Below are 72,089 nucleotides of genomic sequence, written 5' to 3' on the forward strand. Positions count from 1 at the left end.
AAAATGGTTTCAACAGCTTGGCGACTCCACTGGGGAATTTAGAGAGTCGAGCCATGAATTGGTTATGTTTTGTCTTCTTGTCGAACATCAAAAGTTTAAAAAAAAAACATGATTTCTCTTCGCATTCATTGATTTTTATCATGGGGTTTGCATGATTGGATCAAGTGGGTAACTTTGCATTTGCATTTTGCATTTTACCTTTAAGTGGAAGCGAGAAACTAGTCCTTCGTGAGGTTTTCACCTCCGTGCAGGGTAGTGGACAGCTTTCGAGATACATCCGTACCTATGTCTTCGTGAGATTTTCATCTCCGTGCAGCCATAGGGAAATGTGTCCCCCTGAACTGAACTCGGTCCATATGAGCCTATAATGAGTGATGATCGAGGAATCTGCTGGTTCGGGTACCCTTACTCTAGAAACTAAACCTCATATAGTGAGCTTTAAGAACTTGCCCTAGGTAGAGCTATACCAATCCTTAGAGGATTCCTGAATAAATGTTCTGGCTATTTCATGTTTGTATTGGATTATATCTTTTTGGTGGGATACTGACTTGGGTTTATTTTGTTTTGATTGCATGACATCATTATTGCATTGCATTTGCATCTTAGAAAAGAGATGTTGATTCGAGTTCGATTACTAAATAGAGAGCTTGTCATAAGAAAATGGGTTTCTTGATAAAGTGGATGACAATATGGTTGTCCGAATATGGTCCAAGAAAACGTGATAAGAGAATGGTGATGGAGGAATACATAACTTTACTTCGTGCCTCAAGGTCAAGCTGATTATTCAAGAGTTTCTGTCATTCCAACTACCTTAAAGAAGTTGAGGAGCATTACGGGGATGGGCAGACGTTGGATTATAACCAGGATCAAGTAAAAAAGAGGTAGAGGAGATACCCCTTTTGAAGAATTCGCAAGATTTATCTTAGCATCCAAATGAAGAAGGAGAAAATGTCCTCCCTTGGAGTATGAGGGCAAAGCTGAATATATATATCCGCTTTATGTAAAGAAATTTGTCTTCTAGAAAAGTTTTCTAAATGGAATTGAATCAGAATCAACGTCTCTTTTTGCATTCATCTCATGCATTTGCATTACATAGCATCATATGCATTAAAATCCATTGAAAGAGCCTAATTGAGTAAAATTATTTCAGTTAAATTGGAAAACCAACACCCTCACGGCACCCAAGCAAAGGCTAGAGAAATGGACCAAAGGTTGGAGAAATTAGAGCAAATGCAAGTGCGGATACAAGAACAATTGACCAAAATTCAGCAAGATATGAGAGATCAGCTATTAGAATTTCAAAGAGATATGATGAGCCAATTAACCCAGTTATTGGGTAAATGGTTAGAAAAAGGGAAAAGTCTAGCGGTTCACTTTGGGGATAATAATGAAGACCCTGCCTATCCCCCAAAATTTATCCCAATAAGTGTTCAGATCCAGCCAGATGCACACCCACGAGGGGCACTCTTTACTATCAGGCCTCAACAATATCAGACTGGTACATTGACACTGATGAATCACTCGACAGGCTTAGAAAGAGGCAATCTAACCAGTCCTGTTGCCCTTAATGACCCAGCAGAAACAAAGCAGGCAAGAGTAGAGCACCCAGATACTGTAAAAGCCCCAAGGAATAAGGGGAATAAGGTGGTGGATAATGCAAGTAGGTACAATAGGGGCTACTCAAAACCAACTACTGTGGGGCAGCCAAAGACAAAGACCACCAACCATCAGGCCCCTTTAAAGCAAGAACCTTGCATGAGAACAAATACAGGAAGGCTTCAGTTCACACCCATACCGATGTCGTATAGAGAGTTATATCAAGGCTTATTTGATGAACACGTTGTTTCCCCTTTTCATGTGAAGCCTCTACAACCTCCGTATCCCGAATGGTATGATGCGAACGCACAATGTGACTACCATGCGGGAATTACAGGACATTCAATAGAGAATTGCACTGCCTTCAAGAAGCTGGTTGAGAGACTCATCAACATGGGTGTTGTCAAGTTTGGTGACTCATCGAGTGCAGAAAATTCACTACCCAATCACATTGATATTGGGATGAATACGACATATGAAGAAGAGTTGGAAAGCGTTCATATCAATGCCGTATACGAAGAAACAACTGAAGAAGGGACCTTGTCAGATATTCGCCCTTGTAAACCTGAGAGGGTTCTAAATAATGGGACTGCAGAGGAAACCCCTGAAATATTTAGAGTCTATTAGAGTAATGTTCAGAACACACTTGTTGCTTTTAGCCTAGAAGCAATAAGAATGTCTTTGTGAAATAGGTTGACGTCTGAATATTATTATTTTAATGAATACATTATTGCAATCATCTTTGAGCAAGTGTTCTTTCAGTCTTTACGTTTTCTTCATTCTATTGGATTTCTCCTGCCAAATCATTCATTCGTTCATTCATATTATTCATACATTCTTTTTTATATTTTTTGGTACCCACTATGGGTCCCCAAATATCAATGACATGAATGACACTGCTACAGATTTAGAATCTCCTTTTGAGTGAGACATGTGTTTAGAAGGATCTCACAACTTTGAAGATGACATGGATCGTAGCTTATTTCTGGACTTATTAAGGATGGTAGAGCAGGAAGAAAATTTTACCTCATGAGGAGACAATAGAAACTGTGACCTTGAGGGAACATGCATGACCGAAAAAGCAATACGTTGTTGGGTTACTTCAAGCATTCAAAGATGCCTTCGCATGGTGATACCAGGATGTACCCGGTTTAAGCGCCGTCATTGCAATCTGAACAACAGCACGATATCAGAAATTTACAGTATGTTCAAGGTGAATATCATGAATGGTGCAATGAAAACTCTACCGGGGCAATGCCACTCTTTCCAGTTTATCACGTTTTTTCATTGAAGTTGAAATTTTTTCTCTTCAAGTTTTGGCTGAGTTGAAGTAGGATGAAGATCCAATCCCGATACGACTAGTTAAACCTAGTTGAAGAAAAAGGCTAGAAACTATTCATTAAGGTCAGATATACCAAGAAATGAATGATGAGAGCCTATAGCAAAAGGTTTGTCCCAGAGAATTCCACGATGGCGACCTAATGCTGAAGAAGCTCCTCACTCTACAAAAAAATATAACGGATGCCAAATTGGGAAGAACCTTATGTTATAGAGAAGGTCTTTTCCAAAGGAGCTTTAATTTTGAGTAAGATGGATGATAAACCTGCAAAGTCCTGTAAACTCAGATTCAGTCAGGAAATACTTTGCTTAAAGAAGGAGAGGACCAATGTAAAAACCTGCAAAGGGCAGTTTGAGTCCCAAAAAAGAAAAAAAAGAAAAAAGAAGTGATGAAAATGAAAATGAAAAAGTAAAAATGGAGAGGCTAAGGTGAAAACTCGCAAAGGGCGCCTTAGACCAAAGGGGATTTGAGTTGAAATATACATATACTGTTATATTTTAATTTCAAACTTTTTTACTTTTGTAAATATATACACATATACATATTTTTGGTATTTTATCCTTTTCCACGATTTTCAAATACATATGCATGCATTTTTTTAGCTTTTTTTATTGGTACATTCCATTCTATCTTTTTATATGTATCCTTGTACATGTGTGTCAAATATATGCATGTACGTATTTGTGAATTTCTTGTATATCATACTTGTATATATATTTTGTAAGTACATACACATTTATAATTTAAATTAAAGTATTGATTTCATAATTGTACATCTACATTTTATCATACTTTTAAAGAAAATATATTTTGATTTGTAAAAGCATTAAAATCATCATATTTTATAAATTTTCAAAATATTTGGCATTCATGATTCTCGAGAAAGATCGTGTCCTAACTTCTTTGGATCGCGATTATTTTTCGATGAATTTAGAAAACCAAGTATTTATTTTGCAATAAATTCTCAAATTTCAAATAAAAGTTTATTCTCGGGGATTTAAAATGTTGGGTCCTAACTTACTAGTCCCGATATTTTGACTTCTAAATAAGAATTTTCGAAACAAAAGGCGATATTCGGTATTTTGAAGATTTAAAACATTGTGCCCTAACTCACTGGGTGTGGTGTTTTATTTCTTTGAAATAAGAATGTCTTATCGTTTTAATTCATTCACGAGTTAAATGTTCTCTTTTAAAATCTTTTCAAAATTTCGACACCAAGACATTACAGAATCAATTTGGTACCGATTTTGGGCGTTACGAGGGTGCTAACCCTTCCTCGTGCGTAACTGACTCCCGGACTCGTTTTCTCAAAATTCGTAGACCAAAATAATTTTTTAAGGTGGGCCGGTCACACCTTAATAAAGGATCGGTGGCGGCTCCCATTTTTATTTTTAAAGTCGATAACTTATTTTTGTTTTCAAAAAAATGTTTCAACACTCTTTGTGATAGAATTCTACTTTAGTGAAAGATTTAATAGACCACTAAGTCAATTGATTTTGGAGTCACTGACCATGTATGTGTTTCTTCACAATGGTTTAAGGAAATAAAATATGTTAGATATAAGAACCCCTAGTTGCGGACTAGAGATGGGACAAGTGTAACGGTCGAAGTAGTAAGAGATGTACATATTTATTTTGATAATTTTAAGAATATTATTTTAAAAGACGTTTTCTATGTGCCAGTCTCCAATAGAAATTTAATTTTAATTGCATGTTTATTTAAATACGACTTGCTCGTGACTTTTAATAATAGTAATGGAATTTTTTGAATTATACTCTTATTAGTAATGGATGGTGGCAAATAATCTCTATTTTATCAAACCAAATATATACACATTGCTTAAAATTGAAATAACAAATAAGAAACTCAAGACTTCTCACTCTAATGATGCGTACTTTTGACATTTGAGACTTGGTCATATTAATTAAGAAAACCTTAAGTTTGTTTAAGGAAGTTGATTTTCCACGATGTTCATATTGCTTGGAAAGTAAGATGGTCAAACAATCTTTTAATGCAAAAGGGACAAGGGTTGTTTAACCCTTAAAACTTTTGCAAATTTATTTATGTAGTCCCATGAATGTTAGTACTTGAGGTTATTACGATTACTACATAACTTTTATAAATGATTATTCCAGATATAGATATGTATATCTAATGGACTGCAAGAGTGAAAGTATTGATAAATTTCAAGAGTTTCGTGCGGTAAGGGAGAAACAATTAGTCTTACCCATAAAGATACTTCAATCGGTTCGAGGTGGAGAATACTTACCAGATGAGTTCTTAGGTTACCTCGTAGAGAAAAGAATATTATCCTAATTAACCGCATCGAAAACTCCACAACAGAATAGTGTGGTAGAGAGAAAGAACGAAACCTTGTTAGACATGGTTCAATTAATGTTAAGTTATTCGCAGTTGTCGATATACTTTTGGGAATATGCTTTACAAACGATTTGCTAAATTTTGAATGATGTACCAACTAAGAACACACCTAAGAATACATAAAAATTGTGGCATGACAGAATACCAAGCCTAAATTATTTTTGGATTTGAGGATGCCCAATCCACGTATTATCATTTAGTGAGAATTGAAATTTTAAAATTTAAAATATACAAAATTTAAAATGGCCAAAGTATATGGATTAAATATACAGCTTTTATAAAGTACATGGATTAACAACAAAATTTGACCTAAAGAAAATAAAATTTTTGTATGAAAAGAAAATAGGTTTTAAATATTCTCTATCTCATTAAAAATTTTATAATATTAGAGTGTATTTGAGTGAAGGATTTATTTGTTAAAGGATTTTGAAATCTCAAAATAATTGTACTTGTTTGATAACCCAAAAGGGAATTTTAAAATTTTAAAAATTCCAACAGAGATTTTGAGAAGTTCAAATTCTTTATATTTAATATATGGGGTCACACAGTAAAATAAAAGATAATAACTTTAAAATTAATTTTTATTTACTTCTAATATATTTTTTATATTATTAATATTTTTACAAATCTAAACATATTACATGTTTTAATAAAATTACTTTCCTTTATAATTATTTTTTCTTAAAAATTATTTATCCGAAGGAAATAAAGCATTTTAAAGTTGCTTATCCTCGGGAAGTTTAGCCGCATAAAATATCCACAGAAATTGGGAAAACAGAGCAATTTGCAAAAGGGGTTGGACATTTTGACGGCCCAAAGTTCCTAAAAGGTCCAAAAGTATCATATTCACAGGCACAAGCACGCAAGCAATCACGGCTCACGCGAATTCATAATTTGGTATTTCAGTTTACGAGTTGAGGATAAGCAAGCATATTCCAGTTGTTGTGTGTGCGCACAGTAGAACCAAAGCCATGGCTGGGATTACCACCAGCTTCCCTTTCAAGACCATCCCAACTCGACCCACCAAGACCATACCTTTACTTCTCTCTTCCCTCCAATCCAAGCTCTTTGGTATCCATGTCCGCAACCCTAACAGTTTCTCCTCTCCTCTTCACTGCTCTGCTACTATAAATGCCCGTTACGGTGCTGATTCTCGGTTCTCGCCTCCCGGTCGTTCTAAGAAGAATGATGAAGACCAGGCACTTGATTTATCTGCCATCAGGTTTGTCCTTGTGTTATTTGATTTAACTGCAACTTTGGGATAGCTTCGTTTCTTCATTTATGTTTGTTTGTGTTTTTCTATGGTTTTAGGTCGGATTCTGTCAGACTTATTGATGAGGAGCAAAGTATGGTTAGTTGAATTTTCCTTCATCTCTTTTTTCACTTTTAAATGCTAAGAAGGCATTTTGTGCATTACATTGAAATTCTTTTATCAGTTGAAAATTTGATTAAATTTCTTAATCTGTAGATTGGGATAGTCTCTAAAAGCCAGGCTATTCAAATGGCTGAAGATGCAGGCCTCGATTTGGTATGTTTTTCTCGGTTTCTGTTAATATTCTCTTCTTTCTTGACTCTTGACTCTGAGTTTTTGACTTAGTGATTTGCCTTACCATGTCAATGACAAGAACTTATCCATTTCTACAAACTGGAGAATTTGTAATTTTTTTGCTTGTGAGGGACACTTAGCTTTTCCATTTGTTTTTATAAATATTTAGTTGTGTTGGTAGCAGGATATTTTCAGTAGAGTTGCGAATTTTTCTTGATAAAAGTTGAATGTGTGTTAATTTGTAACAATTTCAAAAACATTATTTTCTTCATGCATAAACACATCATGTTTCTATTACTTTTGGATGGAAAAAGCATGGACTAAAGGTAATAACCAAATGGAGCCTTTGGCATTTCCATGTTCTACAATTGGTTTTATTACATGTTTATATTATATGACATTACAGAGAGAATGTATGTAAACCACTAACTTGCTTACTGGGGTTGGGAAGCTTTACAATTGTAATTTAACTTCCATGCTTTAGGTATCAGCGTTATTCTAGTTCTTCTTTTGTGGTTACATGAACGTTGAGTGAAGTGCTTGTTTAAAACCTTGTGTCTGCTTGCTAGAAGTGGAAGAGCGAAAGTTTAATAAATGGTTAGAAGACAGAACAACGATATCATAGTTGCTTACATTTGTTGCATGCTAGAATAGGCATATACAAGCAACTTGCTTGAGAAGGTATCAGTGTCATTGTAGTTTGGGTTTTTTCAGTTCAGGATATTGGATTCGTTTATTCATATTTGCCAATTTTTCTTCTGCTGCATAAGTCTCTAGATGCTAGCTTATATCCTTAAACTTCATGGTAGGACATTTTAGTCGGGTTGTTTTATTTCTCTTGAGAAAACTGGATGTCAAAATGGTGAGTAGAAAGAGAATAATATGAAAAGATCAACCACATGTTCAAGCTAGTGATTGATGCTATGCTGGTCTTTGGCAAAGGTGCTATGAACCTACAATCTGCTCTGTTATAAGTAGATACGTTAGGATAAAAAAAAAAGATTGTGTAGGGAAATTCAAGTTGGTATTTCGTTATACTCGTATCTGTTCGTTGTCTCAGTTTTTTGCTTTGGGTTCTTTTTATTCTTTATTTTATTTTTTTAAGTGATTAGAATTAAGTAGCCTATGCCAAGTACATTGAAACTTATAATTTTTCTCTTAGAAATCGAAGTTTCTTTGAACTTCTTGTGTGTGTAATGGTGATACTGAAAATTGTTTTAATACCACTTTTGCAGGTGATATTATCCCCTGATGCAGATCCTCCCGTTGTCAGAATAATGGATTATAAGTACGATATGTTTTATGCTAACTTGAGAGAAAAAGTATTTGTATATTGTTATTCATACATTTATGGAAAATTTCTTCTGCCAGTTTAGAAGAAATAGTTCTGAAATAAAAACGGCTGCCAAATGGTGATCTTTTTTGATAGTTAAGCTGGGGAAAAAGATATAAGTTTGGAGTATCCCTTTTAAATGAGACAGAAGTAACTCTATGTACCCTCTCAATGTAATGTAAATAAAAGGTGTGGGAAAAAAGTTGAGTCTACCTTGTCTCTTCATCTACCCTACTGAAGAAACTGAAATCCCATCTAACATTTTCAAAAATTGATATCTTAATGATGTTGTTTATCAATTAGTCATGTCCCCCAGGAGCAAAGCTAGAAATTGTGTTAGGAGACCAAGATAAAATCATAAATTGTCATTGGTTACGGGGTGGGGGGAGGCATAGCCAAAAAATGATCGTGTTAAAGACCCAAATTCAATTATTAATTTTTGAGAGGGGCCAAAATGCAATTTCTCCAGTTTAACCAAGGGGCAGTCAAGGCCCTTGCCTGCCCCCCTTTGGATCCACCTTGATGTCCATGTTATTGAAGACAGCACTATTAGACTCATATTAAAAAAAGAAGCTTAATTAATAGTCTTAGTCTTACATATCTTTTCCTTCTGAAATTTCATTTTGAAGTGTATTAATATACTTGCTTTTACCTTTTCCTCAGTAAGTATAGATATGAACAGCAAAAGAAGAAGAAAGTACAGCAGAAGAAAAGTGCGTGTTAATGTCCTCTTTGCTAGAGTTTATTTTTATTTTTATTTTTATTGGGGAATGCTAAACTCATATACCATCTGGCTGGTGGCAAAGTAGCTCTGTTCTAATTTAATATCTTTATGATATGATTCTGTGGACCCAACCAGATTGACTGTGGATTTAGCACTCCCTTGTGCATTTCTCTTTGATTCATGATTGAAACTTTCTTTTCTTTTGTTGCTTGATGCTGAATAAACTGCTATTTTAACTGTCAGCTAATCGCATGGATTTGAAGGAACTGAAAATGGGGTAAGTATTTTGCATTATAGCTTTATGTAGTTATTTGTCTTTAATCTCCCCACTTTTTGGCTTTTATAAAATTACAGTGTCTTTTTGGTTTTGTTAATGTTCAATTATCATCTATAATTACAAAATAAGTTTCTCTTCGTGAATTTATTTCATAAGCATACTTCATAGATATTTGCTTGCTGTTAAAATTTTCTGTCAGTTTTCTGGTGACTGTAGTCTGTCCCCATATATTCTTTGTGCGGGTATCTAATTTTTGTTTTAAACACCCATGACTTCATAAATGAACTATAATCCTACCGTTTAATATCTTGATTTTTGTTAGTTTATAAGTTTGAGATGTTTTATCATTTTAACATTAATATGCATTTTATTTATTTGTGAAAAAACAGTTGTCTCTCTTGGGAAAGAAAGATGACAGACCCTGATACCTTCTGTTTTTTTACATGATGTTTCAAGAAGCATATGCACAATCCACTCTTGCGCATAAACCCCATACGAGGCTTGCAATTTAACCTATTTTGAGCTGTTTTCTGGAGCCTGCCTTTCCTATGTTGAATTTGCATATAAAGGAAAAGCCTGATATTAATAGGGTTTAGGCTTGTGGCTTGATAAAAAAGTGTCATTTCTATTATCATTTATTAACACTGGAGGTAGAAAACTCTGGTAATTTACCATGGTAGTGTCATATGAATGGTACTATCTCAGTGAAGTACTCGTGCTTGATATTGAATCCAACTTTGCCCAGTCTCTTTCTTGATATATGAGTTCTGTAGAAAGGAGCCGAATTAGTTTCTATATGTTATGAACTTACTCATAGGCTGTAATCTGGTAGATTAGGATTTATTATTTAGTTTCTTAAGAAATAGGATCAGTCATTAACTGATTCCTAATTAGTTGCTTTCCTAGTTTGTTAAGATTCCTGAGTTTGTAGGATTGTCCTATTATTTTTCCTAGAATAATGGATTGGAATGCCGGTCATCCTAATATAAGTATTAGGCTGTATTTCCTTGATAATCAAGAAGAATTTTCCTTCACCAAAATTCTCATGGCGTCAGAGCTAGGCTCTAAACCCTAATACGACATGGATGCACAAACCACCTCCTCCTCAGAAGTCAATTCCAGACCCGAGCAAAATCCCTCAGCTAAAAACTATGAAAACTCCTCAGCCAATATCATTGAAAACTCTCCTCTTCCTATCACTAGTCACAAACTCAATGGCCACAATTTTCTTCAGTGGTCACAATCCGTCCTTATGTTTATTTTTGGCAGAGGCAAGGATGATTATCTCACTGATGCTCCTATTCCGGCGACAATGGATCGCAAGTATCGCATGTGGAAGATTGAAAATCACATGGTCATGTCATGGCTAATAATCTCCATAACCATGGAAATTGGAGAAAATTTCTTTCTCTACAAAGCAACCAAGGAAATCTGGGATAGGGCAAGAGAAACTTACTCTAGTTCCGAAAAATACCTCTAAACTTTTTGAAATTGAAACTTGACTTCATGATCTACAACGAGGGGAGATAACTATCACTCAATATTTCAACACAATAACCTGGTACTAGCAGCACCTTGATATGTTTGAAATATACCCTTGGAAGTGTCCAGATGATGCAACTTTACACAAAAAGATTATTGATCAAAAGAGAACATTCAAATTTCTCCTTGGTCTTAATAAGGATTTGGATGAAGGGGTAGAATCTTGGGTAGCAGGCCTCTGCCTTCCATCCGAGAGACATTTGTTGAAGTTAGAAGAGAAGAAAGTAGGAAGAAACCGATGATGACAGAAAATATGAGTTCCCCAGTTGCTGAAGGCTCAGTCTTGTACACACATATCTGAGGATAACAAGCAAAGAAAAGGAAGGCCATGGTGTGACCATTGTAAGAAACCTGGTCTCTTCAGAGAAACTTGCTGGAAATTACATGGGAAGCCTGTTGACTGGAGGCCTAACCGAACACGCTAGGATCGGGACAATCGTGCAAATGTTGCCAACACTTCTGACAACACCAACACTAGCACTGAAATCAATCCATTCACCAGGGAGCAAATTGAGGTGCTGTAGAAATTACTCGGACATATATCACCCACTACCGAACAACATACTAACATGCTAGTACATCAAGGTACATTTTCCTTTGCCCATATTGCAGCAACCAGAAAATTAAGACCATGGATAGTTGATGCTGGAGCTTCAGGCCTCATGACCGGAGACATTAATGTCTTTCACAAGTTCAGTCCATAATCAAGCCCCTCTACAGTACGAATTGTAGATGGATCACTCTCAAAAGTGGCAGTAATTGGATCAATCAAATTGACAAAGGACCTCTCATCTGTCCTTTATGTTCCATAATTAGACGCAATCTGATTTCTATTAGTAAACTCACCCGTGACTTGAACTGTGTGACTAAATTTTATCCAAATCTTCGTGAATTTCAGGCAGCAGATTCGGGGAAGGTGATTGGCAGTGCTGAAATTTGTGGTCTCTACTTGCTCAAAAGGAACTCTCTTCTACATGGACAATTTCATTCAAGTTGTGGTTCTGAGTCTGTTTCTAACTCTTTCTCTAATTCTGTTTCTGTTTCAAATGAGAATCAAGTCATGTTATGGCAATTCCGCCTTGGTCATCCAAATTTTTTGTACCTTGAAAAATTGCTTCCCCATTTGTTCTTCAATAAAAATTCCAAGTTTTTTCATAGTGAAATATGTCGACTTGCAAAACACATGACATGTTTATCCTAGCATTCAATATAAGCCATCACATCCATTCTCTATAATTCATAGGGACATTTGGGGACCCTCACGAGTGAAAAATATTAATGGGGATCGTTGGTTCGTATCTTTCATGGACGATCATACTAGAACCACCAGGACATTCCTTATGAAGGAAAAATCCAAAACTGGGGAAATCTTCAAGTCTTTTTATTCTATGATTCACACCCAGTTCAAAAGTAAAATTCAGATTCTTAAGACCGATAATAGCAGGGAGTATTTTACATCAGCCTTGGGTTTCTATTTCATGACACAAGGAATTATTCATGTGAGTTCTTGTGTTGACACCCCTCAGCAAAATGGGATAGCCGAGAGAAAAAAATAGACACTTACTTGAGGTAGCTAGATCACTAATGTTTACTAATCATGTACCTAAACACTTTTGGGGTGAAATCATCCTTACTGCCACCAATCTCATCAATAGAATGATTAGTCGAGTGCTACAATTCCAGAGACCTCATGAAGTCCTCCTACAAGCCTTCCTTCATGCTAAATCTTTTTCTTCTAATCTTCCACTTAGAGTCTGTGGCTGTTCAACATTTGTTCACATATACCAACAACATCGAACCAAATTCGATCCCAAATCAGTAAAATGCATTTTCCTAGGATATTCTTCTAATAAAAAAGGGTACAAGTGTTCCTCACATGTTACTCGAAAGATGTACAATTCCAGGGATGTCACTTTTTTTGAACACCAATCCTATTTTTCCAAATCTGCAATTCAGAGGGGAGAACTCAAGGGAATTTTAGCTTCAGGACATTCTTCAAGAGACTCAATCCGTGTATATTTCACCCCAAAGTGTCAATCCGACATCCTTACCCTGTTCCAAGTTCTCAAATATCTCCTAAAAATCCGAATCTCAGTTTCACATCAGGTCCAAATGACACACCATTCGAGTCTCAGTTGCATGAGTCCACTCAACCTCAACTTGGTACCAATCATCGGAACTTTTGTGTCTATTCTAGGAGGGGATGACCTATTGAAAATCTAGAGAATGCCACTCAAATCAGAGATTGTCAAGAACTTGAACCGGAGCCTCCTGCTTCAGAATTTTACACTGGTATGGATTCTTCAACTCGTGAGCCACTTGTTCCTTTTTTTGATGATTCTGATTTGCCTATTGCTCAAAGAAAGAATGTCCAAACATGTACAGACCACCCTATTGAGAAATATGTGGCATATGGGAAATTGTTGCCATCATATAAAGCATATATTTCAGCTGTTGATAGTATACAAATCCAAAATTCCATTCAAAAAGCTTTGAAAAATCCAACATGGAAGAAGGCTATTGAGGAAGAAATCAGGGCTCTAGATAGCAATGAAACTTGGACTCTTTCAGAGTTACCTCAAGGGGAGAAGCCAGTGGGTTGCAAGTGAATATTTACAGTTAAGTATAAAGCAGATGGAAGTATTGAGAGGTTTAAAGTCAGGCTGGTGGCAAAGGGCTTTACTTAGTCATATGGAATCGATTATCAGGAAAATTTGCACCTTTTGCCAAGTTAAACATGGTTCGAGTACTATTGTCACTAGCAGTAAATAAAGACTGGCCTTTGCATCAGCTAGACATCAAAAATGTCTTTTTGAATGGAGATCTTGAAGAAGACATTTACATGGAAATACCTCCAGGTCTAGAAAACTCCTCAAACAGCCATCAAGTGTGCAAGCTGAAGAAGTCATTTTGTATGGGCTAAAACAATCACCTTGTGCCTAGTTTGACAGGTTTGCCAAAACACTAGTCACAAGTGGATGCAATCAATGCCAGACAGATCATTCCTTATTTGTGAAATCCTCATCAAAAGGTAGAATTGCTATTCTCATTGTCTATGTTGACAAAATCATTCTAACTAGAGATGACTCAGAGGAAATTATCAAACTCAAAAGATTACTTGCTACTGAGTTTGAAATTAAAGATCTTGGTGCTCTCAGATATTTCCTAGGCATGGAGATTGCTTGATCTAAGGCAGGGATTGTTATATCCCAAAGAAAGTACATATTAGATTTGCTAATTGAGACGGACATGCTTGGGTGTAAACTTACAAAGATGCCTATGAACCCCAACCTAAAGTTTAAGGAAAAATGAGGAGAGTGTACCAGTGGATAAAGGACAGTATCAAAGATTAGTGGGCAAGTTGATCTATCTCTCACACACGAGGCCAAACATTGCATTCTTAGTAAGTTTTGTTAGCTAGCACATGAATGATTCGCCTGCGGAACATTTAGAGGCTGTGAATTGGATTCCAAGATACCTAAAGATGACACCAGGCCACAGTTTACTCTTCAAAAAGAGTGAAATCCGTGAGACAGAGGTATACACTGACGCTAGTTGGGCTAGAGAATCGATTGAAAGAAGATCCACAAGTGGTTACTGCTCCTTTGTTTGGGGCAATCTTGTTACATGGAGAAGCAAAAAGTAGTCAGTGGTGTCAAGAAGTAGTGCAGAGTCAGAATATCGTGCTCTTGCTTTGGGCATTTGCGAAGGAATGTGGATTCAGAGATTTCTAAGATTTTAAGGACCAGATAAAAATACATAGTGACAGTTAATTTGCAATAAGCATTGCTAAAAATCCAGTACACCATGACAGGACCAAGCATGTAGAAATTGATAGGCATTTCATTTTAGAGAAGGTCAACGATGGAATAGTCCAACTGAGCTACATCCCTACTCAACTGCAGCTTGCTGACATTCTCGCCAAAGCTCTTCCAAGAATCAGCTTCGATGAATTCAACTCTAAGCTGAGATTGTATAATATATACACCCCAGCTTGAGGGGGAGTGTAGAAAGGAGCCGAATTAGTTTGTATATATTAGGAAATTGCTCATAGGCTGTAATCTGGTAGATTAGGATTTATTATTTAGTTTCCTAAGAAATAGGATTAGTCATTAACTGATTCCTAGTGCTTTCCTAGTTTGTTAAGATTCCTAACTTTGTGGGATTGTCCTATTATTTTTCCTATAATAATGGACTGAAATGCCATCATCCTAATATAAGTATTAGGCTGTATTTCCTTGATTAAAAGAAAAATTTTCCTTCACCAAAATTCTCAAGTTCCTTTGTTCAATCAAATGTATCTTCTTGATCAACAGTTGGGGTAAAAATTTGCAAGAGTAACTCGTATCACCTTAGCTTCTATCAAGAACTTTATTTTAAAGCTATAATGAATAACCATTTTTGAGCACTTTCTAGTTTTTTGGCTGAATTGCTTTTGTTTCTTTTGAACAGTTATAACATTGATCAACATGATTATTCTGTTCGTTTGAAAGCTGCAAGGAAGTTTCTGAATGATGGTGATAAGGTGGGGGGTTTTTTTTTCTTGGGGGGGGGGGGGGGTTATAATAGTTATGCTTGAAGTGAAATAATAGCCCTTATTTTGTTTTGGAGTTCAATAGCAGTGAAATGTTTGGATCTATGCTTTCAGGTTAAGGTCATAGTGAACTTGAAAGGTCGAGAAAACGAATTTAGAAATATGGCTATGGAACTCATCAGGCGTTTTCAGAATGATGTTGGGGAGGTAATTCATTAAGTATTTCTTTTTCCTCCTTTCATCAATATCAAATATGCTATGTTCAAGGTGGAAAGAGTTACTAAAATCATATAAAGTTCTCAAATTTCCAACGGTGCCATATTGTAAATTGCTTTTAGATGAAATCATGAATTAAGCAGTATGCGTAGATGACAAATTTAACTTCTTTTCAAGTTGAAATGAGAGTTGTTTTAAGCATTTCCAGGAACGAGGTGACATTAACTAGTATTGTGATTTAACCAAGGTAATTTCTTTCAAGTAGTATTATGATTTCAAGTCTTTTTCTTTTCTAATCACAAGCATTTTATTTTCTTTTTAAAAAATGTAATCAAGTAGTTCCACAATAGAAAATCATAATTAAATGTTCTTTGCCAGATTGGATAGTATGTGTTGGCGAATGAAACGGAAAAATGATCTCTGAACAGAATAATTAGCAACTCACCTGCTTATGGTGTTTGAGTCTTAACTTCCAATGGTGTTCGTTCCCTTCATCCATTTTATGCTGTTCAATGCATTTGTTTGGGTTTCACTTCCATTACCTGAAAGCTGCTCTTAACTTTACATCCTAAACTCTGTCCTGATCTGCAGCTTGCAACTGAGGAAAGCAAGAACTTCAAAGACAGGAATATATTCATAGTTTTGGTTCCAAATAAGGCTGTTGTACAAAAAGCTCAACAAGATCCCGGAAAGAAAAAAGATAAACCGACCAAAAATGAAGTCTCAGCTGGTGTCTGAATATGGAATTTGGTGGCATAACAATCGGGCAGGGAGATTAAGTTCTTCTACCATGGGGTGGCCACGTCCTTGAAAGTCTTTGTATAATGTATAGTATATTAGTCTGTCACAATTTGTATTGAATATTGGTTCTATTTAATAACAGAAGTAACCTTTTCTTTATCAAATACTCGCAACATTTATAGGACCAGATTTGAATTTTCCTTTTGCCTTCCTCTTTGTTCCATGCATGTGATTTGGTTGATATATGGAGCAATCCCGAAGGTTAGTTCTATTAGGCGGTCCTTGGGACCCGATGTATTGCTCATCTCTGGTGTATGGTAGAGGACTACATGTCGAAGCAGACACATCTTGTTTAATAGTAATCAGATGTGAGAGGTAAAATTGAGATCTCTCAAGAAGAAAAAAAAGGAATCTGGTGCAATGTTGCATTGGTGTTAAAATCTGATGTGCACCGTATGAGGGGGTTTAGTGTTGCTTTTAAAGTTTTCAGAAAGTAGGCTGTCTAGAAGATGGAGAGATTTCAACAAATCCACCTAATGATTTGAACTTTAGCTTTGGTTTTAAGTTCTTCCATACCAAGCATACTTTCTCTCTTCATTTTTTTTTTGTCACCATTTTCAACCACCAAATAAAGCAATGGGGTTATGCTTTTGGTTGTATTGTTTCGCTATCCCATTTTTTTTCTTGTATTTTAATCCTCTTTCCACCTGCAGGAAATGCAACTGCCTGCTGGACGTGGCAGCACGTCTGCTAACGGCTTCTCTTCATGACGGATAAGACTAAGCATACTAATACTCTATGATACCTAAATTCGATATAATGCTGGTATAATGTATTGAATACGGGATATTTAGTTTATTTTCTTTTAAATTTACGACCTCTTTAAGTTGGCATTGGATAAAAGTTTTAGTAATTCAAACCCAAATTCCAATTATTTTTGTAGAATCAAATAAAATTTTACATTATCTACCTTAATGCTAATTAAATACGTTTCGTGTCAAAGACAATATTGGACAACAAATATTTTCCTTCATGATCCAAGCAGGCACATTCTTGTGTTTGACTTCGTTATCTTGAAATACATCTTATTGGACAATTTATAAATTTATTCAAACAAAGCAATTAAATAGTACTATATATCATGAATCTCTATCCCTGGCTACTTTAACATAAAACCAAAATTTTGTGCTATTGGGAAATTTGTTTCAAAGGTCACTAGAATTTTGATAAGGTCTAACTATCAATTTCATCCCTCTATGAAAATTAAGAATATAGTTCCTCTGTTTAATTTGTACTATATTAAAATTAAAATGTTAGTCTAATTCTTGATAAATATATGAACTTGAAGGGTTAATTTTGTCAGTTTATTGCATATACACTGTTTAGCTATTGATTTTTACTAATTTGTATATATAAAATAATACAAAACTATCGAATTTTAGGTTAGCGATTTAATTTAAGGTTCAATAGTGTTACATAATTGGACTATCTTATGAGTTATAAAATTCAAAATTAGACCATTTTAACCATTATAATTTATTATGTTAGGGTGAAAAAATTCCATCATAATAAATTTAATGAAAAGAAAAATTATACAAGTTTTAGTATTAAATATATTTTCTGTGATTAAAAAATATTTTCTTTTATAAATATGTTTATATAACATACATATTAATAAATACAGTTTTATTATTTTAATTTTAAATATGACATATTTCATTTAAAATTCATGCTTGGTTGGTCTAGAGAGAATATGAGATTTATTTATTTGAAAAATATTTTAGTGACGTGACATTATTTGTTCACCGTATATATACCTTGGTACATCTATTGTCTTCGATTGATTAATTTTGAGGTTGAAAATTTTAAGGTTATAAGTTGAAATGTATAATTATTGTGTGTAAGTTTGATGGAGATGTGTTGTATTTTAATTTGTTAGTTAGAATATGGTTAATTATTTGTGAGATTGTAAGTGAAGGAAGGAAAAAGAAAAACATCCATAAGGTTGAAGAAAGCCATGGGGAAATTGAATACACAAAAGAAGCATGGTTGGTTATGGAAGTAAAGTTAAGAAAAAAGGAAAAAGAGGGGAAAACAAGAAGATGAAAAGAAAAGAGATAGAGAGAGGAAGGTCGTTGAAGGTTGAAAACTTGTATAAGCCGGCAGTGAGGGGGCAATGGTAGGTGGAAAAAGAAAAACAGACGAAAGCTTAACTTCAAGGTAATGGCGACACTGCAACCATCGACACCATCCCTAATGTGGACACTTACGTAAGCGAGTCACAGTGTTGAGCTCCCAAATCTCATATTTCTTGTCATTCATAAAGCAGTACTCCATTGTTTGAGTCCTCCTAGCTAATTCACTTCCCCAATGGAAGCCAGTGCTGGACTTGTCGCCGGCTCTCACAACCGCAATGAACTTGTTGTCATCCATGGCCATGAAGAGGTAAATAATACATAGAAAGATGAAGAGAAGAAGAAATAGTTTCTTGTTTTTACTTGAGTGACAAATGTGTTTTGTGTGTGCCTACAGCCTAAGCCTTTGAAGAATCTGGATGGTCAAGTTTGTGAGATTTGTGGTGATGAGATCGGGGTGACAGTAGATGGAGATCTATTTGTGGCCTGCAATGAGTGTGGTTTTCCCGTTTGTAGGCCTTGCTACGAGTACGAAAGGAGGGAAGGCACTCAACAGTGTCCTCAGTGTAAAACTAGATACAAGCGTCTCAAAGGAAGTCCTAGAGTGGAAGGGGATGAAGATGAAGAGGATGTGGATGATATCGAACACGAATTTAACATCGATGATGAACAGAACAAGCATAGGAATGTGGTGGAATCCATTCTTCATGGGAAGATGAGCTACGGAAGAGGCCCTGAAGATGATGAAACTCCTCAAATTCCTCCTGTTATAACTGGTGTCCGATCTAGACCGGTCGGAAACACTTCTTTCCTTGCCTTTTAACATTCACTGCTTTATGTGAAAATCCTTCCATGATAATATCTTTCCTTCCTTTCTCTTGTTGCAGGTGAGTGGGGAATTCCCAATAGCAGGTGCTCTTGCTTATGGCGAGCATATGCCAAATGCTTCTCTTCATAAACGAGTGCACCCATATCCCATGTCTGAAACTGGTATGCATGTTGTATTCATGTAGCACATTGGACTAAAACGTACTTGTGGATTAATTCTAATAATAAAGATTATTGAAAAGTATTATTATTAAATATTTTATTAAAATATTTGTTAATAATAAAGATTATTAACAATTTTAAAATATATATAAATATTATTTTTATTTAATAAAATAATTTTATAAAATATTCAACAGAATGTGAGTGTCTCAAAAATGTAACTTTTGTAAAATTTTATACTTTACTAAATATATATGACGATGTAAAGTAACTTTCCCAACAATAAAATTCCCATGATTCAGGTTGAATCGCATTTCATTTCAATTATAATGATTTGGGTGGGCTTGAAATCTAACTTTTCCACAAGCCTATATAAGTTTTTTGCATCCAAATAGTGCGACTTCTGTAATGGCTCACTATTTGTTTGGCACTGGACAAAACTTGCAAACAGAAGGAGCTGAAAGATGGGATGATAAGAAAGAGGGAGGATGGAAAGAGAGGATGGATGATTGGAAAATGCAGCAAGGGAATCTCGGTCCCGAAGCTGATGATGCGTATGACGACATGTCCATGTAAGTAGTGCTCGGCATGGGAGAATTTTGTTATTGCCTGAACCAGTTTGTTTAACCAGTACGAGTGATTTCTACGTAAACTTTCTTTCTAGGCTTGATGAAGCTAGGCAACCACTGTCAAGGAAGGTGCCAATAGCATCTAGCAAGATCAACCCTTACCGTATGGTGATCGTGGCTCGTTTACTTATCCTGGCTTTCTTCCTCCGCTATCGAATTTTGAACCCGGTGCACGATGCTATTGGACTGTGGCTAACTTCTGTGATATGTGAAATCTGGTTTGCCTTTTCGTGGATCCTTGATCAGTTCCCTAAGTGGTTCCCTATAGACCGTGAGACATATCTCGATCGTCTTTCCCTGAGGTATACAAATTTTGCAGATATTCTTGTGAAAAATCTCATGAGTGGAATCAGTTTATTGTGACTGCAATCATCAGTTGATCTACAGTTTAAGTTTCTTTTGTCCCATAACCAAAACTCACAATGGTTGGTGCAGGTATGAGAGGGAAGGTGAGCCCAACATGCTTGCTCCAGTGGATATCTTTGTCAGTACAGTGGATCCCATGAAGGAACCCCCTCTAGTTACAGCTAATACAGTTTTATCGATCTTAGCCATGGACTATCCAGTGGATAAGATCTCTTGCTACATTTCGGATGATGGTGCTTCGATGCTCACCTTCGAGTCATTGTCAGAAACAGCTGAGTTCGCTAGGAAATGGGTGCCATTCTGTAAGAAATTTGCCATAGAGCCCCGAGCACCTGAGATGTACTTCACTTTAAAGGTTGATTATCTCAAGGACAAAGTCCAACCCACATTTGTTAAGGAGCGACGAGCTATGAAGGTTTGTATATATGAAATCCTGGATTCAAAATTCTTGGTTTAAGCTGCAGTGAGAGCTAATTTTATGTTAAAGTTGAAAATTTTCTTTGGTTCTTAACAGAGAGAATATGAAGAGTTCAAGGTGAGGATAAATGCACTTGTAGCAAAAGCCCAGAAGGTTCCTCCAGAGGGGTGGATCATGCAAGATGGGACACCATGGCCAGGAAACAATACAAAGGATCACCCTGGTATGATTCAAGTATTTCTTGGTCAAAGTGGAGGCCATGATACCGAAGGAAATGAGCTTCCTCGCCTTGTTTATGTATCTCGAGAGAAAAGACCTGGTTTCTTGCATCACAAGAAAGCGGGTGCCATGAATGCCCTTGTAAATATCTAATCAAAGCACCATATAACTTATGTTTCATTCAAGTTCCCTTCATAATTATGCTAAATCTATGAAAAAATTTTCAGGTTCGTGTCTCTGGGGTGCTTACAAATGCTCCTTTCATGTTGAACTTGGATTGTGACCATTATATAAACAACAGCAAGGCTGCAAGAGAAGCAATGTGTTTCTTGATGGATCCTCAAATTGGAAGAAAGGTTTGCTATGTTCAATTTCCTCAAAGATTCGATGGTATTGATAGGCATGATCGATATGCCAATAGAAACACAGTTTTCTTTGATGTAAGTGCGATTCCCAACCCTTTGAGTTGTCCCAGTGGGGATTTGTGCTTGTTTTTTACGCTTAGATTATACAGTGAGACAGTAAATGATTCAAAAATTTTCTTCTTTTCGTTGGCTTCTGCAGATTAACATGAAAGGTCTAGATGGTATTCAAGGGCCTGTATATGTCGGCACGGGGTGTGTTTTCAGAAGGCAAGCTCTCTATGGCTATGAACCCCCCAAGGGCCCTAAGCGCCCAAAGATGGTAAGTTGTGGTTGCTGCCCTTGTTTTGGACGCCGCAAGAAGGACAAGAAGTATCCCAAGAATGGTGGAAATGAAAACGGGCCAAGCCTAGAAGGTGGTTCAGATTCCGTGTTTTCCCTTGTTTTTTCACCTACATATTGTTTCTTCAACCCACTTACCCTAAATTTCATATATACTTGTGGAGCAGCAGTGGAGGATGATAAGGAGTTACTGATGTCCCAGATGAACTTTGAAAAGAAATTCGGACAGTCAGCCATTTTTGTAACTTCAACCCTGATGGACCAAGGTGGTGTGCCTCCTTCCTCGAGCCCTGCAGCACTTCTTAAAGAAGCCATTCATGTAATCAGTTGTGGTTATGAAGACAAAACTGAATGGGGTAGCGAGGTACATCCAACAAACTTGAAATTTCATTTCCTAATTTGGCTAGAGCTGGCCTTTTTTTTTTTCCAAGTTTAAACATCAACAGTCTAAACCTTTTTGTGCTTTCTATATGAGCAGCTTGGTTGGATTTATGGCTCAATCACTGAGGATATCCTAACAGGTTTCAAGATGCATTGCCGTGGATGGAGGTCAATATATTGCATGCCAAAGTTGCCTGCATTTAAAGGTTCAGCTCCCATCAATCTCTCGGATCGTCTCAACCAAGTCCTTCGATGGGCGCTTGGTTCAGTCGAGATTTTCTTTAGTCGTCACTGCCCTGCCTGGTATGGCCTCAAGGGAGCAAAGTTAAGGTGGCTTGAGCGATTTGCATATGTCAACACCACCATTTATCCTTTCACATCCTTACCATTGCTTGCCTATTGTACCCTCCCAGCAATCTGTTTGCTTACAGATAAATTCATCATGCCACCAGTAAGTAAACTGGGTTCAACTCTAACTGAAGATTAAAATTAAATAGCATTGTTTAGTAATGTGTAACATGTTGTGAATTGTCTTGTATGGCAGATAAGCACGTTTGCAAGTCTCTTCTTCATTGCCTTGTTTCTTTCAATATTTGCAACTGGTATTCTTGAGCTAAGGTGGAGTGGAGTGAGCATTGAGGAATGGTGGAGAAATGAGCAATTTTGGGTCATAGGTGGTATTTCAGCACATCTATTTGCTGTGGTTCAAGGTCTGCTGAAGGTTCTAGCAGGGATCGACACTAATTTCACAGTGACATCAAAGACAACAGATGATGAAGAGTTTGGAGAATTGTACACCTTCAAATGGACAACTCTCCTCATTCCTCCAACAACAGTGTTAATAATTAACCTAGTTGGAGTTGTAGCAGGCATCTCAGATGCCATAAACAATGGATACCAATCTTGGGGACCACTTTTTGGAAAGCTCTTCTTCTCATTCTGGGTCATTGTCCATCTCTATCCATTCCTTAAAGGTCTAATGGGGAGGCAAAACAGGACGCCCACCATTGTTGTTATATGGTCAGTTCTGCTGGCTTCAATCTTCTCCTTGCTTTGGGTCAGAATTGACCCATTTGTGTTGAAAACAAAGGGTCCAGACACCACACAATGTGGCATCAACTGCTGAACCCCCTCTCCCAAAAGAAAAGTGTTCCCATTCCTTCTTTGATGCGTGGTTGTCTAGATTATACATGTAAATTCTTGCTCTTATGAAGTATTTTGTTTGGATGTTGTATGAACAAGCAAAATGGAGATGCACATGAAAGAATAAAACTAGAGTGAAAATTTTTGTGTAGTTTATGTATGGATTGTACCAAGTTTTGTCATTGAATGATAATCATGAATGTACTGTAAAATAATGGAGCAGATCTTAATCAGTAGGTCAGAGTCATTTTACCAAATATCAATATTCTTGGCTTGAAAGAATAGTAGCCAAGTCTTGAGACAAATGAGCAAATTTGACCCAAAAAAAAAGTGTTAATCTATGGTGTTTCTATCAAGAAGTAAGGTTTTAGTTTGAGTGAATGAAGAGAAATTTAAAATTTAAAATTTAAAAGGGAATATATGAAAAATTTCCGAATTGCGTTTCAGCTTTTTTCTATTGTCACAGTCACTCCCTCTTTAAAAGTTTTTTACCCTCACTTTGACACAAATTTTGGACAATGAGGTTAATGATATTACTTTGATAAAGAAAAAAAAGAAAGTTAAAAAAATATAAAAAAAATTAAATTGCTCAGAATAAAAAATATAATGACTAATTGTATAATTTAACCTAAAATTTTTATTTGAAATAATAATTTAACGTGACTGTTACGCTGTTAACGATAATTAACGGCTCAATGACTAAAATGTTGCAACATAATAAGTGATAACGTAAGTGGCTAAATTGTAATTTGAAACAAATAAAATGTTAACCCTTAAAATTGTCAAGTTAAATACTATTTTAAATTAATGTTAAAACATTAACATTTCATCAAATTTAAAAATTATTAATAAAAATAAGTTTAAAGGGTAATTAGTTAAACTTTATTAGATTTTGAGAATACCTCTAATTATATTCTAAAAATATTAATTAATAAATTAAAAGCAAATTAAAAATAATTTCTAAAAACATTTAATATAAATATAAAGTGTAATTCAATGATTTTATCTAACAAATTTTATTTTAATGTGAGTTTAATAAAGTAAAATAAAATTTAATTATCATATTAATTATTAGTTTAAAATGATAAATGTAATTTTATACGAGTACATAATCTAATTCAAGTCAATATTTCTTACAAATAAAAGTTATCAAATAACGCTAAAAGCTATTTTTTTTCATTTGAAAGTGTTGATTAGTATATAACTATAAAACTAAGTTATAATTAATGTAAAAAATATGTTTAACTTAATATAAATACAAAGTGTAGTTCAATATTCTAACAAAATAATAATTATAAAATTGAATTCTCATATTATTTATTAATTTTAAAAGATAAATGTAGTTTAATACAAAATCTAAACCAATATTGAAATGATTTTATTTAAAATTTATTTTTAATATTAATTTTGTAATATAAAGAATAATAAAGGGATTCACGTTGATTCAAAAGTTTCTTTAAACTCGTGTTTCTATATATATTAATATTATAGATATAAGTTTTTTGGTATAATTACAAGTGCCCTCATCTATTTTTATGATCTATATACGTCTATTCGCCGAATGTGGTATTCAGGTAAAGTCCTCCCAACAATAATGACTCTATAAAACTCGGTTCAAGTGCATGGGGAAGAGATGCACTTTCACTTCTTTCAACCATTTGTTAGTATTAATTCCAATGCTACATTTGTTTTATTGAAAACACATTTCAAAAAAAAATGATTTTTGGAGGATGGATTCATTTTTTGGAAAATATAATATTTTATGGTATTTGGATGATTTTGCATAAAATATTTTTTGGTTTGACAAATTTTTTTTGAAATCATTTTCTAAAAGTTGTTCTTAGTAAAATAAACACACCATAAATATATTTGTTACAGAATAATATAGTAGCATTTCATTGACAATCAAAAATTATTTTTATAATAATTATCATCATATATAAATTTAATAATAAATAATGCCTAATCAAAATTTAATTTAAAATAGATATATTACACATATGAGTGGGGGATATTGACACATTAGAGTTGGAGGGAATAATGAACCTAAGCATGATTTAAACAAATACTAGTGTTGTCTGAACTGGACTAGACCGATTGGTCGGACAGGGAACCTGCCAAGGTACAGATCTGGTAATAGGTATATTGGTTTGCAAACCAGTACAAACTGGTTGAACTAGGCTAAAAACACCGGTTAAATCAATTTTTATAATTTTTATTTTTTTTGAATTTTCTAATAATTTATTTGTTTTGATCTGTTCAGACTAGTTAGATTAAGAACCGGTGGTTTTACTAGTTCAATCACCAGCCTGATTTCGAAAACATTGACAAATACTCATATTTATATAATTAAAATATTCATATTTTATACTATAAAATATTTATTATTAATATATTTATAATTTTAATATATATTTATTATCAAAATATTAATATAAATATTTTTCAATAATATATTTAGAATATTACTTAAGATTTAAAATTATTATTTTAAAATTTATTATTAAAATTAAATTGTAAGATATGGTTTATTAAAATAATAAATTATATTAATTTTTATTATATTATTAAATACAAATAATTAAATATATATGTTTAATAATATTAAATATTATAATATTTGATATTAATATACTAATATTGGGCTTGATTCAAGATAATTTTATATGAAAATAAAATTATTCATAAATGAACATTTTTCAAAAATGACTTATGCTTTATAAAAGGCAAGTCAATTTACAGGAAAAATGACTTATTTTCCATTGATTAAATTGTTTTCCATGAAACACATAAAATAGAAAAAATTCTCATAAATCATTTTCCATGAAACAAATACATGTTAAGTTTGTTAATTTTCCTTTCGTTGGTCATTTCTAGTGAAAGTACCACAAAACCCCCTATATTATACCTTGGATTGCACTTTAGCCCATTTATTGAGAAAACATGAGTAAATTGACTCCTATACATTAGATGAGTGAGCAAAACAACCCCTCCATTAAAATTTGATGTTTATATATAAGGTATAATAACAAATTTAATCCTCAACCTTTACACATTTATTCAATTTGACCTCTACTCTTTTATTGGAAGTAAATTAGAACAATTTGAAACTAATAAGGCTAAAGGGTAAAAAGGGCCTTAATAATAAATTTTAAAAAAATCAATTAAGCCCTTTAAAAATTAATAAGGCTAAAGACTCAAAAATGCCTTAGTAACAAACTAAAAAAATTAATCCCTTTTATAATTTAAGATTATTAAAATCATAAAAATTATAAACAAAATTTATAAAAAAAAGTTATAAAATTGGAAGTAAAATAGAAAATCTTGAAACTAATAAGACTAAAGGATCAAAAAGGCCTTAGTAACAAATTAAAAAAGAATAATTAAGTCCTTTAAAATTTTAAAAATATTTAAAAACATAAAAATTATAAACAAAATTTATTAAAAAAGCTATAAAATTTTATTAAAAATAGTAATACTCGATATTTTTAACAGAAGGGTTGTTTTGCTCACTTATCTAATGTACAAGGGCGAATTTACCCATTTTGCAGTATAGGAGTTAAAACGCGGTATAAGATTTAGTATAACGAGTTTCGTAGTACTTTTACCACCATTTCTAGTTAATATAAAATAGATATAGTGTAACACCCCAAAAATATCACGTCGCTAATAGTAGTATTTCAAAAGATAAATGGTAAATTTTCTCAAAAAGTACTAAGAGTTTATCAATTAAATAATGATAGTAAAGTCACAATTTTACATTGAAAATGAAAGTGTGAATAGTGAAATTTTAGTAAAGGTTAAATTGAAATTTTGAGAAAGATGGACTAAAAGTGCAAATTTACTATTTTAGAAAAAGGAAAAAATTAAGAAATATTTTTATGAATGTGGCATGGATATGAATTGATAGGTAGAGTAGGAAAAACAGTTAAAAAGTATAGGAACTAAAGTGTAACATTACCATTTTGTGAGAAAAGGGCTTAATTGCAATTATACCATGAATAAATAACATCTACATAAGTAATAATTACTTAGGAAACATAAATATGCCAATTTGGTCATTTTGTCATTAAAAATTATTTTAAATTTTAAATTAAAAAGAAGAAGATATTTTGATGGGAGAAATTATAGCCATTGTATTAAAATCATGTGATTGAATATGAACTCTTAATTTAATTAATTAAATAATTAAATGTTAAATAAAAATAAAGAAAAGTCTATAGATATGAAGGCAAATTATTCTCTTATATAAAAACCATGGGGGAGAAGAGAGGAGAAAAAGAGTTTTCCATTTATTTCAATTTGGCCCATTTTTTAAGCATATTTCTAACTTAAAATTCTTTGAAATTAAAGTTAGATGTCACATTCAATTCTAATTCAAGGGTGTCCTTTCATATGAAACCAACCATGAAGGCTTGAAGATGAAGATGGAAGTGGGAGAAAACATGGGTAAGTTGTTCCAATTATTATGTTATGTTTATTTGAATGTATAATTTGACATGAATTTGTAAGAATTACGTGTGTATAATTATTTTCCATGTTCTAAGTGATGAAAGTATTTTCTCATGTATAATGTGAATGGTGAATGATTTTATGAATAATTTAGTGGATGATTTTAAGTGATTAATTTGATAGAAATTTAAATAAGGACTAAATTGAAAATTATGAAAAATTTCAAAATCAAGGAATTAAATAGAGAAATTAAAGTTTGAATTTTTATGATAAGGCTATAAGAATACGATACTTAAATTGTTGGGAAAATTGTGCTTAAATTAACATGTTTTAAATTAAAAGGATCAAATTGTAAAGATTTCAAAACTTGAATTTTAGGACTAATTTATATGATTTGAGAATTTACAATTCTGAAAACAGGATATGAAAGTTTAATGGCTCGAAAATCAGGGGCTAATTTGTGGAAAATTTAACAATTTTAGTTGTAGGGACTAAATTGTAAAATATGAAAATTTTAGGAAAGGAACTGTTTTGCAAAACTGTGAAAACTGGGATTTAGGACTGAAATGTAAAATAAGAATATGTGATTTTAGGGCTGAATTGTAAAACTATGTAAATTTGGGATTTTATGAACTAAATGATAAAAATTATAAAATTTGATTTTCACAGACTATTTTGTAAAAATTGTAAAGTCTGAGGTATAAGGGCTCTTTTTTAAATTTTGAAAAATTATAGATAAATATGAATATAATAATTATGTACTTGATTTTAGGAAATATTAAATAAATAGGAATGAATTAAAATAATAGAAATTTAAAATTGGTAAATTAAATTTGAATGTAAATTAGAGTATTGTTTGAATTGTATATACAAATTTATGGGAATAATTTAAATTAAATCCATGAAATAAGTTTGGATGATGGATATACGTAGAAAATTTAATATTAAAGATAAAATTAAATTTCAAAGGTTAAAATTGAGACTAGTGATAATAAATTAAGTATATATATATGAATGTTAATATACGTATAAAATTTAATAATAAAGATAAAATTAAATTCCAAAGGTTAAAATTTTTTCAAAATTTTTAGTGTGAGAATCTTTCTTCGGATCTATTTATGATTGTTACATATAAATAATAAAACAATAATATTCTCTTCTCGGGATTGGTGGTAAAAAAGAAAAAAAGGTAAAGTCAAGTCTCTCGTTTCCGCTATAAATACCCATCTCGTTAGTCTGTAAGTATAAGCTCCCTTTATTCAATTTCTCATAATTCGATTTTGCTTTTGTTTTGAAGCCATGCTTGGTTCTCAAGCTTTAGGGTTATTCTTTAAGAATGATGGCGGTGAGAGGAAAAAGGAAAAAAAATGGCCCTCTTGGTATTCTTCCACAGCTTTCTTGAACTGCAACTTCGTCTTAGATCGTTGGTTGCCTGTTGTTGATAATGGTGCATCCTTGTGGGCGGTATACTGTTATTTTTGTTGCGGTTCAATAAAGCTGTGGGAAGATACACACAGGGCCAAAAGCAAAATTTCGAGATCGATCGTCCCTGCAGGGATTTGAAATGCTACTTTGGGTGCTTGTAACTTTTCCTTTTTATCTAATTATTCTTTATTGTTGGTTTAGTTTTGCCTTTCCGATCCGCTTGCCTGTAGTTTTCTTATGGACTGATAGAAGTTTTTTTAGACATGATTTGATCACAAATTGATTACAAATATAGATTATAGCTCAATAATTTCCATGGTTCTTTAATGAAAAAAACTCTTAACCCTAAATGGCTTTTGTTGCTTCTCTCTAAATCAAGGAAAAAGATGAAAAGAGTACTCCTAATCTGCAGTAACACAGTAATAGAAGAGAGAGAAAGAGAATGACAGCTTTTGTTTTTGGTACTTGGAATTTTCTTCAGCTATATAGAGTTTTTCTTTGCTGAATATTTCTCACAGTTTGTTGGATCGTCTGTATGTTAATTGTTTTGACTTTGTTCTATATAAGTGTAGGTGTGTCCCCCATGTGTAGGTTCCACACAGACCTGAGAGGTTCGAAAATCTCTTTACTTTGATACTTGTAGATAAAATTTGCATAGTTATCAGCTGAGCTGAACAATTTGCAGCTATAGTTGCATCCATAAAAATTATTTAACTTTCAGTCAATTTTCATACATTTCCAAAACCAAAGATCCCATTGCAGTCAAATTTTTGCCTTTTTGCTAGTGTCTGTATGACTCACTGCTCCCTCGTTAATGGGAATACATGCTCTTTAATCTGTTTACAGTGTAAAATTGTTGACTACTTAAAACTGCCTATATATTATTCTGGAGAACTTTTTAACTATAATAGGGTTACTACTCAAATAAGGCGCAATTATTTGAAGTTTCAGTTATATTGAATGCTGTAGATGGACCACTGGAATTAGGCTTTAGCCTACCCTAGCTAATACCTCATTTGATATCTCCAATTGCTCAAGTTTATTGTCATGGTTATTTGTGTTCATCCAATGAATTTGAATGCGTAGGCGTTAGGTGAATGAAGGTTTTATCAAACGGAAATTAGAAACTTAGCTGCTGGTTAGGGTTTTCCCTTTCGCTTCATAAAATATGTTGTTTTTCAACAATGCTTAGCTGCAAGAAAAAGGGGTTGTAGATTATCCTAAGACATGTTATATATCTAGTCTTGAAAGTAGTGGGAATGTTTGAAAATCAGATCTGAATGTTGGTGAGCTTCAAGTGGATCTACTAGCGTGGTGAGATTATTTTAAAGGCTGCCAGGAATGGAAATTTTGCTGTTTAACTTAGCTGTATTCGCAGATGTTCACGGGAAAGTTGAATTGATCCAGTTATGAGAGGCTAACTCGATTGTTCAACTTCTTTTACAGATCATCTCATATACTTTTAATTAGATATCCATTCATGCATGTCTTAATGCCACCAACTAATTTTGATTACTTAAATATTTTAATCATTCATTGCTCCTTTTGTTTGGTATTTCCTTGTTTTTAATAATTACTTTATGATTCAAGTAACATGCATGGAGCATATGGCTCCTATCATGGGTCAGCTAACATAGCATAAGTTTAATATAAATCACAAAATCACTTATGTCAACTACATTAAGATATTTTAAAAAAATTAAAATAGTTTATTAATGATGTAATTTACTAGATTCAGTGAACTAAAATATAAATGTGAGAATTATGACTGACAACTTAATCTCTTTCTATCAGTCTAATTAATATCTCAAGTCATTATTTGTTTAAAGTGTTGTGCTGGCATTATTATTGTATCATAAAGAAAAGATTTTGTGATCAAATTTGTAATTAAACTAATATACTGCTACTGGACAACCTAGCTGCCATTATTCAAAAAGTTATATAATTCTCGTAGCTTTAGGAAATGAAAGATAGAGAGATCAAAAGCTGTTATTTGCCTTGTGTTCTGTGAATGTCTACTTGGTAAACTTATCAGCTGGTATCTACACTACTTCAATTGCTGCAACATTAGTCATATGGCTAGTTTTATTGTTTTATTATTGCCGTCTTTTCAGCTCTCTTTTGGTCCGGTTTTATAGTATTTCTTAATACCTTTTGCACTGTCAATATATTAAAGCTGTCATTTACCAATCTTTTGAATTGTGAACCTTTTACTCATCTCCTTTGGCATGTGCATGTTTCACGTACAAAATTATACCATTTATTTGCATAATGCTGTTTTCGTATTTGTATGACACCATGACGTAGTTAAATGATATGAGTAGGTCAGCCTGGTTTTTATGGTCGAAAGTGAAATGGGATAGTGATTTTTTGCAGAGAAACCACTGACAAATTTTGTTCATACTTTCCAATCCACCTTTTATTTCATTAATTCATCAATGAGAAACCTATTCTAGCAGCTTAGTTTGTGTGAAGAACCTTAGAAAACTGTCAACAAAGAAGCAAAGGTGAAGTATAGAAGGCTTCACTCAATCAAAGCTTTCACAGCAAAGGAATGGGATTTTGAAGGCTTAGAAATTAGAAAGTGTAATAATGATGAGGGGTTCACTTTGGCTCCTACAAGAGTCCTATATATATATATGTATATTCCTTTTGATCTTGATGGTCAACAAAGTTGCCATTTATCGTTGTTGGGTGGTGCATTATCGTTGTTGTCCTAATGCCATTAGCTCCAATGGTTTTAAATCAAAGAGTTATGCATCAAAAGCGACGTGACTCAAAAATTTTCCCCAACACATGGGGGCGGAATTATTGCTTTGCGGTGCTATTTCCCTATCACTTTGTCCTTACTGCCATTCCGTCCCGTTGGTTCAAAATTCTAATCACCTCTGCTCTGCTCTACTATTTTATCTCTTTCACTGACGCCAGTTGTATCCTATGGACATTAATTCATTGCTTATAAGTACCATCTATGCCCTTTATTTCTCTTGATATAAATGAAGAATTTTAAAATTGAACGTATATAAACTCGAATAAGATATTCAACACCAAGTTCGAGTAAAATAGTACACAACTACAAGTTAAATTCTCTCCACCCAAGTTAAAAAGTCATGAGAGCAATAGCATGAATTTAAACGTACAAGAATATAATCACAGTGGAAAACTGAAAACACCTGATGACATGTGTTTTCAAATGTGTACAAGAGATTTCAGTTTCCCTCTCTCACTTCTCCATTCAGTATTTGCTTTAGTAAAATAATTTAGAATAAGATTGAAATTATTTTAAATTAATTTAAATTTATTTTTTAGATAATTAAAATTTAGATTTAAATTTCAACTAACTATAAAATTAAAAAAATTTTAAGACTATTAAATAAATATGGAGAATTCGAGTAATAAGTTCATTGGTTGAATGGAGTTCATCCATATTTTGAGACCAGGACTCAATATATAAATTTGTCTGCGTGGTAGTGTAGTGTATATAGATGTCTGAGTTTGAACTTTTATATTATAGTGAATATGGATAGAAGAACATCTTTATTAATTAGATTGTTTTATCTTGGTTTCAACCTATCAATATACGAAATATATATTTGATTTTTTACCAATTTTAAATTTTTAAACACTTATTAACATAAAATTAGTAATTATTAATGCTACGACCCCAAAATATCTTTAGTCTAAAGGGATTAAGTGTCAATATAGTATAAATAAAACAATGTATCTCTGGGCTTCTATTTTTTTGTTATGTTATATGTCTTATTATTATTTTTATATTGCTTTTGTTGCTCATTACTGGGATCTTGCGGTTAGCTTCTCTGACAATGATTTTGTATTCGGTATCTATCTATTTATATATACACTCTTTTTATAGTAACCCCATTTTTTTTTTTAATGTTAAAAGAACTACTGTTTTAAATACCTATTCACCTATGGATTCTAATGGTTTTTCTCTGCCGGTGTCTTCTAACCTTGGAGTTGAGAGAGCTACCATGAAGGTTCGTTGTCGGGACGATGACCTGATCGACTATTATCTGGTCAGATTCAAAGATGAGGAGGATTATTCGAAAGTTCTGACGGAGGGTCCCTGGATCATTTACGTGCAGTACTTAACTGTACAACCTTGGTCACCTACGTTTTCCACTGATAAAGTTTATCCTCGTAGAGTCATGGTGTGGATCAGATTGCCTGGCTTATCTTGCACCATGTATAAGAAAAGTATCTTTATGGCTATTAAAGGTATGGACAGGTTATAATGATCGACTGTAATACTGATAGTGGCTCGCGGGGTCGATTCGCTAGGATGACAATTAGTATTGATCTTTCTGCTCCGTTAATATAAAAAATCATGATTGATGGGAATCTTCAGCGTGTTGAATATGAAAGACTTCCAACTGTCTGCTTTGGTTGTGGTCATTATGGACATATCCAGGATATATGTCTGCATAAAATGAATGCTGAGGTTAACGATGAGCCTGCGGAACGGAATGCTTCACCAACGGCGGACTTACACCGGAGAGTGGAGGAGGAGAACTTTGGATCTTGGATGATTGTGGAAAGAAAGAATAGAAGGAAATCGAATAATGGACAAGATAAAAAATTAGGAAATCATGGCGTTAATGAAGGTGGCTCCCGAATTTCGGTCCTTGATAGAGAGCAGCATATGGAAATTCATAGCACTAATGAAGACGGCGTAAATAAAAGGATTTGCTATTAATGACCTTGAGAGCAAGGAATTAACTTTCAAGGCTAAGGCGCCTGGGCCAACTAAGAAATTCGGTGACAGGTCCAAAGGAAGAGGAATAATGGTGGCTGGGCCGAAGGTGCTTTCTGAAGCCCATAAGCTGTCAAACCAACAAAGAATGGCATTGCTGGTGGTTCCTCTTTAGTGCTCGGGCAGCTACTCAAGTTAATGCCCTCTCTCGTTTTAAACCGAGATTAATTGAAACTAGTTTGGATTAAGGAGAAGCACAGAGCAGCTCCTATGGAAGACAATTACCAGGGGGAATCAACTCGTCCAGTGGATGTAGCTTCGGTCTTCAGGGAGAACTTATCCCTAAGTTTGAGGCCAGTGTAAGATCCCTAAAGCCCCCTTGATTGTAAGAAGTATAAACTCGAAAATATATGTATTGGGTATTGAAGGAAGTTAAAACAAGTAATATGTTGTGAGATAATGATTTGAAGTAAGGACTAAATCATAAAAAAGATTAAATTTAAGAAATTTATAAAAGTTCAAAATTTAAGAGTTGAAATGTGAAAATCTGAAATTTTAATATATTAATTGTTATTTATGGTTTTTTATTTGAAAAATTAGAAAAGAGAACATTATGTGATAAGAATTGATGTTATAGGGATTAAATTGTAAATATTTTAAAATCTGGAAATTTAAGAAAAAATGCCTGACTAACAAAAATCTGGGAATTCTGGGCTGTTTTTGAAAGAAACAGATTTTGTTTTCAAGGACTAAAATCATAATAGTACACTTCTCGTCCTTATTCCGAAAACTGTGGGATCGGAATTTAGTTCTGAATTAAAGCCGATTAGCCTATGTACGGTGCTCTACCAGGCAAGTTTCATAGCTGGCGGCAGATTGTCGACTCAAGATGTCTACATCTAAGATGCCCATAGCTTATCATCAAGCGACGATTAAGACAATCACAGCTAAGGTATCCACAACCATTACATTTAAAACGTTTAACCTCACGAGCACATTGCCTACCAGTAGGAATAGTAGACGAAGATGAAGTAGTGGAAAACTTAGAATTAGATGGTGTACCTTGTGAATTTACCGCATGTTTTCCAAAACATTGAGGTTGAGTATTGTGAGTGGACCAAGAGTAAGTCCCAAAGCCCGTGGAACCCTTAAAAGTAGGGGAAGAAATTGAATTTTGCGAATTTACCATAGATGCATTTTGATAAGTACTACCTTGTTTCAATTGTTCTTCAAATAAGATTTCTTTTTGAAGCAAATCCTGAATATCGACAGAGTTCTGTTCTTCAAGTAAGTGTTGGATATTCTAATTTAACCCAATTTGAATTTGTACCATAGTAACATCCTCATCCTCATGTAAGTTAAGCACGAATCAATAATATTTCCATCCCTTTAAAATATTCATCAACATATTTCGTACCTTGTGTGAGATGTTAAGGTTTTTTATGATTCTCATGATGATAGAAAGAAGGCACAAATTGTTTTGTCATTATGTGTTTCATTTAATCCCATGTGTTGATCAGACATTCATGGTTTTGACACTGGTTCACGGAAAGTTGAGTCCACCAATTTAGGGCATAATTGATGAATTCAGGTGCTGCTAACTGTACTTTCTCATCATCTAGACAATGATAATAAGCAAGCATCAATTGAACTCATCGTTCCCACTTGTAGTAAGCACCCGGATCTTGTTTACCTTAAAAGAAAGAATAGAAATATTCGATTTTACCAAAGAAGACTATCCATTACGAGCATTGGTCACCTTATCATCAAAAGTATTAGTACGAGTGTTACGACCACAACGAGGAGCAATTTCAGTATTATGATTTGAATGAGATGAATTATGCTGTTGATGAGAAAGAACACGAAATTGTTCATTCATACTGCACTGCATAGGACGCATCTCAAGTGTAAGATTGTCAATCTAAGTATGGGTATTACAAAGTTTCTTTTCAACCTCATCTTTCAATTCATTCAGATCATTTGTATTTTTAATGCACATACTAGCTACGTCTTCCAAGGTAAGTGGCGACTTTTTTTTAATCAAGCAAACCTCACTGTTAACTTTAAAAATGGGTTTGCATTCTAAGGATCGAAGAAAAAAAATATATTCTAAGCTTGTTAATTCTCAAAATATATTCAAAATTAAGGAAAGTCATTTGCTAGCAAAATGTATCCTAAGCTCTAAGAAGTCAAGGAAAACTCCACGCAAAATAAATTAAGACACACGAAGGTTAGGATAGTGCAACTTCTTCAATATTCCTACTAACACAAAAGAAATTCTAAAACTAAGAATCAAATAAAAAAAAATTAAGTTTACTCAAAATCTCAAAAAACTACAAAACAACTCGACTTCTTAATTTTTGATGTTCTTGACGTGCTAAAATCACGAAATCTTATGGAATTCCTCCAAAATTAATGAATTTATGATTTGAAAATAGACACTAAATTCCAAACATAGAATATTTTTAATTTTTTTTAAATTTTAAAATTGAATTAAGCATGTTCACATCCACGATTCTTAATTTTGGATATCAAGATTTCTAAGAATCAAATTTGTGATTTTTTTAAAACTAAATCTTTTCTCCTTAATATCTGTTATATTCGTTTGTCATGAATTCTTGTGCGATTAAATTTATCTTTACTTAAATTGAGTAATTAGACCTTTAAAGAGATTAAATCCATCACTACGTTGGCCCGATTGAACATGTGAATACAATTTGATGCATGCATATCAAAAACTTAATGAAAAAAAATTATTGAGAGAGAGAGAGAGGGTGATGGGAGCGTGGATTGTGTTGGGCCGAGGTCGGCCGTTTCCACTTCACTAAAAAAGAATGAAATCACCATATTCATTTATTTTTCTCTCTCTTTCACATTATTTATTCTTTTAATTTTTGGAAAAATAACTTTTTGATTTTTTTCCTGATGTGGCACTGAATCCACCAATCATTATATAAGACACACATACATTATATCATGATTTTATTACATGTTTTTAACAAGTCTACATTTAGCGATTGAGTAGTTGAGTGAAAGTAAAAATTCATGTTGGTGAGTGTGAAATTTTTATTCTTCAAACATCAAAACATAAAAAGTGGTATATTAATATATGTAGGTTAAATCATTAATAACTTAATCCATTTCATATATATATATATATATGAATAAAAGGTGATATAAAATATTCTCTCCATGTCCATGCCCATGCATGGCATGAAGCTTGGAAATCCCTATATTCAATAATATATGCGGAGGCACTTTCTTTTCGAGACCAGATAATAATAATAAAAGTACAAAGAACCTACCATATAATTCAGTATCAGCAAAACTTTTCTCCGAGGAAAAGCTGAAAGAAATTGCCATCTTAATTCAGACAAAAAGAGAACACTTTCATAATAATAATAATGCTTACGTACCATGGTCTGTTTGCAGATAAAGAGAAACGGCGCGTTTTTCTTCCTTCTTTTGTTGGAGAAACCTAGTCCTGAATTGCCATCATGTTTTCCCACAGCTTTCTTGAGCTTCCATGGTGCGCTAGCAAATGTTATGTTTTTTTCTTTTTCTTTCTCCCTTAAGACGGAGTTAGTACTCAAAGAAAGTTCAAGAAAGCTGTGGAAAAGCATGACCAGGACTTCTCCGTGGAAATTGCTTGATAGCCAGATCTCAAAGACTTGTGATGTGGGAAGGCTTTTCCATGACCTAAAAACACAGAGTAGTACGATGAAAAGGAAGAAGAATAAGGCAAGACCTTTTGATGGAGCATTGCTATGGTAGCAATGTATAAACTGAATAGAAGCTGCTTTATAGGGAAACAAAAACGGGGAAGAGGAGGCTGTCAAGGAGGGGTGGGGGCGTACATTGGTTTTATTTATTTATTTATTTATTTTCACTCTCAAAAATTGGCCTGCTTTAGTACTAGTGGTGGGTGCTGAGGGGTACAAGTGATCAGCCAGATTAGATTACAGATTGTTGAAAGGGAAACAAAATTAAACCCAAACATTTAAAAATCATTAGACAAACCGGTTAAAAGATGGAAAAATTCACACACCAATATTTTCTTAAAAAAATCCCATGCCCGTCACATGTAACCATGTGATTTCGATTTCTCTCGCTCTAAAAATTATTGGAAACTAAAGGGTATGGGTTGTTTATGGTCCCCTATCTTTAGGGGGAATCATAATAACAACAATAAGTGATCACAGATCATATATTGTCAACTTATGTGATCATACATCATTACGAAAAAAAGTTGTCAACTTAATAGTTTTGTTTCAACTTCAGCATTTAATTTTTTTTAATTTTTTAATTTTCTTACTGGTTGTAGGAGAAGGATTATATGAAATTATTTCAATAGGAGCATGACAAATCAAATTTTTCATCATAATTTTAGCATTTTAGTTGGATTTAAATTATTTTAGGTGAAAAAAATTAAAAATTAGGAAGAAAAATATAATTTACCATGCTTCTATTAAAAAGAATAGAGATAATGTGGAATCACAATTTTATACAATCATTTCTCTTGGTTGTAATTTAATTTTCCTGATATGTCGTAATCCAGTTCACTTACACCATTAAAAATTCCTTTGAAACTTAAAACACTAAAAATTAATTTTATTAACTATAAAAACCCACATCAATTAACTAATAAAACTTGTTAATAGTGTTAAAATTATACTAATGAATAACAACAAATTATGCTAAATGGACTAATTTCTCATGTTGAGACCAAAATAAAAATTTTACTAAAATATTTTTACTTTTTAATTGTTTTCTTTTGGGGATAACTATCTCATAAATCATTTGTGGAGTTTTTTAAACTCCAGGTGATGTATACAAAAGGAAGGCCTAGGGCTATCATGACTTTTTATTACATTGTTAATATATGCATAAATTTCAATTCTAATCTCTCTATCTTTTAGATTATATAAAAATATCAAATTTTAATTTTGGCCCCTATATTATGCTTAAATTTAATATAATTTGATACCTCAACGTTTATATTGTCATTACTTAGTCTAAATACTTTATTCTAATTAAAATACTAATGTGAATTTTAGGAATATTAACACCGTTAAAATTCTCTATTAAATTCATGTCCATTACAATGCTTTTTGTCATTTGACTACCAAGATTTTTTTAAAAAAATTGGTACTTGACGCTAATAATTTTAGCAAAATAATTTTAACGATATTAATAATTGGACCTAAAATTTTAAATTCAAAAATAGAGAGGATAAATTCTTAAAAATAAAAATATGGAGATTAAATTCTAAATATACACAGAAAGTACATAATCTCAAAGCAGATTGTAATTTTTAAATTTAACTAAAAAGAAACCATATTAATTCAAATAAATGCAGCAATTAATATCTTTCTTAAAGACGAAAAATTGAAAATGAGAATAAAAAAAGAAAGAAAAAAGATAAGATTTATTTTGAATTCACTGTTTTTATTTTCACATTTTCCTGAATTTTAACTAAAAATTCTGGAAAAGAAATAATATTAGAAAACTTGGCGAAGGATTAGAAGGTAACATAAAATTATGATTGATGACATATTTTTCTTTATAGATCAGTAAACAGTATTTAAAATAATTTAAGACCATGTTCTACATATGCCTTCTCTCGTATGCATTTAATATCGTAAAAATATTTAATGTTTATTTACATGTAAAATTTTTACAAAAATATTTTCTCTATTTTTCTATATTTGTTTTATAGAAAATGACTTACAGATAAACATAAAATTAGCCATTTTTCCTATAAAATGACTTTTTTAAGAGTATTAGTTATTTTTGAAAAGAACTCTTTTATAGATAATTTTATTTTGTATAAAATTAACTTAAATCAAACTTAATATCATTATATTGATAATAAATTTTATTTTATTTTAAAATATTTAAAATATTTAAAATATTAGCATAAAATATTATATTTTTAATATTATTAAACATCCATATTTAATTATTTATATTTATTCATATAATAAATTATTAATATAATTTATTATTTTAAAATTACTTAATATTTCAATTTTATTTTAACAATAAACTTTAAAATAATAATTTTAAATAATATTCTTCACATATTATTGAAAATATTAAATATTAATATTTTAATAATAAATGTTTTGTAGTATAAAGGTTAAAATATGTCATAAGTTTATGTACTCTTCACAAAGTTGCAATTTAGTCTCTGTACTTTTATTTTCAAGAATTTAGTCCTCTACTTTTTATATTTGAAAATCAAGTCCAATTCTTGACATTGTTAAATTTTTTCATCAATTTTGTTGATTTCATATTTTAAATAAAAAATACTCATTTGGTAGTCATGTAACTAAAAATGACATTGTAATGAATCAATTTAACCAAATATTTTAATATATGCAAAAATAATGTAAAATATAAATTTATAGATATAAAATAAACTCAATTAAAAATGAAAAGATAAGAAAATCTCAAATGTATGTTTGTTTCATTGAAAACAACTTTTATGAAATACATTTAAGAAATCATCAAACAATGTAAAATAGTTTACAGATTCATCCAAACACTAGAAAATATTAACTTTTCCGAAAAATAAGTCATTTTCGTAAATCATTTTCCGAAGTCATTTTCAGTGAAACAAATAAACCCTTAATTTATTATGATATTTTACAAATGTATATGTTATGTGTGACAGAGTATATGTTTATATTCTATAAGTGTCTAAACTGGTATCATGCATCAATTCAACATCAACTCAATTAGGAAAATTACTAAAAATCAAATATTATTTTTGAAGTTTTATTATTGCAAATAGAGTACATTCAAAAATACAATTACATGTCCGATCAATTATAATGTATAATCAAATAAGCAAAATGGATGAAGAATAAAAAAGAATCAAAGGCACTATCCAAAAGGTTGTGCTTGATGTTTAGATGGTGCCTTTGATACACTATCGGCCAAGGTCCTTGCACTAGCAGGTCCCTTAAGATGGCTAGGAAAAACCGCTTTCATCACATCATTGTTGAATCTGATTGCTTTGCTATTTTGAATAAGCTTAATAGTCAAACTTTGGTTTTATTTGTGTAGACCCATAGACTATGTGATCATATTGATTCTACAATTTTCCAGTACGTTCATAGGTCGACCAATGGGATATCACATAGGCTAGTCCAATGGTTTTTTTCATGAGAATGTTGATCTTTCTTTTGGTTTGGATCTTCAGATGTTATTCTACTGATAGAAGTTTTCTTCTTACATAATATTAGTTAAACATTAGATAATTAGTGAGTTAATATTTGCTTACATTTTGTTTTACGTTTAAAAATCATTGAGGACATTATTCAAAAGATATTAATGAGAATGACAAAATTTTATTAAACCAATCTGTTCAAAAAAGTACAAGTACATTTGATGATATTACTGCACTAAAGGCATTAAATCCTAACACTAAGACCTTACTTCACCAAAGATATAACCTTAAAATAAGGCACTTAATAACATATCCATTGTCTATGGGGAAATTATTACAACTATACAAACCCCTTTAAAATGGCTCACAACAAAGGCATAACTTTGCCATTGGGAGGGGAACAACAATGGGAAATGATTGCTAATACCCTATAGACTGAGGAGCAAAATGAGGAACCTTCTTGAGGAAGGGCTCGCATCTGATTAATTAGTTGGTGAGGAAATAGCAAAACAAGGCTATGATCAATAGGTGGTTGAAAAGATGATTAGCCACACTGGGACTGAGACATGACCCAAACTCCTTTGGAAAGCAGTAGTGGGAAATTTTCAACAATGGGAAAAAGCCTAACAGAGTAATGTCACGTGGAGGTAAAAGGCCCATGGGTCATGAACATTTCCTAAAGAAGAAGCAATGACGGTATGTAGGGAATAAGCATTGACCAACTCTGTGCTAACAATTGTGATAATAAAGAGGATGCAAGTGTTATTGATAAGTCATAAAAGAAACATATTTTAATTCCATTCTTAATGCGTTTTTGGATGATTAATTATTAAATTGATGAATTTGATGCGCCTAATCCTTTAAATTTATGTTTCTATACTTAGGAGAGTATTTGAGAGCGAATAAAGTGAAAAACGAGCCAAAATCGGCCACACGCCCATGTGCCAGCCCATATCGATATCGCACCCTATTTTCCAAATACGCGAAAAAACCTAATTTTTAAGTTTTCTGAGCATTCTAAATTTTATATCAATTAAAGGAAGATCTAAGGGGGCACTTAGAGAATATTAAAGAAAAGACTCGAAGAAGGCCATCGGAATAAACTCGGAAGCGGATCTCCTTCAAGATTGAATATCTCCATTTAATTTCCTTCAAAGTTTTATTGAGTTTCTTTATGTCTTGTTATTATCCTAATTTTGAGATGTTTTAATTCCAGATTATGAACTAAATTCCCTAGATACCTAGGGAAGATGAAACCTATAATGAATCTTATTATTTAATTTCTGATTTACATGATAAATACTTGATTCTTGTTCTAAATTATGTATGCTTATTTCGTGTTTTAATATTTTCAAGATACTAATTCATGTTTAATGTGCTTATTTCAGTGGAGCAAAAGTCCCTATTTAAGAGTAGATCTAGCATAATTGAGTGAAGTTGCATGCAATCCTAAAAATAGGACGACATAAATCTACCGGATTAGAGTCAAATCTAATAGGGGAATCCATAGATCGAGTTAATGCGACAATAGGGGTTTTAATTAGAAAGAGATTTCAATTAATCAACCTAGAGTCAGTTGTTCTTACTCTAGAAAGAGATATTAACATAATTTAGGGATTTCTACGGATCAAGACACAAGTGAATAAATCGTTTAATTTAGATTCATAATAATAGGTGAAGTCTAGGTGGATTCTTTCCTAGGTATTATTTATCTCATTGGTTATCTTTGATTATTTTCCTATTTCATTCTCTGTTGCATTCTTAGTTAGATTAGTTTAGTAATTTTAGATTAAAAACAATCACTCTAATTTGTCGACTAAATAATAGAAAATCAATAATTACTAGTACTTTTAGCCCTCGTAGATACGATATTCCCTACTCATCATAACTATACTATTGTTCAATAGATGCACTTGCCTTAGTCGTATTTATATTTAGTTTAGTGATCATCAAGTTTTTGGCGTCGTTACTGGGGACTAAAATATTAGAAACACTCGACTTTTATTAATTTAGCCATTTTTATTTTTGTTTTTGTTTTCTAATTTTTCTTTTATTTGCTTCTGGTAGGTTCCTTTAATTTATGACTAGAAGAAACCTGTTGGGACCATTATTATTTGATAGTGAGATTGAAAGTACAACTCGTAGAAATCGTAAAGAAGTAAGACAGAGTCGACAGAGTATAGTAGACGGGCAAGAGGCCGTTATTATTATTACTGAGGAGATGGGTGATAACCAGAATAATCAGTTGCCTCTTGTGGTTGCAGCAAATCCTTCAAATCCAAATCCTACTCCTCGTACTATTAGGGGTTTTAATTAGAAAGAGATTTCAATTAATCAACCTAGAGTCAGTTGTTCTTACTCTCGAAAGAGATATTAACATAATTTAGGGATTTCTACGGATCAAGACACAAGTAAATAAATCGTTAAATTTAGATTCATAATAATAGGTGAAGTTTAGGTGGATTATTTCCTGGGTATTATCTATCTCATTGGTTATCTTCGATTATTTTCCTATTTCATTCTCTGTTGCGTTCTTAGTTAGATTAGTTTAGTAATTTTAGATTAAAAACAATCACTCCAATTTATCGGCTAAATAATAGAAAATCGATAATTACTAGTACTTTTAGTCCTCGTGGATACGATATTCCCTACTCACCATAACTATACTATTGTTCAATAGGTGCGCTTGCCTTAGTCGTATTTATAGTTAGTTTAGTGATCATCAGTTATCCAGAATAATTGGGGATAAAGCATTTGTAGGTGGCTTTTTAATTCCGCGTCCAAATCTCAAGGCTCTTCAATGGACAAGACTACAACTTAACAAACAATAAGGAAAAGACCTGACCCCTTATAAAAGGTCATCTTGTCGTAAATAACATGATCATCACCTTAACGATGGGTCACCTAAGTCATGAACCATTAGAGTCAGGCTCATCAAATCTTATGTAAATCTTGAGACAAAGTACGCAACATTGCATCACCTCTTAGCACCAACCTTCTAAGACTAAGCTCGACTATGGCTAATTACATCAAGTCAATTTAGGCAACGCCCTAGGTCTGACCATCCACCACTCTACTCCTGACCTTATGTGATAAGTTGTCCATATCGAGAAACTCACATCAAACTCCATGCTCTCTATATAAACTCCCTCCTATACAAGTAAGAATCAATCTATGAGATTTAAACGAAACCCCATCTGCTTAAGCTAGTATTCCTCCAATATTTTTTTCTCTTTTAACTCTTGGCACAATTATAGTGTGAACTACCTCATATATTGTAAACCAAAACTTTAACAAATGTATAAATTAATGAGTTAAAAAGTACATCATACAAAATGTTTTAGTAGAAATTTGGAGAATGTACATGAATTAGACTAGATTTGAGCATACTTAGGGGCGAAGCTAGAGGGGGGCAGGTAAAGGCCATAGCCGCTCCCCAACCCAAAATGAAAAATTGCATCTTTAGTTTCTCAAGTGTTTGCAACATTTTAAGTTAATTTAATGGTCAAATTGTACTTCAGCCCCTCCTAAAACTTAAAATTCAATTATGTCCCCTCCAAAAACAAAACAAAAAAAAGTTTAATTCCTTGAAAATTATAAAATTTTACATTAATACAATGAAAAAAACTATACTTTTAACACTTTAAAAAATTTATAATTCAGACACCTAAAAATATTCAGCTTCACCAATTAGCATACCACATCTCAAATACAATCAATTCCAATTGCAAATCGCATTAATTAAACAAGAAAATGTTTTACCTTTGCTTAAGGGTGCAAAAAGCCCTCAAACTTAAAAAAAAAAACAATTAAGCCCTTTTTTTTTGCACTCATTTGGGTATTTGAACTTTCAAAATGCATCAAAATGGCCCTCAAACCTTTTCAAAAAAAAAGCAACTAAGTCCCTACTTTTTTTTGCAGTCAATTGGGTACTTGAACTTTCAAAATGCATCAAAAAGATCCTCAAACTTAAAAAAAAAAAAGCAATTATGCCCTTGCTTTTATTAAAAATTAGAAAAGAATATAAAAAATTTAAATAAATAGTATTAAATATTACTAAAATTCAAATATTAAAAATTAGAAAAATTAGAAAAATATATAAAATCATAAAAATATAAAATTGTAAAATTTTATAAAATCTTAAAAATTATAAAATATATAGAAATCTAAAATTTTATAAAGTCGTAAGAAAATTATACAAAATGTAAAGAAATATAAATTTAGTAAAAAATTTATAAAATTATCGTACTAAAAGAAGCATTTTATAATTTTTCTATAACTTTTGTTGATTTTATTTTTTTATCATTTTCGCCACATGTTACGATGTGTTGCGACACGTGATGACTTTAATTAAAAAACTAGGGGCCGTTAATTTTTTATGATTTTTATAAAATTTTACAATTTTTATTTTATGATTTTCTTTTAAAATTATAATTTTAATAAATTTAAAATTTTATATTTTTATTAAAATTTAATAATTTTCTAAAATTTATTATTTATTATTCTTTCTAATTTTTTTTCTAATTTTTAATAAGAGCAGGGACTTAATTGTTTTTTTAAAAATTTTGAGGTCTTTTTGATGCATTTTGAAAGCTCAAGTGCCCAATTGAGTGAAGAAAAAAGAAGGGGCTTAATTGCTTTTTTTGAAGAAGTTTGAGGGTATTTTTTTATACATTTTAAAAATTTAAATGCTCAATTGAATGCAAAAATAAAAAGAAAAAGAAAAGACTTAAATACTTTTTTTGAAAAAATTTGAGTACTTTATTCACCCTAACCCGTTTTACCTTTGTTAATATGTATATATGTAATATGTTGTTATATATACACACTATTTCTAGGTTTATAGCTAGTAGTAGAAAATAGTATAAAATGAAAAGGAATCAATCACGTGAGGTTACAGCGAAATGTACCGATTTACTAGAGCAACCATCGATGGATTTTCCTATCGGCAGTGGGCTGGCAATGGCATGCATGCATGCTATCCGTCGGCGCAATTTTAGACTTTCCTTTTCTATTTTTGCATTATTATCGACATATAGGCCCGATTCTACATCTCTGCATGGTCTTTGTCTGTCTTACCTATTATATAAATAATAATATAAAAAAATAGACTGCAATATATTAATTTTCACCATCGATAATGTATAACAGTGTCGTAAAATTAAATGATGAAATAACAGTAAAGTTGAAGTTAGATGAAGTTAGTTTTAATCTTTTTTATGATATTTCATCATAATTGGCAGTTGTATAAAATTATATATTATTAATGTATTAAATATAAATTTATATTTAAAATTAAAAATATACTAAGGCAAATAATTATTAGAAAGGAAAATATAGGAAGTGATTGGATCTCCAAATACCTTTGGTGTTTCTAAGATCAATCATAAGAGACATTGACAACTATTTGGAAGTCTAACGCAAGTGGTAGTACGTGCATGATGTTCAGAAAATGCACGTGGATTTCAGCATATGATCTTGTCAATATTTTAACATGAAATCGCCTAAATTTTTAATTTCAATAATAGAAAAGAAAAAGAGAATTGTGTCGACAGCTTTGCAGACTTTGCTTCAAAATTTACAGCTTCAACAAAGTTTTTATTTGCAGAGTATATATTTGAACTTTGTCATCAAAGAAGAGTGAGATAGTGATGATGAAAAGTGAGTCACCAAATGTACTGTACCTTAGCCTATGCAATGGCTGTATTATAAAATTGGTATTGTGTGTCAGATTAGGTCACTGAAGTTGTAGTATTGGATGGGTTTCAACTTTCATGCATGGGGCCATTTCATCATATCTACCCAAGAAAGATCGGGAATTTAGTTAATGGATTCCTCATGGTCTCCGACGTCTTAATTAGGAAGGATATCTCCAGGTTAATTAATTCACTTGATAAGTGAGTTTATTTCTATATTTTTAGAACTTGTAAATCTTGAATACATAAATTAAATAAGAATAAGCTTAATTTTTATTTTTTATAATGGTTTGGACATAATTTTATTTGAACTAAAAAACTCTCCCATCCATAATAATTTTGAATTTTGAATTTCATCCAAATGCTTGGTTTAGTATCTAGCTGGATTGGTATGCATGCTCCTACAAGAGCTTGACAAGTGACAACAACAATGGGCCATTACGGATCCTGATGGCAGTGTACATATTATATATTTTGGTTTTGATGAAAGTTCTACATGAGATGGAACTAAACTCTTAATTTTTATTTTTCTAAAATATGTATCTAAAACATGTTAAGATTAAAAGTAGTGAAGGGATGAAGAAAGCAAAAAGAGTAGAAAGCTAATTACTGGGTGAAGGGAAAAACAATTTATTACTTTTTGTTTGGACAGATAGCGGAAAGAAAATTATTAATTGTAGTGAATTTTTATTAAACAAAGAGAGGATAAAAAATATATTTTAAATTTTAAAATTTATTTTGCATTCCTTTCCTTGGCCTTTTTCCCAAATGAGGTAAATAAAAAAAATTAACTTTTCAGGGAAAGCAAGGGGTACTCAACTTCCCCTGTTTTCCCTAACAAGGCTTACTTTCCTTTCGTTTCTCTTCCCTACCTTCAATTCAAACATAGGGTAAAGAAAAATTAAATTATATGAAGAATGGAAACCACATCTTGTTGTCATGCCTTGCATATCAAAACCCGTGACGAATGCTCACAAATCGTCTCATGGAGGTAAACTAATTAAATGGGGACTCATTTGACCTACTTGAATTGTCCTGATTTGTGAAACAAATGGAGAAATCTATCTTCTTGAAACTTCCGTAAAACTAGAGTTGTCATGGTTAATGTTTGTAATACTAAGGGAGAAGCTTGTATAGAATTTAAATCTCTTAGTACTCTCATCTTGTAAATAGACTTTAATCTCGACTGGTAAAGAAATTTAAATTGTACTGTTGGATTTAGGGAACTCAACTATAAATAGAGACATTCCCCTCATTTGTAATGATCTCACTGCATCTTATTCAGAGCAATTAAATATACTTTGAGAGCATTTACTCAAACACTTGAAGTAGTACTACTATTTTCTTGTGGCTTTTTTGTTTGATTCAAGTCCCTTTGTCTTTTCGAGTTACTTTCGCTTTATTTTGGGGCCTTAGAGAATTTCCCTTGAGAATTCTCACTTTCGAAAAATAGGCTGACTTAAGCTGATTTGAAGCAAAAGAATTGCCTAAGATCGTGCAATATATCAAACTAAAATTCTAACCCCATGTCATTATAACTAGGGGTGAGTATTCGGTCGAGTCGAGTCGAATTAAGTAAAAAATTTTCGAGTTAGTCGAGTTGACGAATTTTATTTTAGCAACCGAACTCAATTTGAATTTTTTTCGAATCGAATCAAATCGAGTTGAGTTAACGAATCCTATTATTTATACTCAATATTGCATTTACATGGACTGATTATTTAACTAGTAGACGAAGTATAAGATTATTTAACTACATAAACAATATAACAATATAATGGTTTTGCCTTATTAACTTAATGAGTAAACATTTATTAAAACGATGTACTTTTGCCTTTTAACTTTTTAAAAAGGTAAACATTTATCAAAATGATGTAAGTTTTGCCTTTTCTTATTCGGATTTTCGGATAACTCGAATTCTGTAATTCATATTCGAGTTGATCCGAATAACTTGATTAACTCAAAGAACTCAAACTATTTAATTCAAAATTTAAATTTTTTAACGAATTTTTTAAATCAAATCGAATTTTGCTCACCCCAATAATAACCAAAAAAACATGGAAAAGTAAAAATTGGATGGATCCCACCCAACCGTGTGGTGGCAAAGACTAAAAGAACAGATGAGATAGGAATTGAAGGACAAAAGAAAAGAAAAAGTGAATGAAAAATAGGGTTAGGTGTTTTCTGTTATCAATCATCATAAAATATTGTGAGAATTGAAAGTGAGCCCACCCCTTCAATCACATGATCGTGCACACATATCGTACGAGCCAGCCAACCAGACGAGATGGCACCTCAATTCTTCTCTTCATTGTCTCCTCCAACATGTTTGTCCCAATCACCCAAAACGTCTCTTTAATTTCTTCTTTTGGGTCGTCTTAATTATTGCTCCTTTTCATCACTGTTTTTGTTTCCCCCTTCCATTTTTACTTGGATAAAATAATAAAATTTTGTACTATACTTGGTTATTTTTGTTCCTCAAAATCAAGTATTTACGGGTTGAGGCATATGGAACCATTTTTCGAGTTTTAAAAAAATCACCATACTTAGTAATACTGTTCTAAAAAAAATCAGAAAAATATTTTAGGCTCTCAGTAGGCTTTGGCCTAATTGCAAGATACTTAGTTATCTTCAATTCAAGTTTCATTGGGTAAATATTGTACCTGGATTCTCATTCTAGATTTTATTTTGTTTAACTCCATCATCTGTGGATTATGTTCAGATTTATTTTGTTCTACTTTCAGGTATACTTTGATATTTGTTTTATTTGTTTATGCATTATAATCATCGATTATGTTTATAATTGAACCGATATATTGATTATAGTTGTAATTATGTTTGATTCTAATTATAGTTATATGTATATATTACTCGAGTTTTAATGTATTAATTTATATTTGATATTTTATTGAACACATTTTTTAATATAAACATTGTAATATTATTATTTAAGTATATATTTTATTAAAAAGTTTATTTTGAGGAATTATTAAAAGTTAAATATTATAAATTTAAACATATAGTTTCATCTTACACTTATCTCAAGTTGCAATATCATAGCTTATAATGGTAAAGATTCAATTCAAATTTCAAAACAAAAATTGGATGTAATTTGAAGGATTCTAATTATTGAAAGAATCTTCTCTTCAATTTAGACATCGTTTAATTCATTGGAAATTATTATTATTTATCTAAAAGTACAATCCTTAATTTTTCAAAATATTTCTTCATTAAAATGGAACTAAGTCATAATTGTTGAAATAAAATGGGTTTAAAGTTAAAGATTTAATAAGTCATAAGAACTTTTTTCCTAAGTTGAGTGTTGAAGTGGTTGAGAACTTTGCACCTAGTGGTGACGATCCCAGGGCAGTTTTCGGCTAGGGTAGAGTGACTAAAAAGGTGAGATTTCATTAGGAGGTCACAGAAGAAGAGGCTGAAATGACGGTAGATTCTCAATCAGAACCTTGTGTCTCATTTTGCGCTCTAAAGGAGATGATCAAATTATTAATGATGATGAAACATAACTTTTTTATCGAGACGCTTCCACCGAGGTAGTTGATGGAGTTCCTTGTGTTCAATTCTTTGAGAGAGTTCATAAATTCATGGAGAAAAGTATGAGTAAAATAATAATCATAAAACTCTTGGGAAGAAGGGTAGGATTTAACACCATAATCAACAAAAGCATATGTTATGTGGAAACCATCGCAATTGTTCCAGTTGATGGTACATGGTTAAGTTCTAGTATATAGAAGATTAGAAATCGTCCTTGTTGAAAAACTTTCGGTAATTTATGGGTAGTATCTTCTAGTTCAACCATGAACAACCCATTCACCATGATGCAAGAGGTTTTTTAGTTGTGTTGTTGTTGAGATTTAGAGTGGGTTTGGATGGGCGGTGCGTTTACTTGCGGTTAGTATAAAAATAGTGGTGGCGGTGAGATTAGATACTGTAGCGATACTGTAGCGTGAGACAAAAAGTAAGTTAAACGCACCGCACCCAATCGCTCATCCAAACCCACCTTTAGTGCCCTTAGTGCAATGATTTCATCTATGTACTTCTAACTTTTCAAACAAATTGATTTAATAAATATTCATTAGGACCATTAATATCTTTGTATGATGTACTCAACGGTTTTTGCATGCAAAGAAAAATGAAAACAAATATTGGTTCATTGATTACCTAACATTTAAACTAATATTAAACAACATTACATGGTCAAATTGTAATGCGAAAATACAACTTATATTAGTATATAATCTAAACATGTCCTTAGTCTAATCGGAGTTGAGCAAATTAACTGAAAGATTAATATGTCGTCTATCGAGTCCAAATGGAAAGATACATTGTCTTGTGTATCGGAATGGATAACTCCCAAAAGATACAGACAAGATAGGATCTAACAGTATGTCAGATATGATCTAAGTAGAATAGATCCTAAATCTGTTTATGGATTTATTCATTTGTTACGTTCTTAATGTGGTATACCTTAATCTTGAGTGGATGATGGACTAAGTATGCATGACCCGTATACATTGATGTAAATGAAAGCTTGAGTTCAAATAGATAAGGAATCGAAAGCTAGTGTACGTTGGGTATACGACTTCTACATGATATAACATCATTCCACAATAATGAAATTCATAGCCTAGTAAAGGGTAAATGATATCCTCTCATCGACATTACATGATAGATGAAAAGTAGTGTGGTCACGGATCATTTGTCTTAGAGATAAATGATTTAATTACTATTTGTTAGTAATTGACTTTTCATGAAAGAATATGTAATGTTTACCATGAGAAAAAAATAGGATCATATTTGGAGAATGGATTTATGCCAAAGACTAATGTCATCTTATGAGGGTAACACACTTATGATAAGGCCATTGGACAAGCACTCAATGAGTGACTTTCATAATGGTATATGATAAGGGAGAGTTCAATAATGATACTTTAGTGGAATGATTCCATCATTAAATAAGCTATAAATAATAGATAAAGAGTCGGAACTTAATTACAAATTATTTTAGCCCTAATTATATATGTTCAATCAGTCCATTTGCTAGCTCAAGATAACAAGAATCGAATTGCATATAGAATCAATAATATGAAATTAATGAAAACAATGAAGTAAGAGAACTAGATTGTATGTATCATTATCCGTAGTGAATGTATTTTCTCACTAATTACAAAAGATGACTTAGAAATTAATTTAATTTATTTGAATTATTATTTAAATAATTGTAAATAAATAATTGAAGTTTGAAGAATTAAATTAATTAGTCATCATGAATTTGTTAAATAAGACAATTAAATATATTTTCTCATAAATTCTAATTCGTAAAGTTGTCATGACTTCAATGTAATTAGATTTGGAGTTAAGAAAATATTTTAATTGAAAAATTAATTAGCTAAATCAATTAATTAAAATAATTGATTAAATATACATAATATTTTGGGACATAGCAAATAGTTATTGGGTTGGATAAATTATAAATGTAGGATAAAAGTTCAAATAACATATATAATTGTACACAATACATAAAAGTCTCAAATTGACCCCGTTAATGTATAAAGGGTGACAAACCCTAGTCCCTTTAAAGTTGCCACCGCCTATATGTCTTCTACCTAGAGTAGAAGTTTTATTCTCTAATAAAATATTATTTTTTAACTAGCCCTTATTCGAACATAACACTTGTATTGCTTCTCTATAAATAGAAACTATGGGCTAAACTATTTACACACATGATTGAGTCTTTATTTTATCATAAAATAGTGAAATTTTATTTTTAGAATAAATTATATTTTTCTGAGAGAAGCTTATAGTTTTAGGTTATAGAGAGAATTAACTTTTTCATTGAAAGTTAATAAAAAAATTTCATTTTGTGCACTTGATTCATGTTATTTGAGCCTACACTCAAAGCAATTCGGGGTTTGAGAATAGCAGCGAAGGTCGTTAGGTTGAATGTAAGGATCGCTCTTAATCGCTTTGTACAAAACACAAGTATACTTTTGGTTAATGGTTTATTGCTATAAATATCACAAGACTTAGTTTTAAGAAAAAAAATTAAACTTCCACTTTGCCTTAAAAACATAATTTTCTAAATCGATTGTTTTGACAATGTGTATTAGATCTAGGTTGGGCTATGTTTGCGATATAATACCAAATTTTCTCTCCTTTTCTCATTATTTGATTAATTATGATAAGAAGTTGCATTCTTAAATTGTATGCATGTTTTAGATTATTATGTATGTGGATGAATATATGGATTATTTTATTATTCGATCTAGTGATTTTTCCAAAGGTTGTGATTTTTAGAAATTAGATTAGTTTTAATTTAGGTTTTCATAAATTTTGGGTTTGTAATTAGATCGTAGGCTATCATTTCCATGCAGGTTTAATTTTACTTTTTATTTTTTTTAAAACTAGAAAAATTCATTTGAACTGAAAACGGACTAGGAATTTTTGTAACCTAAAATTTTGGACAAAACTTGGAGAAACGAGGCAATCAACGATGAGATCAAAATCGAAATCAGAATGGAACGAGACAACGTAAACTTGATGGGAATTGACAGTGGTCGTCAACTGCTAGTGGCTTACAGTGGTTGGGATGCGGCCGGTGGTGGCTAATGGTGGTCTACGTTGGTGGCCCAACAATGAAACCTACTTTCAATTAAGTGTTTGAGTTTTTGAGTTTTGAGATTAATTTTGGCGATCAAGTTAGCTTCTGGTTTTGGGATCTTTTTGGTGGAACCTATAGGATACTTGACTTTTACTTAGAAAAACCATAAAACAACACTAAAAGCTTAATTTATTCAACTTAAATTCAAAACTAATTAATTTTAAAAGCAAACTTAAAACATAGATAATCACTTGAATACAAGCTCCTTCAGTGGTGAAAAGAACTTAAGTGTAACATCCCAAATTTTTTGTCTTAAATTTGTAGATTTATGTCAACAATGAGTTATTGGTTTGATGTTTAAAAGTTAGTGTAATTGGCCTAAAGACCCAAGTTCAATTTCTCTTGCTCTTGCTAACTTTAATTTTTTGTAAACTTTTACTCCCTTTCCCTTGGTATGTCGTCCTTGCCTATAGAAACCTTAGGTTTAAATACCAATTTTAACACAAAAATCAGTCTTTTTCATTCATATTCTTTTCTCTTTGTCTCCCAACCCTTCCCCCCCTCTGTTCATTTCTGTCTTTCTTTCTTCCTTTCCTTTTCCCTATCATTGTTGTTGTAACCCCCTACATTCACGAATCTGTTGTCACAAAGTTAAATCGGAGAGGGTAAGTTAATAAGGTATATCTGATTTTACATTTTTGTTTCCTTTCATTCTCTTTATTTTCTTATGCTGACGGATTATGTGATCTCGTGAATTAACTTTTGGCAAAGGTTCAGATCTGAATCACTTGGATCTTCAATGAATAAGGTGGTCATCTGCATCTTTCGAGTGACCAGAAGTAGAGTAAGTGAATTTGGTAGGCTTTCATTCCTCTGTTAAGCCAAATTCGATACAATATCCTAGGATTGTTGCTAACAATTTGGTCTTGGTGTTAGGTGCAAATTTGAACTAGATCTAGTCAAATCCAAGACTTAGAAGCTGCGAGTAACGTTAGTACTTCGGAGCGCGGATTTTCCAGGTGTGTGTTCTAACCAAATGTTAGCAACCGAGTGAGGTTTTAGGACCACACGACCTACCTACACGGGCAGTCGGCGTGGTCGTGTGCCATTGTATTGTTAGGGTTAAAATAGGGACAGACGACCTAGGGAAGGTTAGAAGGCCATGTGACCACTGTTAGGAAAAGTTATCGATTTGCACACGGCTACAGTGAGTTACATGGCCTGGTCACATGACCATGTATCTCAAAAACACGATCTATACCCCCTCACACGGCCATGTGACCCCTATTCAACTGTTTTTTCACTATTTTGTAGAATGTTTCGTTTTAGTCCCCAAGTAATTCCCTGCATGTTAAAGCTCTTGTAAGTATGATTGAGACTACACTACTGTTTAATTGACTGTATGACTGTAATTGATATGATATTGCTTGTATGTAAGCATGTTTTAATTGCTACTGTTAATACTGATTTCATGAAAATCATGTCTTTAAAACTGTTAAATCGGAACATGTTGAGTATGCAATAGATACTGTTACTATTGTTGTGTTGTTTAGCATGATATGCTACATGATTGGTATGTCATTTTTCAATGCATGGGGTTGGGTTTGTTGGATGACAGAGAAGTTTCGTGGAGTACCGGCGACATTTAAAATCCGCATTATTATTGTCAGTGCATTGCAGCAGAGTATTGAGCAGATTGGGCGATTTAATCGCATTACTGGCAGCTTTTATCTACAAAATCATTGTGTATTCACAACTACTGGAAGAGTATTAACCTGCATTATTGGTGGCTTGACCACAATATTGGCAACATTGTCTGCACTTATACTGGTAGATTATCTACAATATTGTTACTGGTGGATTATCCACATCGAGCTTTAACTTGCATTGTTTGGAGTTCGGTAGATGGGCTCTGGGGAACTCGTAATGTGTAGCAACTGGATGGGTAAGATTATTGCACAGTTTCACTGAGCATGCCATATACATAAATTGTTATGCCGTCGTAAACCGTATGTACTGTATACTATGACGAAAGTTATTCTATCTGCCTATATGTCTACTTTTGCTTAGACTCACATTGAGCTTTCTTAAGCTCACCCCTTGTTTCTCTAGTAACAATCAAAACTAGGACTGGACTCGGCATACGAACGACTCTCAGACTTCGGACTATTTTGAATTGAAATAAAATTTTTCTATAATTTTTCATTGGTTTTTGGACTGTAATTTATTAGACTGGACTACAGCTTGGTAATTTTGTTTCGAGGGAATATTTTATGCATGCATCATATGTTTGAATAGCTCACACTTAATAACCGGTAAATTAGTTACTCGGTTCAACTCTAATCCTACATCTACAAGGCCTTTCCCATTGAGTACAATTGATGATTTAAGCTCAACTAACTCCAATCATTTCAACTTCACTCCCACATAGTTATTTAGATTCAACTCTTCCACTAGGTCTTTCCCTAATGAAATCTTAGACTAAATTGATAAAACAATTCACTTACAACACAAAAACTCTCATAAATGTTCCTCACAATGAATGGCTTTAAGCTCTCTAATTTGCGCACATAAAACAATAAACAAGTCTTCATTATATATTCTTTTTGCATACTTGTAAACCTAGCTAGTATGATTACAGTAAACCACTAGAGTTTCACCTCAATTTAGCTCATTGTTATGGAATGAGATCAAGTAAAAATATCTCCCACTTGAAATTCTTCAAACACACATCACTCTAAATAAGGAAAGTAAATCATACTAGATCACTAAAAATTATCCTTGCTTGACTGAATATCTTCCTTAATAATAACCACAAAATTTGTTGCATAGTATCATTTTATTCGATGCACAAAAATAGTCATAATCTTCAAGTAAAAATATGCAACCAAAATATATATGTTGCAACCAACTCAGTTGCAAAATAAGTTGCAACTGGTTGTTCCAACTAGCAACATTAACAAATTCTGTTGTTGGAAAGTAGCTCTTGCACATACTAAGAAAAAAACAAAAGTAGGAGATTTTTAAACATGTGAGCAAGTGTGTTTACATCCTGCCAGATATTTTTTTCTAAAAGAGAATAATGATCATGTGATAATTGATATAGTGTTGGGATATGATTTTTTTTGTACAACGATGATTCAAATTTAGGCTATCCTTAGGGAATGTGAACACCCGACCAATAGGCCATAACTGTGGATTCGTATGATTTTTTTATATGTAACTGTAAAAATTGAGTTAAATTATTTTAAAATAAGCTATTGATCCTTTTTATGGACTTTGAAAAACTTCTTTACAAGGACATCTGACGTCGAAGAGGTTAGATTGAGTTCATTAATATTGGAATTAAGTTGATATATTTTGGTTTATTAAGTTGACAATTTAGTTATTAGTTTATTTATTAATTGATAGATTCTTTAAACAGCTTTTTAGAAGAAAAGAAATTACTAATTTTGAAATTAAAATTCAACTTCCATTTTGGGTTTGATTTTCATGTTTAAGTGGACTATAACTATGGTTGAGAATCTTGAGATCTTATTATTCATTGATTTTCTTTTTAAAATAAAAGATAAATTTTAATTTTAATAAATTTTAATTTAGGATATTGAAAAAAAAAACTGTAGTATAGGCATTGTCATTACATATTTTTATCATTGTAGTCACTGTCGTTCCATACTTTTATCATTTTAATCGCCCACCATTAATATGTCATTGCATAAAGTCATTTTAGTCACCAACTTTAATAAATTTTCATTTTGGTCACATTTTTTTTTAGAATTCAGCTGCTGAGAAAAACCTAAATTTTTCACTTGTAACTCAATTCCATGTAAAAACTTATATTTTCCATGTAAAACTCTAATTTTCCCCTTTACTAGAAAAAACTAAAACCAATTCTAAATAAGAAAAAAATGAAATTTAAAAGAAAAATGGTTTTTCTTGTGAAAATTTAAGTTCTCCTATAAAAATCCAAGTAATTTCTTATAAAACCCTAAGTTTTCCTTCATATCGAAAACAAACTAAAATTAATTATAAAAAAGAAAAAATAAATTAATTTCTCTTATAAAACTCAACTTTTTCCTATAAAACCTCTAATTCCTGTAAAATTTAAGGTTGCCCCAAAAAATAAAATTAATTACAAAATGAAAAAATAAAGAAAATTAAAAAGATAAAATATTTTTCCAACCCAAATTTCCAAGGTTTTTCCTCTTACTGAAAAAACTAAAATTAATTTTTAAAACAGAAAAAATAAAGAAAATTAAAAAGATAAAATAAATTATCAAAATAAAAATTTACTAAAGTCGAATGATTAAAATGAATGCATGTAATGACAAATTAATGGTAGGAGACTATAGTAATAAAAGTATGTAATGGTAGAGCTCATATCCCAATTTTTTTTCGATATCCAAGATAAAAACTTATAAAAGTTAAGTGATCAAGTGTGAAATTTACCTAAAATGAAAAATAAATTATTTTTAATTATAACCAGAAGAAGAAAACAAAGCAGAAAGGGACCATTCTAATGGAACATGTGAAAATAGATATCGTCCTAATTTAAGTATCGTATATTGTTACAATCATATTAAAAATACAAATATCGATACATTAACAATTTATAAAAATAAATATTTGCATACATTTATATATTTACTCTCTTTTTTTTTCTTTCTTATTTTCATTTACTTTAATTGTATTCAATTATGTAACAATGAAGTTTGTAGGGAAGTAAAGCATGGAAAAGAGAAAAGAGGTGTACGTTGAAACGGGACGGAGCATTGATGGGGATAGGAAAGAGCAAAGGTTGTCTTGATCCGTTCTGTGGGACAGTGTCCTGTCATATAACAGCCTGTTCATTTCTTACAAAACATGGCCCTCTCTTCGTCTTTCTTGCTTTGCGGATCCTTTTGAAAATTTTTAACTAAAAATAAAACAAAAATGGACCCACTATAAAACAGTCATTAGAAAAATGGGCCCAGGCCTCAATTATGAATTTACGATCCATCACATGCTTCCCTCCTAAACTCAATCAACCATATCTCATTGGTTGAGGTTATAAAATATTCTCTCTGTGTTCCAACAATATTTGGATTTCCTTTTCTCTCCTCCTTTCATCATTCACAATAATTGAAGTATCTTTCAATTTTATTTCAACCAAAACTTATCCCTCATAATTATAAATACAAATAATATATACGGGAATAACGGTCATCAAAATTAATCAGTACAAAGCACGATTAGATTGAACAAGGCCTAAACATAATTATTCTAAAAAGTTGTTTTCAAATGACAACTACATTGAATGATAGTTGTTTTAACTAAAGTTTTGTTTTGAATGATAATAATTAAAGAGTTTTAAGCCAAAGAAGCAATGTTTAGTATGATACAAAAAATAGAGTTTACATGATTGACCATATTTGAGCCACAAAAAAAGGAAAAGAATGAATCGTTTTTGTTTGATCTAAAGTGAAATGTTACAGTAGCTAAATTGGTGTTAAATAGGAAATTTTTGGACTGTTTAGGAAAAGGACCCAAAAAGAAAAAAAGACTAGTTTGGATGCTGATGGAAATTGGGCTTTTCTCAATGCTTTGGGCAGGAAAATATTGTGTGTTTATGGATATAGAGAAGGAAAATGAAAGGGAGATTTAATATTGGATTTAGGCTTATGAAGAAGGTTTCTCCATACCTGAGTTTGGACCTCAAGTTTACCCAATTGAAGACTAGACCTACCTTGGAGCCATTTGTACCTCTTTAGCTAAATGCCGTAATTTCACTTTTAATCCTTTTAACTTTGGCCAAATGCTTTTTTGACCCAACATAAAATTTTTGACTTCATCTCCTTTACTAATATTGAAAAATCTTAACAAATGAATTTCTGATGAAGAGAGTTTGAGTAATTCAAGTTTTTATTCTGAAATCAAATATGAATTTTAAAAATAGGTTAAATATGTTGTCAATTTCTGTAATTAAAAAGTTAAAAAAATTCAGTCTTACTTCTTTTTATTTATAAAAATCTCAATTCAGTCATTAAAATAATAAGTATTTTCTACCAAAATTTGATTTCATATGATTTATAAAAAATATACACATTAATTAAAACTTTTAAAATACAGAGATTAGAACTCTAAGTACAAAAACTAGCCATACATTTTAACCTTTACAAAATCCAACCGAATTCGATACTCAACTAAAACTGATAGTGGTTGCTTTTCTTAGCATTTTGGTAAGAAACTTCCCATCATCGTGTTGTAGTCAGAGCACGTGGAGGATGTGGCGTTAACATCCTTTACTTAAAGCTTTTCAATATTCTTCTTTGTTAAGATTGTGGAATACATTCTATTATTTTAACCATTAAATACTTACTGATGAAAAAAAGATTTAACCTATCCAATTGATGCACCATAACCCAAAATTTAATGAAGGATTTATAAATAAATATTATTAATTTTTAAATGTAATTAACTATATTCAAAAAAATAAAGAAAATGGAAAGCTGTAGCAAGTGCATGCATTATACCTTCAAAAAATCCATATAAAAAATATAACAGAGGTGAACATTAATTTATTATCACCCTTAATTTGATAAAATTATTTTACTCCTTGGGTGAATTTTATCACATTAACAGTTGCATAAACTAAGATAATTGTGGCATATACCTTCAAAAATAAATAAATAAATAATATTAAGAGATAAGAACAAGAGAGACAGAGAATCTTAAGCTAATTAAAATTTTGTTGGTATGACCAACAAAAGCAACGCATCCGATGCTGCCAAAGCCAAGTTTTTGGATCTTCTATGCCATATAACTGCATAGAATATATTCCAAAGTCAACAGGTTCTTTCTTTTTTCTTTTTATCAATAATATGGGTTCAAATAGGCTCTAACTCCGGTATTTTTTTATATTTGAATTTTAAAGAAAATTAAAAGCACTGTTAAAATTTTTGTATTAAATTTATTTATGTGAAACTTTGAAATAAAGAAAATACTTAGTTAGTAGCCTACATAAAAAATTAATATTGTAATGAACTTGAATTTATTGGTTGCAGACTTGGCATTTTTTTTTATTTTTTACTAAAACTAGGGATCTCTTTATAATTAGTCTAAAATATTTTTTGGGGTTTATTTGCAATATAAGAACCCCTAATCCTCATCATCGCCCAACACTAACCATAAGAACCATCAATCCTCATCAGCGCCCCAACAGCCACCACCACCCCATCTCTACCGTTCCTCACTCTGCTACCCCTGCACCATAAGATCCCTACAATAAAGAACTTAATTAAAATGTTTTAAATTTCAGGGACTAATTCAAATTTGAGCAATAATATAGAGAATTGATCTGAATTAATGCCAGTGCATCCTCCGTTTCAGAGTTGTGTTTTATATTTCTGCTTATAATTTCCAAATTTTGCTTATAGAATTGGAAACTAACCATCAAAATTTCAAAACATATTGGAAGCATAATTTCATTTTTTTAAAGTTTTGGGTTTGATTGAATCTTATAATACTAAGCCTATACTATCATGAACGAAATGAAATGAAACTTAACGATAAAATACCATATACAATTTATATTATGGGTATAAAATACTAAGTCAGAGAAAGTATTTCAATTTTCGATAAGGTGGTGTGAAATGCTTTGATGCATGGATCTTATGGTGTGAGGGTAGCGAAGTGAGGAGTGATAGAGATGAGGGTGGTGGGTGGTGGGTGTTGGGCGGTGATGATGATCGGTGGTTCTTATGGTAGATATTGGGTTTATGTTGCAAACAAACTCAAAAAAAAAAAAAAAAATGTTTTGGACTAATTATAAAGAAGTCTCCAGCTTTAGCCAAAAGTAAAAGAAAATGTCATATCAACAATTCGTTAGTGGATTAACGGAATATTTAATGATAAAGACTAATTTGAGCAAATTATATATCTTAATTAGAATGATTAAATTGACCAAAAAAATTAAAGTGGTCTGAATAAGGAAGATATTATTTTAGAGTGACCTACTATGAAATTTACCTAAAAAGATAAAACATTAAAGAGGGTTGTTGGCCTTGGTCGTTTTCTTTAGAGATTATTTTATTTGGGCAATATCTCCAAAATTGTTGGTAATAGAGGGAGATTCCCATCTTGTGAGGTAGAACGGAAAAGCATATGTATGGAGTGTTTTATGCTTTCAAAAACGACAAATCTAATGTCCATGTCGAACCTCCTGTAGGTTAATTAATTCAAGTTTTAATATTTATATAAAAAATTGTTGTTACCAAAATTACAATTATATCCTTTTATGTATACAAAAAATTACATTATTACGAGATATTTTGTAATTTGAACTTATGCCACCAACATTTATAAAATCTTTACTAACATTTATAAAAACATGACAATATTATTAAACAATGAGAGTGCGTTTAATATTCTTAATCTGTGTTTTACCTATTTAAATTTCTTTTACTACTTAATCTAAACAATTTTAATTTCGTATATATTGCATATGGTTTCAAACAATACGTTTTATTTATTTATTTATTGGATGTTATTTTTAAACCACACTTATATTTTAATTACATTATTTTTACACGCATACGTGTGTGATAGAATTACTAGTAAGATTTCGTTTTGTTTCGAAAACATATTTATATTTATATTTTCATTTTAGAAAACAATTTTTAAATTAAAAACAATAGAAATAAAAATCTTGTTTTCAATAATGAAAACATGTTTGGTAGCTTTTTTATAATAGAATCTCGAGAAAAAAAACAAATTTTACATGTATATAGATACAAATTAGGGTATCAAATTTAATATTTGAAAAATGATTGATTTTTTTTGTGATTATATCAATTTAAATTAGGGTCAAATCACTTAAATTTTTAAAAATTCACTATTTTTACTTTTATAAAACATTTTTAACGAAAATAATGAAAACACTTTTTATTTATATCAAATTTCATGTATTTTCATTTTCATTTTCTAGAAGTTAATTTTTTAATTTTCAATAAAACATATTTTCTTCAATATTTTCATATTCCATGAAAGGAAAATGGAAATCATCTTTGTTTGATAAAACAAACGAAACCTAGGTCGTTACAAAAAAAATTAAAATTTTAAACTCTAATTGATTGAATTTTCTAGATAATATAATATTTTTATTTGCAACATTATAAACTAATAATTTGAATATCCAAATTCATTATTTATTTTAAACTTTTAGGATACTATATTTGGCTATTTAAACAAATTTAAATAATACTCTTATTTAACACTAATAAAAAGCAGTTTCTAATCATGTAAATTTACTACTTTACGCATGAATTTTACATAAATTATAGATATTTAATTTTTTTAAACAAGTAATAATTTATAAATGGAGAACCAAAAGAGAAAAAATTGAATAATTTAAAATTATTCATAACCCAACTCATAAATAAGAAGATAATACGTTTCAACGCACTCAAATTGATGCCTTTCTGTATTGATAATATTATTAATGTCAATCAAACTAAAACTCAAATAATAATAATAAAAGAAAGTAGTGTAAGAGGAATTGATATTTATTTAAAAAGAAAAGTCTAATGAAATAATGAATATATATTTGGAGATGTCACTCATGACTCAACTCTTTTTCTTTAATCACACTTTGCCACATCATTGAATTTTTCTTTACAGTTTTTTCAGTTCGACGCGGTTTTGTGGGATCCAACAGTCCCACCTAAATACGCGTATTCTCTCTCAGTTGTTTTAGTCCCAAAAGTAAGCTTCTTTTTTATTATTAAGCTCTGTCGCCCCCAACCAAACCCTCCCTTCAATTCAAACAATCCCTCTTTTCTTCTTCTTTTTTATGTACATCTTCTTCTTCTTGGTTGTATCTCAGTGACAAGAAATATGGTGACATCTCTACTGTTACTAGCCCTTCTTTTTATAGCTGGCTTCCTTAATGTTTACTTTTATATTTCCCGCAAGAAGTTTCATGCATGGCTTCAATCTTTCTCCCCCAAAACCTGTTCATCAGCAGGATCAGTGGTGTCATCTGGTCCCAAGGCTGCTACTGAAGAAAAGAGAGATTCAAACAAGGTAGTGGAGCTGAAAAGGGTTTTCGCCACCTTTGACAAGAACGGTGATGGGTTCATAACGAAGCAAGAATTGAGGGAATCACTCAAGAACATCAGGGTGTTGATGACGGAGAAAGAGGTTGAAGATATGGTAGTGAAAGTAGATGCTAATGGAGATGGGCTGATCGATTTCGATGAGTTTTGCATCTTATGTCAGACCATGGATGGTGGTACTGATGCAAGTGGTACCATATTAAAAGAAGATGATGGGATGAATGGAGAAGAGGAGCTGAAAGAGGCTTTCGATGTGTTTGACAAAGACAAAGATGGGTTGATTTCGTTTGAGGAATTGGGATCTGTGCTGTGTTCTTTGGGGTTGAAAGAAGGGAACAAAATGGAAGATTGCAAAGCAATGATAAGGAAAGTAGACATTGACGGTGATGGAATGGTTAATTTTGATGAATTCAAGAAGATGATGAGAAGTGGTGGAGGACTAGTTTCTGTTTCTGCCTTCTAGCTACTAATTTTAACTTCATCAAATCTTCCAAGTAAGCCCTTTCCATCTCTCTCTTGCCCCCAATTCCAGGTATAGTCCCTCTATTATGCTAAAATTTAGAATTTTATCCCTCCACTTTAATTTGGTATAATTTAACCCCCTCTACTTTTAATAATGACGTTAGTAGCTCCAAATTAATAACACCATTAATGGGTGCTATTAAAGTAATGACATAAAACTTTTTCAAATAGTTTTAATTAAGCATTCTATTGACATAACAATAAAAAAAAGAAGAAGATGAATCCATGTATCACTTTAAGGCAGCTATTATGATGTTATCGATTCTGACGACATTATAAAAGTAAATGATGAGATCATATCAAATTAAAGTAAAGGGGTTAGATATCAAATTTTAGCATAATAGAGGGAGTAAATTCATAATCAGACCATGTACGTGAAGATAATTGGTACTTAACCTTCAAATTTGTTTCTTTGTTTGACACATGAGTAGGTTGGATGTTGTCACCAACATTATAATCCTTTAATTATCATTTCACAGTTGGTTGAACAAGTGTTTGTATTTGTCTAGGTTTTAGTACTTGTGCCTGTATATACGAATATACTGTATCTGTACATATATATAGCTAGCTTGAATGAAGGCTTCCATTTTGACCCTTTTCTTCATCAATTTTCACGTCCAATCTGGATTGTAGAAGCAAAGAGGGAAAGATCAACAATCCATGTTTTCGCAATTCCAATCAGTTTCTGCTTTGACCAAAAATTATTTGTATTTCATCTTTTAATCATATAATTAGCTTATAAAAATTCTGATTTTGGTTTTGGTGGATCCAACCCGCAACGTGAATTGGATCGCGAATCTAGAGATAGTAGCCAGCCATCCTAATAATATAGTAATCTGCAATCACCAAAAACGATGCAGTATTAACTACTTGTGTATATCATAAATTTAATTCTAAATATGTATATTATATGTCTTTTGGCTTTAGAATTCATCCCATTGTTTCTCAGAATCACTTTTGAGATAAAAACATTGTTAAATATGATATTTTTAAATTTTTCAAAGACTAAAAATGATTTGAAAAAACATTTTTAAGAAGCAGTGTTAAACTAACCTTAAGATTTAGTTTAACACCGCTTCTTAAAAATGTTTTTGAGCCATAGACAATATTAAACAGACAACTTTTAGAATCATAAATGCTTTTGCACCCAAAAGTTACAGTCTTTTGGCAAATGCGTTTTTAAGAACAAAAAACAATTTTAACCCTTATAAAGTATTTTATATAATATTTATATTGAGTATGTAATTATTTTTAATATTATATATTTAATTTTCTATTGGTTAAATTTTTATATATTCAAATTAAATTTTATAAATAAATAATATTAATTGCTTAAAATATTTAAAATTTATATTTCATATATTAAAATATTAACAGCAAATTATAATAATTTTTTATATTCTTGCTAAAATATCATAATATTAACTAATTTGAATATAATTTAAATGCATATTTGTTATTCTATGACACCATGTTTAAAATAGATATTTTATTCCTCAAAATATTTTTTGACAGTAATATTAAACACTTAAATCTTAAACTAAACTTTTCAAAAGTATTTCTCAAAATCACTTTTTCACAACATTTTTAATAACACTGCTCAAAAACAATGTTAAACTAACGCTAAATCTTTAAACAAAAGTTGTTTTCTTTATCTAGAGAACTCAAACCCTATACTTTAAAAAGATCGAGATCCTTATTGCTTTGATGCATAACTAAGAGAGAGCTCATTAATTTGGTTGTTGTTTCGGATGCGTAATTTTTAAAGGAATATTTATAATAATATATAAAAATACGAGTTTGAAAATTTTTTGATTCGATAAGAATATATTTTATTGTTCATTATATTATTGAATTGACATTAAGAAAATAATTTTAAATAATAGAATTTTTGTTCATTTGAAAATTGAATATTTTAATTAGTTAATTATTATATATTATTTTAAATTAATTATCATTTTATTAGTATTACAGTTATATATAAATAAAAATAAATTTTACCATTATAAATTAGTGTTACACTTATAAATCATTAAGATTTACCATAGCATTATTAAATTTAATTATTATTAAATCTTATTTTAAATTAATTATCATTTAATTAGTGTTACACTTATATATCAATTGAAATTAAGATTTATCATTATAAATAACATTGAATAATATCATATAAATAATTTTTATTTATATAATAGAGTTTTCTTCATTTCAACTACACAATTGAATATATTAATTAATTAATTAATTAATTAATTAATTATTAAATATATATTTAAATTAATTATCATTTAATTAATGTTACAATTATATATCTATTAAAATTAAAAGTTACCATTATAAATAACATTCGACATTTAATCTTTTTCAAATAATAGCATCTAAAACATATCAGCATTATTCATGCAACTCCACAAGTATAAAACAAAGTTTGAAGGTTGAATATGAAACATTTTAGTGCCAAAATCAAAATCATTTTCAAGATGGATGATAGATTTTGTTTTTTTCATCTCTGTTTTTATTTTCATATAAATGTAATATTATAATGACAATATTTGTTTGTAGTTTTGATTCCATACTCTGCATCGTAAAATTGACGTGTATTGCGATTTAATCGAATCCAATTATTTTTAGCTATTTTCATTCGAAATTATGGACTATTTAAGACAGGTTAGAGGTGACTTGAAATAAAAACTTTCAGAAGATTATACTATAAAGTAATTATAGTGAGATTGTTGAATTGATAACATAAGAGAATATGACTACTAATAGATGCCGTATTCGGAGACCATCTGAAATTTGGGACACTTGGTTGAACAAGTGTTTGTATTAGTCAAGATTTTACTTGTGTCTATATATACGAATGTATTGTATCTGTACATATATAACCTGAATGAAGCAATCTTTTTTGCTTCCATTTGGCGATTTTCTTCAACAATTTTCAATCTCTCATATGTATCTTCTTTCATGTCGAATTTGGATTGTAGAAGCAAATAGAGAAGGACATATTTTATCAATGTTTGCCAGGCTTAGTTCGAACAAAATTAAATTACGAATTACAGTTTAATTGAATAAATTGAATTTTTAATCTCTATTATTCAATTGAATGCACTTAATAATTCATAAAATCACGAGGGAAAGATCGACAATTCACATTAGACTAATCATCTCAATTCCTATCATCACTTTAATTTAAAGCTCCTGCATTTAACAATTGAGGTGTAATGTAATAGTTGTACATTTCATCCTTAATCATGTGGTAGAGGATTTTGTTCATGAGAATAAAACACATTTAGTGGTCAATCATTTACTACTTCGAAAAGATATTGCTATACCCCATTCGCATCAAGACATATGGCAAGCAAAAAAGGTTCTTAAAAGTTTAATGTTTTTTTTTTTGTATAAATTAATATTTAAGTCATATATGTGAATTTTTGTATAAATTAAATTTTAAACCCTTATGTTTTTTAATTGATTTATTTCACCCGCAATTTTGAAATTTATTTCTTGAATACTTGTATGTATTTTTTTAATTTATGCATTAATTTTATTATATATGATTCTTAAAATAAATATTTAAGTATTTAATAAATTATTTTAAATAATTTTAAAATAAATATTAACATTGTAGTTTTAGCTTTTCAAAGGAAATTTTAATATGGTAATATTTATTTTAATTAACTAGTATAATATAATATTAAAATGTATAAACTTTTTAATAACATATTTAAATTTTAAGAAATTAATTTTAAAAATTAGTAACTATTTTAAACATAAGGAAATAATTTAAAGAACTTTAAAAATAATTTAATCTTTTTAGCAGCACACGTGAAATTAAATTTTAAAATATATAAATGATATATTTTCAAAATAGATTAATAAATTTAAAATTTAAAATTTTCAAAAATAAAACATATGTTATAAATAAAAATTAATAGATTTTAAAACACATTTTCGTATAAGCTTAATTTAGGAAATTATATATATCATACCTTATTTTTATCCGATAAAATATTCAATTCAAAATATATGAAAATTATAAAATGATTTAAAATTAATCATAAAATTTATTAAATAATTTTTTGAATACGTAAAAAGAAAGTATAAGGATTAATCTTGTAATTAAATTGAGATAGAGATGGATAATATCCCTAAACAGGGGCTGCTCTTTTATCCTGAGTTTGATTAAAGGGAGAAAGCAGGTGAATGGCTGGGCCTGGGCTCAATGATGAAAGGGATGAGTTGGTGGGGCAAATGAGGACCTCGCGTCTCATTCTCAGCCCCTCATGGCTTATTTTTCCTCCTTTTTAAAGCTAAGCCCCTCAGGCTCATTCTCACACCTACTTTTTTCTATGTACAACCACCCCAAGAGAGCAATCAAGGATTTTGGCCCTCCCTTTTAGATTTATTCAAGTTTGGTCTAATTTAAAAATGGACTTAAAATTTTACCTAAATTTATCTATTATTATATATATTGTTGAAATTTTATATATTAGTCATCTTAACATTTTTTAATATTTACATTATTGTAATGTTATAGATTCAATATTTATGTGTTATGAATAACATAATATGTAAAAATAACATAATATTAAACATTATGAATTTAATAAACGAGTTAGGTTAGGTTGGGTTTGAGTTTTGAATGTTTAAGCTCGAGCTCGACTTATATTTTAAACGAGTTTAATTTTTTTGCCCAAACCTTTCCGAATTTCGGACGGGCCTTTGGGCTTGGGCAGATAATCTGCCCATGAATAGATCTAGTCCCTTCCAAAATAATAATTTAATTAAAGTTTTTAAAATCTTTTTATTAAATTAAAATATATATAATTTTAGATTCTCTCCAAAACTAATAATTCAAGTTCTAAATGATTAATTGAAAATAGCTTCTAAAAATGAATTTTGAGAAGGGTGAGTATTTGTTATTTTTTTTTTATTTTACAAGTAGCTTTAAAAAATTAACAAGTCTCTCTCTTTTTTTAATATTTTATTATATCTTTATAAAACACTTGTCAACCCTTAACCCTGTTTGTAGAGTCTAAAACCTCCACCGACAATATACCAAATATTTTATCTTTTAAAAATAAATTGATAACATGAATTATATATATATATATATATATATATTTGGCTGAATCTACGTAAAAAGTATCATTATGTCCCAACAACAAAAAGTTAATGCCTTTGAATAAGAAAAACTTGAACTGATTGTAGTAACAGTATTATATCATTATTAACCAAGGGCTATAAATACCATTAATTGATCTTAAAAAGAAATAACTCAGTACAACGTAACAAGCATGAAAGGCAAAGTTAAGGCTGTTGCTGTGCCCATTACGAAGCAAACTCGTGCAATTGCTTTAATTTGCTTCATTATGGCAGCACTTTCACATTTAGCGACGAAATATCTCTCCCAAAAAAGTCGTCGAGAATTGCGTTTTCCCTGCAGTATCCACTAAATTCCGTCGGCAATGGAGTTCAAAGTTGAAATTCATTAGTCACTAAGATAAGTTGCAAAAGATTTGTGGAACCTGGACTGGTCAACAATAATCTTCAACATCAATCAATGGGATTTTGTTTTATTTTTTTTAATCCTGTTCTTGTCTCTTTTCTAGCAATCTTCCCACCAATTACAGCTCCAAATATCATTTGTTTCAAAACCATCATGATGATGGCACCTAACAAGGAACCATGCTTCACAAGTGGTTCACCACTTCACCTTTGCTCAGCCTTTTCATAGAATGCCTTTCTTTTTTCCTTTTCCCTTTAATGCCAAACAAATTGCAACTTCAATCTCTAAGCTTAGAATTTAGGTATTCTTCTGGTTTATGAAATCGGAGAAAGTTTTTGGATTGGGCCCTCAATGTGGTAATCTTTCATATCCCTAAATGGCCAAACCCATTTATTGAAAAAAAAGAAAGTATAGTGCATGGTATGGTATATTTATGACAAAGGGTTTGGGAAAAAAAAGGGAAAATTATATCGAATATGAATTGTTTAATTATATAAATGCAAAAACCTTTGATATAAAATCTTACACATATGGACCTTTCTTATACACAAATATGAGTGATCAATTTTTATGGATCCCAAACAAGGGATATCTTGTTATTGTTTGCTCAATATGATGACCTTGAGTGGCTACACCGGCAGTCTTTCAAAACTATTCTCAGTCTAGACGTGGTGGTGGGGTCCAAGATTGGGGAGGCTGGACCTATTGTGGCTTAGTGGGGGTAATGGGTATCACTCCTTCCCTACAAAACTAACTTTTTTTCATTGGATTACTTGATATAATTTCGTGAAAATTAGTGGTGTTTTTTAGATTTTATAAATGAATTAAGAGTATGATAAATGTTATACTTTTTTATATAATAAAGTTTTTGTCTTTTTTATTTACTCCTTATAATACACTTATCAAAACCTTAAATCGTTTATGGAGTTTAAAAACTTCACTAAGGGTGTATTAAATCATTTTCTAGATTTGAATTGCCTATTGTTCTTTTAATTTAATTAGTTAGGAGTTTAGCGGTTTATAGTTAATTTAATAAATATATAAAAGAGCTTTTCTTGCATGAATACTAATTTGATTGATATCAATATTATTGTCAAGACAAGAAGTTGTAGTATCATATTATGTTTTTATCATAAATTTTTATCTATCTTTTATGTGGTGACTACTATTACAAGATATATTCTCAAGTTGCAAAAAAAAAAAAAAACACCCAACACTAGGGGATCTCATATAAGCACTCATATTTTGCTTTTGTTCACTTAAAGTGCCATAAAAAAAATACCATTCTAATTATATTGGCTTGTGGGAGATGAAATGACCTCTCACCAAGCTCTCTCCCCCACTCTCTCTTTTAAATTTAAAGAAGGAAAAAAAATAGAATCCTTTTTGGCTTTTTCAATAAAAGAAATTGAAAGAAAACCCTATGGCTATACATATAGGAATATATCCCCCTTAGAGAGAGAGAGAGAGTTGTGGGTGATGGGATTGCACTCAAAGATGCTCTTGGCTATCTTTCCATTGGTTTTGACTAAGGCAATTATAATGGAAATCAAGGGGTAAAACAAAATATTTTGACCCCTTGATTAGGAAACCTTTTTGGGCACGAGATCTAACAAATTACAAATTCCTCGTCGGCAATATATATATTTTTTCTTTTCATTTGGTAGGAAGGTGCTTGATTCAATTGAAATTTCTTACAAATTACAACTGGATTTAGATATATATTGGTTTAATAATAAAACAAGTTTATGTAGTATTAGAATCTGAGGTTTAAATCTTACATCTCTACTCCTCTAATTATCCAAAGTCATATCCTAATATATTGTAAATTGACTTAATATATTATTTGATACCCGAGTTTAACATTTTTGTTCTAGAGTAAATTATTTCATTACACGCTTTAAAATTACGTCGTTTTTTTTAGTCACCTTACAATATTTTTTGTTAATTTGGTCATCGCCGTTAATAAAATTAACCAAACTAGTCACTCCACTGTTAAATTTAACAAAATGCTCCCATTTCCTCTTTTTTTTTCTTTCTTTCTTATTTTTTTTCTTCTTCTTCCTCCTAACACAGAAACCCTAGTTGCCACTTCCCTTAAAGATGTTGCTTCTTCCTCTACCAAACCACTGTCGGTGAATATTGTCCTATCAATGAACAACGCAGAAGGACTCTTCTTCTTTCTCTATATTTTCCTTGTTTACCTTCTCATTTCTTCTCCTTACCACGGTCGTCGCTTCTCACTATCATTGTTGTGATCATCAAACGTCTTCTTTGGCATCAGACTGTCGATCCAAAACCATCAAAGTGAAGCCCAAAGCCTCATCTTAAAATCTATAAGATTAGATTTCTCAAAAAAGAAAAAAGAGAACCCTCAACAATGGTGAGATCACTCCCAAAGTTTTAGAATTTTCGTGCTCCGATCTCCTAATCCCACTGTTGATATGGCTTATTTTTTAAGATATCTTTCAACAGAAGCAACAACAACATCTTTAAGGGAGGCAATAACTAGAGTTCTTGGGTTAAAAGGGAGAAGATGAAGAAAATGAGAGGAGAGAAGAAAGAAAAAGAAAAAAGAAAGAAAGAAATATTATTTTTTAAAAGAGATATAACAGTACAAGAGATGGATTTAATGTTTAAGTGATCAGTTTGATCAATTCTTTAACAGC

General features: G+C 31.3%; 3 protein-coding genes and 1 long non-coding RNA gene across 6 annotated transcripts; all 4 read left to right on the forward strand.

The window, feature by feature from the left end:
* The first annotated feature begins 6,162 nt into the window (after positions 1-6,162).
* On the forward strand, positions 6,163-16,391 carry LOC105781627 (translation initiation factor IF3-4, chloroplastic). The gene is made up of 9 exons (XM_012606171.2): positions 6,163-6,536; positions 6,626-6,665; positions 6,783-6,842; positions 8,096-8,148; positions 8,857-8,906; positions 9,161-9,194; positions 15,189-15,261; positions 15,385-15,477; positions 16,078-16,391. The coding sequence occupies exons 1-9, from the start codon at positions 6,286-6,288 to the stop codon at positions 16,222-16,224; spliced, it is 801 nt and encodes a 266-aa protein (XP_012461625.1). The 5' UTR covers positions 6,163-6,285; the 3' UTR covers positions 16,225-16,391.
* On the forward strand, positions 9,201-11,899 carry LOC128042419 (uncharacterized). Its single transcript, XR_008197793.1, has 2 exons — positions 9,201-11,321; positions 11,635-11,899. It is a non-coding gene; the product is annotated as an uncharacterized LOC128042419 (long non-coding RNA).
* A 2,116-nt stretch (positions 16,392-18,507) lies between the features above and the next one.
* LOC105780427 (cellulose synthase A catalytic subunit 7 [UDP-forming]) lies at positions 18,508-23,363 on the forward strand. 3 transcript variants are annotated; one of them, XM_012604870.2, is made up of 12 exons: positions 18,508-18,672; positions 18,760-19,155; positions 19,250-19,352; positions 19,804-19,924; positions 20,017-20,283; positions 20,417-20,762; positions 20,862-21,125; positions 21,212-21,424; positions 21,549-21,762; positions 21,856-22,052; positions 22,167-22,520; positions 22,614-23,363. In XM_012604870.2, the coding sequence occupies exons 1-12, from the start codon at positions 18,598-18,600 to the stop codon at positions 23,193-23,195; spliced, it is 3,132 nt and encodes a 1,043-aa protein (XP_012460324.1). In that variant the 5' UTR covers positions 18,508-18,597; the 3' UTR covers positions 23,196-23,363. The 3 variants fall into 3 exon arrangements, with proteins under 3 accessions (XP_012460324.1, XP_012460399.1, XP_012460248.1); XM_012604945.2 differs by having other exon boundaries at positions 21,859-22,052; XM_012604794.2 differs by having other exon boundaries at positions 21,549-22,052.
* A 39,677-nt stretch (positions 23,364-63,040) lies between these two features.
* Positions 63,041-64,519, forward strand: LOC105780355 (calmodulin-like protein 3). Its single transcript, XM_012604671.2, has one exon. The coding sequence runs from the start codon at positions 63,169-63,171 to the stop codon at positions 63,850-63,852; it is 684 nt and encodes a 227-aa protein (XP_012460125.1). The 5' UTR covers positions 63,041-63,168; the 3' UTR covers positions 63,853-64,519.
* The last annotated feature ends 7,570 nt before the right edge of the window (positions 64,520-72,089 follow it).

The sequence above is a fragment of the Gossypium raimondii genome, chromosome 7 (genome assembly GCF_025698545.1).
Source record: "Gossypium raimondii isolate GPD5lz chromosome 7, ASM2569854v1, whole genome shotgun sequence".
In the NCBI taxonomy this organism is placed as follows: Eukaryota; Viridiplantae; Streptophyta; class Magnoliopsida; order Malvales; family Malvaceae; genus Gossypium; species Gossypium raimondii.

Bases quoted from the DNA above. Each gene is read 5' to 3' on its own strand.
- LOC105781627 (XM_012606171.2), top strand. From the start codon at position 6,286: ATGGCTGGGATTACCACCAGCTTCCCTTTCAAGACCATCCCAACTCGA. The intron at 6,537-6,625 runs GTTTGTCCTTGT...CTATGGTTTTAG, and splicing joins CTTGATTTATCTGCCATCAG to GTCGGATTCTGTCAGACTTA. The intron at 9,195-15,188 runs GTAAGTATTTTG...TCTTTTGAACAG, and splicing joins TTGAAGGAACTGAAAATGGG to TTATAACATTGATCAACATG.
- LOC105780427 (XM_012604794.2), top strand. From the start codon at position 18,598: ATGGAAGCCAGTGCTGGACTTGTCGCCGGCTCTCACAACCGCAATGAA. The intron at 19,353-19,803 runs GTATGCATGTTG...ACTTGCAAACAG, and splicing joins ATATCCCATGTCTGAAACTG to AAGGAGCTGAAAGATGGGAT. The intron at 22,053-22,166 runs GTACATCCAACA...CTATATGAGCAG, and splicing joins AAACTGAATGGGGTAGCGAG to CTTGGTTGGATTTATGGCTC.
- LOC105780355 (XM_012604671.2), top strand. From the start codon at position 63,169: ATGGTGACATCTCTACTGTTACTAGCCCTTCTTTTTATAGCTGGCTTC.